Source organism: Aedes aegypti, chromosome 2 (assembly GCF_002204515.2).
Source record: "Aedes aegypti strain LVP_AGWG chromosome 2, AaegL5.0 Primary Assembly, whole genome shotgun sequence".
Taxonomy (NCBI): Eukaryota; Metazoa; Arthropoda; class Insecta; order Diptera; family Culicidae; genus Aedes; species Aedes aegypti.
The window spans coordinates 60,546,254-60,618,342 of record NC_035108.1 but is presented as its reverse complement, the minus strand read 5'-3'; the positions used below and the strand labels follow the sequence as shown (position 1 = coordinate 60,618,342).

Here is a 72,089-nt window from a genome sequence, read left to right as displayed (position 1 = left end):
TACCCAAATGGAGTGATTCAATCAAATAATTTGTGCGCCTTGTGCAACGTGGCTAAAGCCACACATTCGGCCCCAAAAGAGCCCGAACGCATTCCATTTATAGACCACCAAATCCCGACCGGAAATGCTCCTCCCCCGAAATGGAAACGGGCAAAATTGTTGGAAAAGCTTTCAATCAACCAACTTCCCCGGAGATGGTCGCTCGCAGCACTGTTTCTACTGCTGCTGTTGCTGCTGCCAGGAGCTGGTATTGAGTCGAGTCGAGTCGAGTAGATAGTGGAGATCTTCAATTTTCATGCAAAAACTCAAACCGCTGGCAGCTGAACTGCGCAGCGGATGCAGCACCGGAAACAAGAGGGAAGTGCTCTTCATTTCCCAGCTGCTGCCACGTTCCGCAGTCCACTCGGCAACAACCATAGCACTATGGGCCAGAAATATAAACTTCGCGACAGGAGTCTAAGGACTTTTCTATAAAATGAACTGCATGAAATTATTTTAAAAAGATACCGAAAGGTTAATGCTTGCTAAGCCTAGTGCTAAAGTTCGCGGCTACCAAGCAAAGCCATACTGAAGGTGTCTGGGTTCGATTCCCGGTCGGTCAAGGATCTTTTCATAATGGAAATTTCCTTGACTTCCCTGGGTATAGAGTATTGTTGTGCATTATGATAATATTTTAAGTGTTCGGATCACGAAACATTATATCGCCAAATTCCAAATTATTTCACCAAGAAGAGAGGTCCAGCACTGTCAGCAACAAAAAAATTTAATGTCACGTTATTTTACAGCACATCACAGGAGTCATGGGATAGGAACATGATGATTTGTGTTGCTGATGATTGTGAGAGAAAAGGTCGAATGGAAAAAAATGGCGCATTTGAGTTTGAACTGTGGCTTCGACACATTTTTACCTTCAACAAAGGCTGTTCTTCCAAATTTAACCGCTGAGAAGATTAAGTTGCTAACATTTTCACCACAAGCTTTTCCTGTTTCATCTGTGATTTTTCCTTCTTTCAAATAATACGATTTGAATCAATTTGTGTTTAGGATATTGTTTTCAATACAAAAAAAATCTTCAACAACTTCAAACACATCCCCATCAAACACTACCTCAGCACCTACACCACCAGAAAAAAATCCAGAGATTATGCAAGGTATATCTTCATAAAGTTGGCAATTCGTCCAAGGATTATTCAAGGAATTTTGACAGAAAAATATAGACCGAGATTTCTTCAACTAAATTTCTACAGTAATTCATCCATGAATTTATCCAAGAATTCTCCACTGATTTCTCCAAAGATGATTCTAGAAATGTCTCCAAGAATTCCTTCAGCAATTTATCGAGGTAATCCCTCTGAGATTTTTTCAGCACTTTCTCCGGGAATTTTTCTAGAGATTACTCCAGAAACCCTTTTCCTCCAGAAATTATTCTAAGGATTTTGTTTCAGGAATTCCTCCAGAGATTTTCCCGGGTATTCTCCCCAAAAACATTGGCAATAATTTTTCCACGTCTTTTTCCAGAGATTTGACCAAAGGTTCCTTCAACAATTCCTTCAGAATTTTCTCTAGGGATTCCCCCATAAAATACTACAAGGATTTCGTAATATTTTTTTCTCCTGGAATCCTTCCAAGTATTTCTCCCGGTATTTCTGCAGGAAAGGAGTTTCTGGAAAAATTCTTTATGAGTTCTTGTGATTATTTCAAATGAAATTCATGTTGGAATGTCTGGAAGAATTCTTGGAAAAATTCCGAAGGTATTTTTAGGCTCAGAACAATTCTTTAGATAAACTTCCGGGAAAAAAAACTCTGTAGAATCTGTAAAGATAATTATGCAGTTGCAAAAATCCTTAAAGTATTTCATGTAGCGATTTTGCTGCAGCTATCTCTAGGAAAATTGCTGGAGAAAACTCTTGATGAATCCCTTTAGGAATTCGTAAAGGTTTTCCTGGAGAAATATTTGGAATCATCTCGGCAAGAATCCCTCTAGATATTTTTCTAGAGGAATTTTTTGAGAAGTATCTGGAAGAATTTCTGGAGGAATCGCTGAAGAAACACTATGAGAAATCACTTAAAAATACCTGGAAAAATCTCTGGAGAAATTTCTGAAAATGTTCATGGAGGAACTTTTGAAGATATTTCAGGAGGAATCTTATTGAACATATTACACAAAGATTCAATGGAGAAATCACTGGAGGTATTCCTTTTGGAACTCATAAAGAAACTCGTAGCGAAATCTCTAGAGGAATCCCTGTAAAGATTTTTCTGGAGACATCCCTGGAAGAATCCCTGGAGGAACTCCAGGCAGAATTTCTGCAGGGATTGCTGAAGGTACTCCTGGATCCCTATCTGATCCGGTCTAAAAAAACTGGTTGCGATCAACACTTATTCGTGAAGGGATCTCTAGCAAAATCTTTGTATAAATCACTGTAATAATTATCTTAGAAAAAATTGTGGTAAAATCCCTGGAGAAATCTTCAAAACAATCCTGGAGAAATCTCTGTAAAAGTCTTTGGAGAAATTGTCTTCCAACACCAATGTTTTCGTTATCAATCTGGCCAAAACATATGATTAATTTGCTTTACTTTTATACTACACAACATTCTACGGTTGATATGCCACGTAAGTTTGGCGAAACAACATGTTTGAATGCACGAATATGTTCCTACAAAATGTTTGCTAGTAGTTCGTGCACATATTACACAGCAAGCGCAAACATTCCTGCAACTTGCTCAAATGTTCGTGCATTGTACGCACTGTGTAATAGAGTGATGCAAATTCTGAAATTTTTGCTCCCCTTGGCTTAAACGACTTATATTATGGTAAATAGCATCCTCCCAAAATTTGAAATGAATCGGAAGAAATTTGACTGTGCACAGGCCATTTGAAATTTATATGGAGATTACTATGGAAAATTCCATCCTTTTGTGTTCAGCCCTCTATCTCTTCGTCATGATGTTTTATGGAGAAGCGAACACAATCTTCTCATGTGACATCCTTTGAGTTACAACTTTGCCGAAGACCACATTTTGATTGGACGTCAGGATAAATTGCTATACATAATCATAAACTGGGTATGCATTTTGCTTGCTGAATCAACTGCCCGGCAGGCAACAGTGGTGCTAGAATAGATCAAAGTAATCCAGGCTACTATGTTCTACACCAAAAAAAAGTGTTGCTCTGAAAGTAATTGAATGATCATCTCAACATGGTTTAGACTTTGTTATCAATAATAACAAATTATCCTTACGTCCCATCAAAATGTGGTCTTCGGCAAAGTTGTAGCTAGGAAGATTTCACATGAGAAGAGTGTGTTCACTATTCCATATATTATTATTTCAAGCAGTTAGAGGACTGAACACATAAGCTTTGTCTTTTTAATAGTAAATTCCATATAAACTTCAAATGGCGTGTGCACAAACAAATTTCGTCCAGATCACTTCAAATTTTGGAAGAATGATTTTTATCATAATTGACACCGTTTAAGCATAGGGGATCTGTTCCCGCGGATACGATACGGTAGGGAATAATTTATACTCCGATCTTCCCTATTGAACTTGTATGGAACATTCTACCACGCGAAATGATTTCATTAATTTAATACCCATGCGGACTTCATTACCGAACACTTCAATATATGCAAACATGGAAAATTTGCATTAGTTCACATTATCATTTTCCCTAAAATTCATTACATTGACCAATGTTAGAGAACATTATTTCGAATGCAAATAAAACGAATATCACTTCAAACATAACTTTTTCATGCATATACAAGCTTGTACTACTTTTAGATTGATTTTCGTTCAAACCAAAGTGCTAGGAATTTTTTCGCGAATTTTTGATTTCTGTCCCATAGTGCACAGCCGCTATCGCACAGTTCTGATTCTGGCAAAATGGATATTGAATGCAGCAGCACGCTGCATATCCTAGTGTTGTGGTGAGGTTTTAGTGAATGGCCGTGCGTCTCCATCGCCAACAACCGGTTGTATTTTATGTATTTACTTTGTGCAACGCGTTGGTTGTCGGCGGGATAGGTACAAATGAAGACCTGGGCTATAAGAGAACAAGGAACGCAGTGGTTTTCGGTTGGAAATAAATTGAAATGCTTACTTTGGTTGGAAAGCTTGGTTTGCTCATTCTAGGCGAATCCATCAAAGTGTGATTCTGTTTTTCTCGACAGAATGGAAATTTTATAAAATCATTTACATGATTGAATTTTGCAATAATTGTTTTTGAGAATACATTCAAATTGTATTCTCAAAAACAATTATTATTGTTGATGTTCATATTTTTTATAATCAAGCATATCAAGCATATCAATTCAATTTGTAAAAATCCCCCATGCCAGCAATATCCCCTTTCAGAATGATTCAAATGTCACAAATTCATTCATTCAGTAGATGTTGACATTTATTGCGTCATTGTCGACTTTCAGTCTCTTAAGCACATCAGAAAATTCCCATCAAATGGCCAGGGATTTACCAAGTTTAAAGTATTTACCATCTTATCCTTTTTGCTGAAAGCATCCTTCCAGGACGAATACCATCGCGCAGAAGAATTTATCCTTTCTTCGAAGAGAAAGCACTTTGCCACAGTTCAGACAAGGCACCGGAATGCGCCCTCAAATCCATTAGTCACTGGAAGAAAACCTGACGAAAGCACCTGGATGGATGGTAAACATCGCTCTGCCTCTGGGAGGAAAGCGCTACACCTTCATCGCTCTCAACCACTATACGCTGAGAAGAGCGCATGTAGATATGTAGATTGTTGGGAAGAAAGGACGACATCCATCGTTTTACGTCGTTTCTGCTTCCGACGTCCGATCACACGAACTCGAGTACAAACCCGGCAAACGCAAATGTAAGAAAGCAAAATAGCCACCCATAAATCACCCCCCATTATGAAACATTGCCGCTGACTGTAACTACTACATACTTAGAAGGAAAACCGGAAAAAATTCCGGCAGCATATGCCTTAACATGTAGTCTCACTCATGAACAGACACACGCACGTGACTCGAGGTCAAATCCCTTTCACCTACTCGACATCGAGTTCAACCGAACCCATCCAACCTCTATTGGGTTGCCATCATGAATGCACAAGCAGACAACCATGGTAAGAGTAACAGGACCTTCTTCACCCGGAAAGGGAATTCTTCCGACGCCTGAACCACATCATCAGAGCGGCTTTTCACAGGTTAGATTTATTTACCACTGGGAACCCTCTTCTGGTTCCAATAGATGGCAGCGTCGATGATGTTGGTCCCCCGGATGAAATCCACCGCAACAATGTTGGCCGTGGGACCCAGTTCTTCGTGAAACCACTTGGTTACGATTGGCGGAGTCAGCCATCGCAGGCTCCGGTATCCAGAGGACGAGTCTACGCTCTAACCAAGTGACTGAAATTCTGCTTTGACCGGTTTGTTAACAGATTTGGTAACATATCCACTCCTGGAAATCTGTATTGCTCCAAACTATTCCAGTATTGCTTCGTGCTAAGTTGCCTTCCCAGAATTTATCTGAAGTTTCACACAGCACTTGGTAATTTGAATAGCTGGCTCTAGACCAATGAATCAGGAATTATGTTTCCTGCCATTTGGGAGATTTGTGCCATCGCCATATCCCATCATCTACCCGAAGTAAGAGGATACAACTCAATACTTCGAACAATGGGTTCGAACAGCGCACTAAAAACGGCACTATAAAACACAAGAGCATAAAGAGGGCCTATAACTCATTACCACAGCGAGTTAAGAATAACAGAATGTCCTGACGATTCAGGCTACTGAAATGAGTTTCACTTAATAAGTGTTTAGCAAGTAATCAGAATTGCAGTTGCGCGAAAACTGGGCAGATACATATCAGATGATACGATGTTCCATAATCAGAATCACATCTATCATACACAAATTAGTCATCACGCTGAATATTTGCCATGTGGTAGTTAAGTCGGCAGTGGTCAGTCAACGCTCTGGCCAAGAGGCTGCACTTCTGCTTTGACAGGTTTGTTAAACACCTCGCCACCCTTGGAGATGGCTCAGTAATGTACAATTTTGTATGACGACACGACTCCAAACTATTTAAGTGATGAGTTGCCACCCAAGAATTGATTTGAAACTTCACCCAGCACTTAGAAATTTAAGTAACTGGCTCAGCGCCAATAAAATCATGCAATGCTCCATTGCGGACCAGCTCTTCGGCCAATTCATCTCCAGCAATGGAAGAATGGCCAAATGCCCATACAAGTTTTACATAGTTGACTGAATTCAGTTCCTCAATTTGAGTTCGACTTGCTATAATAAGCTTCGAGTTGACCGAGCTTTTATAGCAGCCTGACTATCTGAACAGAAGTATATGACTTTCTCATTACGCGCTGTTGGAGTGCTGATTGCACTCCACACTTCCATGAAAGGAGCCATCAGTATATGTATCAGTATATAGTATATTGTTTTATATACTAATTTTCAAATAGCCAGATGTCCGTTCTTCTCATGATGGGGATTGTGTAGTAAATATCCTGTAAGAAAATTGACAAGCAATTTTAAGATCACTTATAGCAACGACAAATTTGTCCCAATTCATCAAAACAAGAAACCAAGAAGTGTCTAGATCAACAATTAACTGCATTATCTTCAGTAAATCCAGTAACGATAAACGAGTAAGCAAATGGGCTATCGGATAACAGCCCCTTATGAAATCGGGTTGAAATTCATAGATTTGCCTTATGAAATCGAAATTTGAAAACAAAAACGTTTTCGCGGCAACCTGGGATCATACCAAGAACCTTTCGATCGATTGGCCCGTGCGTAAACCACTAGTCTATCTACGCCTTGAAGTGTAGTGAAGCTAAAACGATACATAAAGCGTTCGTATTGCAATAATCGTGCAAAATATATGAATTTCGATAGTCAAATTAACTGTGTACGATCTCATGAAAGATTTTGTCTGGTTGTTCTCTCCAGTAATTTTGCTTTAATCAATGTTTTTGGCACCAACTGTCATTTTGTCTGAAATATTTCCTTCTTTTAAACATACGCTGTTCTTTCAGATAATATCCTTACATTTATTATTCGCATTGCTCATACTATAACACTGGAATGAATTTCTTAATTCAGCAAAGCTTTATCTGAAACCCTTCCCTTATTTCAAGATAATTGTAGAAAATGAGGCATTAAATAATCAATTGTGAAAGCAGATATCCACTATTATTTTAACTCATTCGTCCTAATGACCCTTTGATTAGGCTGATCCGTTCGGTCTACCTTAATAGCATATCTGCTACGAGATTCCATAAAAATGATGATAATACTCCTCCTTGGGGACATCCGCAAACACTCAATTTTAAAATCGCAGCTTAACGCTATGTCGATGACGGTTTTTGAGCCTTTAATAAATCCAATTGGCAATCATTGAAGAGTGCCTACCTTCAATATCCAGGAAAAACCCCATGTTGGATTGGCTGATCTGTGGCGATTTGAACTCAAAACTTGTAGCCTTCTGAGTTATTGGGTCACCAAGAGGCTAGGTAGCTTAGTTGGTAAAGCTCTCGTCTGGCATACAAGAGTCCTTCGTTCGAGTTCGAGTTCCAGCCGAGCACGTGGATTTTTCTCATAATATAAATCCATCTTTACCACGCGTAATGAGTTAATTAATTTTATTAGAGTTTTGAAGCAATTCTTGGAACAATTCCTGCAGAAAACGCTGGAGACATCTCTATAGGAAACCCTGAAAGATTTCCCTAGAGTAATTCCTGAAGGAGTCTCTAGAAACATCTGTAGAGAAGATTATCTAAGTAAATTATTGAAGGACTTCTGGAGGCATTTCTGGGAATCTATGACAAAAAGTCGAAAGGACAGAAGGTCGTAAAGACAAAAGGTCGAAGAGCAGAGAAGAAGAAACAAAAGGTCTAAAACCTTTTTTCAAAGAAGGAAAAATTGTCCACCAAGCAAATCATTATCGACCTTTTTCCCTTTCGACTTTTTGTCTTTCGACCTTTTGTCCTTTCGAAGTTTTGTTTTTCTACATGTTGTCTATGAACTATCTATGGAGAATGCTTGAAGGTGTTCCACGAAGGAATCCATGTAGGATTATCTGGAGAGATCCTTGGAGTAAGTCATGTAGCGATTTTCCTGATGAAATTGTTGAGGAACCCATTGATGAATTTGTGAGTCATAGAACACCTGGAAGAATTCCTGATGAAATTTCTGGAGGAATTCGTGGTACAATCTCTGAACCGATTCATGGACAAATTGCATAAAAAAATCTTCGGAATAATTCATGGACGAATCTAGAGAGGACTACAAATGGATATCTTTGTATATATCCGTGGAGTATTCCTTGAAGAGATTGACCTATTGTAACTGCTAGAACAATTCCTAGAAAATTGCCTGATGATATCTCTGCAAGAATCTTTGTAGAGATTTATCTAGAGGAATCATTGGAGTAATCTCTGAAGAAATACCAGATGAAATCGCTTGAACAATCCCTGGAGAAATCTCCGTAAAAATTCCGGAGTATTCCTGGAAGAATTCCTGAATTTCCTGAAATCTATAAGGAAATCACTGCAGACATTCCTGCAGGAACTCCTTGAGAAATCTCTAATGAAAGAAATCTCTGTAGAAATATCCCTGCCAAAAGTCCTGGAGGAATTGCTGAAGGTAATCATGGAGCCCTATCAGAACCGGTCTAAATTGTCTCATGGCGAACAAAAGTTCAAAGGGTTTCCCCACTGTAAGGATTACGGTAGAAATTATCTTGGAGGATTTTCTTGTAAAATCCCTGGACGAATCTCCTAATGAATTCCTGGAGAAATGTCTGGAAGAGTCTCTGGAGATATTTTGAGAGGAATTTTCAAAAGTTTTCTAAATTTCCATAGGAAACCTTTGTTCTAAGATATCATCAGAGTATTTTACTCCATGATTGTCTTATTAGATCCTTTTCCTGAGATTTTTTCAGCAGATTCTTGCGAAATGCATCCTAAAAGACATCTAAACGTTACTCCGTAGATGCCATGAGATCATTTTTGATATTCCATCTAGGGGTTACATCTTGGATTCTTTCAGAATTAACATCATAAAAATTAAAAAAAAATGTAGTACCAGTGAAACATCTCTCAGATCTTTTGAACTATTTTTTTAAGTCGTTCAAAATACTGACCGAAACATTCTGACAAGTACCTCTTGAGATTCTTTTAATCTAACTTCCTGAAAATCCATCAGCAAAGAAGTTTATTTCAGAATTTCTGAAGTGAAATTTTACGTTATCTATAAATTTCCTGCCTGAGTTAGTTCCGAATGCATCTCTAGAGCAAATTCGGGTTTAATTCCTTGTGATATATTGTCAAAAAATATATAAATTTATAGAAAAATCGAAGCATTAATTCTTCTGAAAGTTTCTGCAGCAAATTATCAAAAAAATTGGTTCAAATTCTGAAGGATTCAATGCAAACGCGCAGCTATTCAGCAAGACCAAGCTGAGGGTCATGGGTTCGAATCCCACCGGTCGAGGATCTTTTCGGGTTGGAAATTTTCTCGACTTCCCAGGGCATAGAGTATCTTCGTACGTGCCACACGATATACGCATGCAAAAAAATGATCATTGACACAGTAAGCTCTCGGTTAATAACTGTGGAAGTGCTCATTAGAACACTATGCTGAGAAGCAGGCTCTGTCCCAGTGGGGACGTAATGCCAGAAAGAAGAAGAACGAAAAGCTGTTTTTTTTTTCCTACGATGCATCGCAAGCCCCGAGTTTTTTTTATTATTATTATTTCTTTATTTGGAGCAGGGAAAAGCCCCTGGGAGTGGAATGTCCTTCGAAACTCCTTCTCCCAAAGGCATAAAACCTCCTCATCTTTTCAAAATACATTGTACATAACTACACTTCCAGTGAGAATGTTCAATTCTCTTTGAAGGAAGCGTTATACCTAACAACTACTATTTTACAATCAACTTACAAAACACAAGTATATAATACAAAATATGATTATTTTATCCCAGGCTGCGATGATTTCGTCGGTTGTGTCGAGAAACGGCTGGGTCTGATACTTCCTCTAGATCACCTCTCCTACAGTCCGATGGACAAACGGTTTATAGACGGCTGAATGTGGACGTTTTCGCTGGAACAATTAATTATTTATTAGGCGCGCAGCATCACTTGCTTCGGCCAGACATATACCAGTCTCTTACCTGGAAGAGCTGAATTTTCCTCTCAGCCGAAAGATGAGCGGTTCACGGATGAGGTCTTGTCATGAAGGGCTAGATTCTCCTCTCGGTTAGCGGGCCAGCGGTCGTTGCGCCACTGGAAGAGCTGGGTTCTGCTCTCAGCCGATAGATGAGCGTTCCACGGACGACTGTTCGCAGCACGTTATGATTGGCGGGGGAAGCGGTCGATATACATGAAGAGCTGGATTCTACTCTCAGACAAAGGATGAGCGGTCCACGGATGAATCAGAAGGCTAGATTCTCATCTCGGTTGGCAAGCAGGCGGTCGATGCGCCTCTGGAAGAGCTGGATTCTGCTCTTAGCCGAAATATAAGTGGTCCACGGACGACTGTTTGCAGCACGTTGTGGTTGGCGGGGAAGCGGTCGATATACTGGAAGAGCTGGATTCTGCTTTCAGACAAAGGATGTGCGGTCCACGGATGTATCAGAAGGCTGGATTCTCCTCTCGGTTGGCGGGAAGGCGGTCGCTGCGCCTCTGGAAGAGCTGGATTCTGCTCTCAGCCAAAATATAAGTGGTCCACGGACGACTGTTCGCAGCACGTTATGGTTGGCGGGGGAAGCGGTCGATATACTGGAAGAGCTGGATTCTGCTTTCAGACAAAGGATGTGCGGTCCACGGATGAATCAGAAGGCTAGATTCTCCTCTCGGTTGGCGGGAAGGTGGTCGATGGGCCTCTGGAACAGTTGGTCAAACTGATTAGGCGCGCAGCATCACTGACTTCGGCTAGACATATACCAGTCTCTTACCTGGAAGAGCTGGATTCTGCTCTCAGCCGAAAGATGAATGGTCCACGGACGACTGTTCGCAGCACGTTGTGGTTGGCGGGGGAAGCGGTTGATGTACTGGAAGAGCTGGATTCGTGCCTCTTAGCCGAAAGATGAGTGGTCCACGGACGACTGTTCGGAGCACGTTTTGGTTGGCGGGAGAAGCGGTTGATATTCTGGAAGAGCTGGATTCTGCTTTCAGACAAAGGATGTGCGGTCCACGGATGAATCAGACTCCTCTTGGTTGGCGGGAAGGCGGTCGATGTGCCTCTGGAACAGTTAGTCAAACTGATTAGGCGCGCAGCATCACTGACTTCGGCTGGACATATACCAGTCTCTTACCTGGAAGAGCTGGATTTTGCTCTCAGCCGAAAGATGTGTGGTCCACGGACGACTGTTCGGAGCACGTTGTGGTTGGCGGGGGAAGCGGTCGATCTACTGGAAGAGCTGGATTCTGCTTTCAGACAAAGGATGTGCGGTCCACGGATGAATCAGAAGGCTAGATTCTCCTCTCGGTTGGCGGGAAGGCGGTCGATGCGCCTCTAGAAGAGCTGGATTCTGCTTTCAGCCGAATAATGAGCGGTGCAGTTTGCCCAAATATGCTACAATCGGCAGTTTCCGGCACATGTTCTTTAACGGTTTTCCATAATGTTGTGTTTCTCATATTATGTATCTGTCCACTACAGTACGTATTTTGGACTTCACTGCAAGTTTGAATTTCCTCGCGTTTTGCTCAAGCTTCAGAGCAACTGGTAACAACAAACTTTCATTGAAATAATCCTGAAGTTTCATCAAATCCTCCTTCATGTGGCGCACTATGTCATTTGGGTTTGTATTTTTATACGATAGTGAGGTATCATCCACGAATAACCGTGGCTTCCCGTGCAAATTCAGGTTTGGTAAGTCGTTTACGTATAGAAGAAACAAAAGAGGACCGAGATTGCTGCCTTGTATAACGCCAACCGTTAATCCACGTTGTGAGCTAATTGTCCCATTTACATACACGAACTGAGTTCTTCCGGTGAGATAGCTGCGTATCAAGTTGTTAGGTGTTCCTCGAATTCCGTAGTATTCCAATTTTTTAAGCAATATGTCATGGTCGATAGTGTCGAAAGCCTTCTTTAAGTCAAGGTAGAGTACCCCAACCAGTTCCCGAGAATCCATAGCTTCGTAGACCTCGTCGATCAACTCACTAGTTGGATTGTGCGATATTTGCCAGAAAACCATTCGCCAGAAAACTATTCGCCAGAATGACATTCGCCAGAAAGTACCATATGCCAGAAAACCATTTGCCAGAAAGTACCATTCGCCAGAAAACCATTCGCCAGAATGTACCATTCCCCAGAATTTACTATCCCCTAGAATTTTTTTTATTTTATTTTCAGGTAAACCAAGTTTGCAATTGTAGAGCCTTGAAAAATGTGTGAGATTATGTTGGTTAGTATACTCAAACAAGTACAGGATCTCTTGGACACAATCTACGATTGACTTAGTGAGCCAGCTTCGAATATCCATATTCTAATTGTTGGGCTAGGTACATATTATGAAAATATCGATTTCTAGAGCGTTCAACGATCAACATCAATATTTATAATAATCAATATCAATTATGTTTAAAATTTATATGTTTATTTGAAGTTTTATAAATATGAATTGAAAAAGCAACACTTAATACTGGGGGACCGTGGAACTAGAAAGAAACAATAGAATTACAGTTGCATTCATTAGAAGCTGCTTCACTATGAATGAAAGATACTGCTTATTGATGTAAAGTTCAATACTTAGCATGACTGATAGCATAGTAAGTTTTTTTTTAATATACGTTGTCCTTGTAAAATGGCATTATGGTTTGAAAGGCTTCACAAGACGTTCACCCTTCTTTTCAGCATAAGCTGTTCTTCAAAGTTTTGCTGCTTCTTATGGACTAATTCATTTAATATTTACGAGATTTCAATATACAGTCATCTGTCCCTTACTCGATATTCTGTATCTCGATATTTCCCCTAACTCGATGGAATGCGCGGTCCCTTCAATCTAGCATGCTTTGATACCTCTGTAAGTCGATGCCCCTCTAACTCGATGTTCCCTAACTCAATACTATCTGTTTCAGTTTCCCAAGTAAGTTTACCTCTCTAACTCGATATTTTCATGAAAAGTTCCAAATATCCTCCAAACGTTAATAAATTTCATGAATTTGATTATTATGATTAAATTGATAGTAAAATTAAGATTTACTGCCAATTTCTGGGTGCTAAAATTTTTAATTTTTGCTGATCGCTAATAAAGTGTCACATAGATAAATGTGGTAAAATTGTATTGTTTTTCGCGTGAAAATAACTATTTTGAATGCATTTTGTCAAAATAATATAAAGTTTAAAATTTGAAAAAAATATGTGTTCTGTATCTCGATACCGCCCTTACTCGATGGTCCCTTCAACATCGAGTAAGGGAGAGTTAACTGTACGTTGCAACTATCGTTCTACAGATGTTATAGCATGAGATTATGCTATTTTAAAATTATTAAATTCCATCTTTCTGTTTTTTCAGTTTCAATTATTTTTTTTAAATATTATTAAGTTTTGCAGGGAATTATGGGTTGGAATATTTCACAAGTATTGCTCCCTTCTTTTCATCATAAGCTGTTCTTAAAAGTTTTGTTGCTTCTTAAGGGCTAGTTCATTGGATATTTACAAGATTTCGATATACGTTGCAACTATTTATGCTGTAAGTTCGATGAAGTAATGAATGCCTCCTCTCGCAAACCAAATTTACATTTACTATAACATTTTTCAGGAAGAGGACAAATAAGACAGTTGTAAAATTAATAAGAACATCCTATGTATGGAGAATGGAGAATTCTTATTTGCCAAAAACCATGTCAAGTAGCGGTAACCAAATACTCTTTTTTGAATACTTTTTCATGTACTGAAATTTAGGTGATCATTATTACTAAAAACCTTTTGGTCTATTTTTACCCGAATGTTGTTCCCTCGAATATCATTTCCCCGAACGCCAGACACCCGAATGACACTTTTTCCTGCAATCCATTATCCCGAATGACCCAAAATTTGTATGGATCGTGGTATTATGATAGAACCACCCACTTCGACTCCCTCTTGAACGAACACGTGATTCATGGACGGCCCCAAAATAGATGCAATTCAAAATGGATAAGAAACAATCTTCAGAGACAGAGTGGTGAACTAGAAAGAACGATAAAGAAAACAAGAAAAAATGCTGAGTTCGGAGAAACTTTAAAGAACCGCTGATCAAAAAAGAAGGGTGTATTTCATATGAACCGTTCATCACCCTGAAATAATCAATAAGTACTGATAATTATGAGTGCCAAAACATTTTCGAGGAAATAGGCCACTTGAGAAAACGGGGTATTCAGGGAAACGACATTCGGGGTATCGATATTCGGGAGAAAGTAGCACAACCCCAATAAATTGTCAATTGACAAGCAAAAAATATCTGGTAGTTGCACGAGAAATTCTGTATAATACAATATTCTGAAGAAGAACAGCTCGCGGTGACAGGAAATGAAATTTCTTAAAACTAGGTTAAACAGCTTAGAATATTGTATCAAAATCTCATAGCCAAAAATCTCGTGAGAGATGTAGAATAACAGTGTTATATTGTCTTCGCTTTGTGCACTAGCAGAAAGCTTAAAATGAGAAGAACGAGATAGTTACCGTACTTTTTGTTCAATTTAGTGCTTTCGAACATGTGAAAAGTGGCACAAGTCAAATATTGTGACGGCCATCCTTGGATTCCGAGATGTTTCATGATCAAAATCGACAAGAAAAATAATTCTGGGGAATGGTACTTTCTGGCGAATGGTACATTCTGGCAAATGGTTTTCTGGTAAATGGTACATTCTGGCGAATGGTTTTCTGGCAGATGTCATTCTGGCGAATAGTTTTCTGGCGAATGGTTTTCTGGCAAATATCGCACAATCCACTAGTTGCTGTGAGGGTACTGGAACCTGTCCTAAAACCGTACTGATGGCTGTACATGATATTGTGCGTACGCAAAAAACTTAGCAACCTCGTTGCAAGTAGTTTTTCAAATAACTTGCTCAAGACAGACAGCACAGATATTGGTCGGTAGTTATTGATATCAGTTTTGGATCCTGATTTGTGGATAGGCGTCACACGTGCTACCTTTAAGCAATCGGGAAAGACTCCTGTGCTAATAGCTTGATTGAAGACATCGCGAAGCAATAATGAGAAAGTCCGATGATGATCTTTGACGAATTTTATCGGTAAACCATCTGGTCCACTGCTTTTATTGACATCCAAATTTCTTATCTCGACCACGACCTCTTGCTCACTTGCCGGACGCAAGAAGATTGAAGAATTGAGAGGACTAAGCGAATTGTATTTGTTTATGTCCTGGCGACTGTTAATTGTTGAGGCAAGCTGGGGTCCAATAGTACTGAAGAACTTGTTGAACGCATCCGCCACTGGACGCCCATTTGTTATCTGATTATCCATCATCAGCTTAATCTCTTCCGAATCATCAGCTGATCTTCCCAGAACTTTGTTCAAATGACTCCAATTTTGTTTATGGTTACTGCTACGAAATAGGTTGCCATAGTACTCCTTTTTACATTTGTCCTTAGCTCTTTGTACCAACTTAGACACACGTGCTAGAAGTTCCCTTGATCCACTTTCAGAAGGGCGTCGCTTGCAGTTGGCCAGAACGTTTTCCTTGATGCGAAGTAACTTCCATAGATCGAAGTTCATCCATGGGCAATAGCCTTTAATTTTGGCTTGCACAGCCACTTTCTTCGAAAATCGCTCCTTTAGACTTTTGTACAAATCGATCACTTTGCATAGTCTTTCTTCAGCAGATTCATAGACCAGTTCTTCGACCGCAGTTTCAAAGGCTTCACCTAGCCCTCGGGTGTTCACGATGATCTTCTCCAATGTTCGCTTTTCAATTGCCCTATGTAGTTTAAAGGTCGATAGGATTGGGTAGTGGTCACTTATATCCGAAAGAATAGTCTCATTGACTACATTGCGCCTTACTACATCTGAGCAAACTACGTGATCTAAGATGTTGTTACTGGCCGGTCTCGTCGTGTATGTATTGGTGACTTCAAAATTATAACATCTTAAAAGATTATTGTACTGTCGGACTACCGAACTGCTCTGATGATTGACCGGAATGTTTACATCACCTACAATGACACAGGATGCGTCGACTCCATGTCCCATGCATATTCCGTCAATCATTGCCATGAAACGCGTCACATCGTAAGACGGTGGCCTATAAACTGCATGCACATGGAATGGCGAAGACTCTGCGTGGATGACCAGATGGATGTGGTGTTGGCCGTCATCATGCTCATTTTTCTGTAAACTCAGTTTGATCGTTTGTTTTACATAAACAGCAATCCCACCACTGGACGAGTCCGGGCGACAAGAAAAAAAACTACGAAATCCGTCGATATTGTACAGATTAGTGTGATTCTCTTTTAGCCACGTTTCTCCAACAACAACTATATCCACATTTCCGATGTATAATGAAAGAATATCTCTAATTTTATCAAATTTACCCATACAATTCATTCCTCTAGCATTTATTTGCAATATTTTTAATTGTTTGTTATCTACGTTTACATTCACATTTTTATTTAGCTCCGCAATTGTATAGTAAAAAAAGTTCTTGTTTACATAGTTACTAAACATTATAATATAAAAAAAACTCAGATATGACACACACAAATTTTTTTTAACGCTTCACATCTGCAGACGTTTCGAGGCCGGTTCTTGTACAGGAGATGAAGATGTTGATCTTTCTTTGGACGACGAGTTGAGCAACCGCTTCGCTGACATTTTCTTCAAATCTTCAATCTGTTTCTTCGAACCAATTTCCTCAATTTTTCCACCGTCCTGCCGCTTGATGAGTATCTTTCCGTTTCTTCCTGGCCACACATACTTGTAACCCATTGATGTCTGCAGTTCCTTTGCTTCCTGATATAACTCTCGTCCAAACGCTGTCAGTTCGTCTCTGATTACTACTCGAGTACTGAATCCACAAAAAGAATCACCTAGCTTCGACAGTTCTAGCGGCCCGTAAGCTCGTTTCAGCTCAAACAGCTTTTCCTTAATTGACGCAGAGCCAAACGTTACTAGAATCGGGGCACCTTGAGTATTACGGTTCTTCCCAAGGAGACGACGAGCACTACACACGCTGTTTTCATCGAGTACGGAACCAACGATGTTTCCAAGTTGTATAATCAACGCCTTGGGATTGTCGTTTTCGAGTATAGGACTACCCAAAATTACTGCATTACACGATATCATGCCACGGTTAACTTTGTCAAGCTCATTTTCCAGTTGGTCCAGCCTCGACGATACGGAATTTTGCTAATTTTTCCAGCTTCCAATTTCTGCTCGCATCCTTTCATTTTCCGTTTTCAGCCCGTTTAGCTCCTTTTTGAATCCATCGAAATTCTTCTGCAGCACGTCGAACTGTTTTGAAAGAAATTCTTGCGACTCCTCGATTGCCTTAGACGTCTTCACCAGGGCATCAATTTTGTATGCATACTCTTCGAACGCTAGCCGCAAGTGTGCAGATTCTTGCTTCGACTCTCTTACAGACTGTACGAGCAGTTTGATTTCGCCAATGATCTGATCGTAACCATTTGTGTCCCGGGTCGTACGAGCGAACATGTCGGCGCAGCCTACAGAGCAGTAGAATGGTCGTTTCTTGGCTTTCAAAACAGCGTTCCCACGTAAATTCTTGCAACGAAAATGCACTGATTTAGCACATTGGACACACTCGATGATCCTCTCCAGATTATCTTCCAGTTTACCACAGATGAAACAAACCACTTTATCGTCGTCAATCGTTTCCATAGTTGTAATCATCAGCAGCAGTAAACGTACGCTAATCCTATGCTGCTATAGAAGTTGTGTTCACTGCTCGACAATAACAGCGAATGCTAGCACCGGCTATCCACACAGTGCTGATGCGTATGATAAGCTATACGCAAAGGCGAAAACCAACTTGTTGACAGTAGCTTTGTGGATATTTCGCCTCAGTTTTTTATGAAAATGGTTGTTTATCGAAGATAATGATATCGCTGCCAATTTATGGATGGAATTTTCTTCGATTAGCAAGACGAAATTTACCTCAAATGTGCGTTGGGACCCCAGCTGCCGTTCAACACTAATCGTATCTCAGCCACGTTGGAATTACGGAGATGTATTTCACCACTTTTTTTTATTATAATTGTAGACTCAAATTTTGTATTCAATCTTCTCACAGCCGTGTTGCCAGCCACTTCACTGTTGACTTAAACTTAAATGAATAAGAACAAAAAAAATCTCTTCATTAATTTCTAGAGGAACTTCTTCAGAAGAACTTTGGGAAATATTTTTAGATGATCCTTTCAAGAAAACTATCAATGTAATATTTAAAAAGCAATTAGAGGAATTCCTGCGTTAAGATATATAGAGCTATTTATAAGTTTATTTTAAATAAATTCGAAAAAGCACTATAAAAATATTCAAGAAAAAAAATACTCTAGAGAAATCCCTGCAAGAATAATTTTAATAATTGGCAAAATAATTCAAGAAGAAACTTTCAAAAATCCTGATGCTAATTCTAGGGAAATTCTTACCTTAAGAAAAGATTCCTGTAAAAATACTCTACAATTTTCAGAAAAAATTGCTGATAAGATTTCAAAAAGTTACTCCGAACTTTCTTTAGAATTTGTGCAAAGTGCTTCAACAAATCGATGAGAAATCCTAAGACAAACTACTTTAAGATAATTATTGGCTTTATTTAATATGTTTTTTGTACTTAGTTAATGGAAGAACTATTTACAAGAAGTCTTGTGAAATTGTTTAGTGTAATCTGTCAGATAACGATTGAAAAACCCAGGAGCAAAATAAAAAGAGTTTTTGAAAAATCCTTTAAAAGACTTCTTTGGGGATTTCTCGAAATTTTCTCCGGACGGTTTTTTGATGAGTCGCTGGTTCCATTTCATTACAATCCTATAGAGAAAATTTTCAAATCAGAAGTCATTGAGGATATGTTACTGCATTGAGTTGTTCAAAGCAGAATCTCCAAATAAAAAACACAATAGCAATTTGCAAAAGATTTTCGAAAATAATAATTAGGAGTCATTAAAAATAACTTAATTCCGATTATAATTCCTGGAACGAGTTCAACATGGAAAACTAAAGAAAAAATGAAAACAAAATGTAAAAAAATTCCATTAGTTGAGTCATTGGATAAATAATGCTGATTTTGTTTTTTTTTTTTCGATCAGTCATGAGGGACACTGCCTTGCTGTCCTTCTCTTGCTACGCCCATGGTGTCTACATCTGGATAAAAAATCATAAATTTTGAGCTGTTGCATGATGGAACGTGATGGTCTGAAAATGTCCACATCACATCCTACCGGAACGGGTTCCGCAATACTCCGACCAAATCTAGTTGTTGGTCATCTTGGTGCTCTTGTGAATTACAATGAAAAATCATTTGAATTTGAACCATCGTACCGTGCATGTGTATAAACTACTGAATATAATATGTACAATTTCCTTCTGAAACAGGTTGTAGGTGTCCTTGTGCTATTGTGCGCTTAGTGACTATACTACAAATACTGTCCACAGTTCTATATTGGGGTTTCATATCTTTTTTATAGAGCTAAAACAACGAAAATCGGTTCAAAAATGGATTTTTGAGAACGTTTCAAAGTAATGGGTCATTTTGATTGTTAATGCATAAAGTGTAACTGTTTCTTAGTGCATTAGGAAGGTTAAGCGTGTACCCTAGATGATTACATGAGCATTTCTATCATTGTCTGTAACCAATGGAAGTCATTTGATACGCAGCGTACAACAACTCGTTTAAAATAAATTCATAATGTGGTCAGAAAATGAACAATAGACGTATTTTCTATCGAGGTCATCAACTAACTTAGAAATGAGTAAAGCAACGATCGCGTAATAAGTCACCGTTACACCTTGGTGCTTCACAAATTTCGTTTGCAATTAGTTTTTTTTTCACCCGTATCCCAAACCACTGCACGGAAAAAAGGTAATATTGATTATTAACTCTTGATGCATCCTAAAGCTCCATATAGAGTAACAGTCCTCTTCTCACCCGGGGATTTCTTTCAACGACTGTACCGTATCATTAAAGCAACATTGAGTGAAATTTTCACAGGTCAGATTTATTTACCACTGGGAACCCTCTTCTGGTTCCAATAGATGGCAGCGTCGATGATGTTGGTCCCCCGAATGAAATCCACCGCCACAATGTTGGCCGTAGGACCCAGCTCTTCGAAGTACCACTTAGTTACAAACCGATTGACGGAGTCGGCCATCTTCCGCAGGCCACCGTACCGATCGGTGATTATACCCCACGGATCCGGGGTAAGCTCCGCCATATCCGCTACTGGACGGTTCGTGAAGCCGTAGAGGTAACGTGTGTGAATCTTGAACAGGAAACTTTTTAGCTCTTCCAGCGATTGGACGTCACCCCACTTCTGTTCGGCCGATCGCCAAACCACATCCGGATAGGAGCGCATGGCGTACTCGTGGTCGTAGCACAGGATAACTGTTTTGTTACGCGCCCAGATTTCCGATAGGCGTCCGTACCAAGTGATGGACGGATCCGCCATAACGTCGTGGAGTGTTTCATTCAGGAATTGGATCAACTTGTCGTGGACTTCGTACTGTTTCCCGAATCCAACGGGGAACTCCTGAACATCCACGATGATGATTTCGTTCGTCTCCAAAGCGTAATCCCGAATCTGGTGGAGAATCTGCTTCAGGGGATGTAACCGTGAGATGCCATGATTGGCCCAGAACTGTGGATTGGACACCTGGTAGTATCCCACCCGAAGGTCGATATATCGCACCCCTTGCAACAGCTGCTTCCGGATGTCGTCTTCTTGCGTGAGGGAATACTTTGTAACTATGTTTTCCTGATAGTTGAGGCTCTTCTTGTACGAGGCAGAATCGTGCGTTCCCGGTATGAATAGTTCCCTCATGCGAAACTGACCCACGTGCGACCGCAAATCGTTCATCCAGGTGGGATACAGTTTCATGCAGTGCTCAGACAGAATGGTGCCGTTGGCGTTGATGAAATACGCATAGTACCCGTAGCAACTGGTCGTGATGTCTGCCTGATCCAACCACTCGCGGTTGTAGATAATATCTGAAAAAAAAACGTAAGAACGAGAGGAAGTTAGTAACACATGTCCGGATGAGTCACTTTGCTAATTGGACAAGATTGACGTGGCAGTGTAATTAGAAGCGAGCTCGTGTGCCGCCAGATGCGGGTGTGATTCACGGTGATTCGTTTCGCTGACGCGCTGCTCTGAGTCAGGTGGTTCCCACGATGCAGATTTAGAATTCAACCTGCTCGTGCCTAATTAGCGTGATGTGAATCGAATTCAATTAAATTTCACCCAATTCAAAAGCGAAACTAAAAGTAAATTAACGCAAAAAACAGTCCACTAGGCCAACCACAACAATCAGAAATCTGCAAACCACAGCCGGTTGGAGTCGATGCTAATTAAAAATTGATTCCCACCCACGTTGGGCAACCATGGGCGCAGCCTAAGAGGGCTAGGGGGCTATTAACATCCCTCGCTGAGTGATGAAAAAAAAAACAATATTAGCTGTTTAGTTACAAAAGTTAATCTAATGTTTGATGTAAGTTTTTCATTAAAACTGTCAACAGCATTATTTAAAAACGGGCAAATGATGCACTTATTTTATATTATGAAAAAGTTTAAAACTTCCTTGGAGTCAAAAATAAAAATTCTGGTGAAGACCGCACAGAAACATAGTTATAAAAAAGCATCATCGAATTCCAATGTATCTAGCATGGAATATGACTTAGAAGTATTTTACGGAACTTTAAAGCTTTCTGCTAAGAATCTTGCTAATAGAACTACTAATTCTTCGAAGCATTCAACTTCAGGAGTACCTTCAAGTATGTTCTAAGAAGAATTTCTTTTAGAAGAACATCGGATTTCTTTAGTGAATTCCTTAGAGAATTTTTTTTAATTCCTCTAAAAGTTGTTCCATAAATTCAACATTGATTCTACAGAGAATTTCATTTATTTTATTTTTATATTTTGAAACAATTATGCCCTTAAGAATCCTCTAAAAAATCATTTGAGAAATTATTTTTCAAAAAGGACATATTTCAAGGAATCTTTGTCTGCGTAACTCTCACACTGCACCTACAAAGATTCTTCCAATTTTTGCACATTTTTTTCAAACAATCAGGACTCAGGAATCACATCTTAAATATCTTTAGGGGTTGGTTAAGGACCTTTCAGGAATGATTTGAAGCAAATTTAATTCTTCTCCCCACAAAATTCATTTATTTTTAACATATATCTTCAGTATTATTTGAGATATTTCTTGCATTCTTGGTATTGATAATCCTTCAAGAATTTAAACTTGCATATATGAACAAAAATCTCTCCAAAAATATATTCTCTCGAAATTCTTGATGGAATGTTACTAGAGACTCATTGAAAAAAGCATCATCAGTAATCTCCTTCGTTCCTCAGAATTTTTTCAGAAATTTTACCAAAATACTTTAAAAAACGTCCCAGAAGTTTACATTGTTTAACCCGTATCCGCTCAGCAAGTGAAAAAGAGTTAAAATTGCGATCAATATGACTATTCCTGACGGATTGTCTTCCATTTAGTTAGAATGGAATTGCCTGGATGCCTAGTTTTTCAATCATTATTGGGTCACTGGGTCAAGTCGGATAACAATGACCGCAACTTCTGTTTCAATCAGCTTTTACCCAACTTATTATTATAAATCTGACTCTGAACTCAACTTGCTTTTGTAGTGTCAACTACTGTGCGGGAGTAAGCCCACCGTGCGCACCACCACTGCTACGATTGACCAAGAGGACCTTGCATACCGTTTACTTCACGACCGAGTAGCTGTCAACGATCGGTAAAAAACCGAACAAAAACAAATTGCAAACGGAACAGTTAAAACATGCGTTTCTAATTCTAAATTTGTTATTCTAAGACACGAATTACATTAAATTGTTAAAATTGTATTCTTTGGATTATTCTATGAATTTGTAAGTACATACTACAACACAACATGCAGAAAATGGAATGAATTAACATTTATACAACATATAGACAGATTAAAACCAACATAAACGTTACGGACAGTGACAGACAGATTAAAAGGAAAGACTAAAAACGTAAGTCACATTAAAACCTAAAAATTGAAATTGTAAAACTAATTTAAATAAAATTTACAGCTTAAAGCATTCTCCTATAAAAAGCGAGTGCTAAAAAGGCGTCCGAAACATTCCTGCTGTCGCAGCCACCGTAACAAACTTTAAGGTTTTTATCCTCACAAAGTGAGCACTTCCAGACGCCAGGTATGTCTGAATCGACAAAGGAGCCGGACAAACCGCGCGGTGTCATCCGACAGCTGACGGAGGAGGAAAGCTTAACAGCCGGCCGTTGTCCCCTTTGCGACCGCCCAGATGTGGCGGATAAATGGATGGTGCAATGCGATCTGTGCGAGAGATGGTTCCACTTCTCTTGTGCGGGGGTGAACGAGAGTATCGCCGATCGCAGTTTTGCGTGCGTTACTTGCGGCCTCAAAAACGCAAGAGAATCCACAAGATCGCAAACCTCCAGTACCAGCTCAACGAGGAGGCGACTTGAACTCCTACGATTAGATGAGGAGAAGAAACTGGAGGAGCAAATGCTGGCCGAACAAGCAGAAGAAGAAGCTGCTCTACGGAAGAAGGCCCTGGAAGAGGAAATGGAGCGACGGAAAAGGATCATGAAGGAAAAGCTGGAGATCGTGAAGAGCTACCTCAGCAAGAAGTACATGGTGCTGCAAGAGGAGGAACGGTCAAACGATGGTAAGAGCGGGAAAAGCCAATCTAGCACTCGGAGTAAGCGCAGCGACGTTGGAAAGTGGGTCGAGAAACACGGAATGGCCATGGCAACTGGATTCGGGACAAATCAAGTTCCCAACGGTTCCACGTCAGTTACCGGAACTGTCCCAAAAACAACAACAGCTGGAATCTCGAGTGGTGAGGGTGGTGCAATACTTCCGACGACGTCTGATGTCCAAAATAACCCTGCGGCAACCACTAGCTTGTATGATCACGAGAATATCGCATCGTGGGGAACTCTGGTGCCTCATTCCGGCCAGAACCCAGCAGTTCCAGCCTCGATTGGATCTTCATCGCTGCCGACAACTGCTAGCACCCCGGTGCATCAGGGACAGATTCCGCGTACCGTCAATTTCCTCGCGGCGGTTGACATCTCTCCTCCAACTTCAACGCAGTCAGCCAGACTGCCGGCACACAACATGGATATTTCTCCACCTAACGTCGGCGAAAGGACTAGAGCGGATCTGGAACGAGAGGTTCACGAGTTGCAGCTACAGTTAGCTCACATGAAGCGGGCTTCGTCTAGCCAGTATCAACCATGTTCAGCCCCCGGAGGCAGCGGAGTGTCAATAACAGCAACTTCTGGTCTAGGTAACCCCACAGACGCAGGTATGTCCAACTTTCATGCCCCGGACTAAGATGCCAATACAGTAGGTAGACAGGCGCAAATCCAGCGCAGTTATCCAGTAGGGACTCAGGCTAGAGTTAGTTTTGCTACACATTGTACCTCACAGAACACTGTATCGAATTCCATTTCCATTCCACACTGGAACTCGATGGTTTCGTCAAACAATTTACCGTCTTCCCGTTCTGGGTTTTCCAATCGGTCATGGCAGCAGTGCGAATCAACTGATCCAAACCCGTTCGTCGCGAGTACAAGTGTACCAAATCCGCTTTTGGCAAGTGGTATAAGTGTTCCGAATCCAATCAATCAGCAGCCTTTTCCGATTGGCGCTCTATCCTATCCGTTCGTCGCGAGTGTACCGAGTTCGCCGGCGATCCTGTAGATTGGCCGTTGTTCGTAAGCAGCTACACCAACTCAACGCGAATGTGTGGGTATTCCAACGACGAGAATCTGATGAGACTTCAACGCTGTCTGAAGGGAAACGCAAAGGATGCAGTTCGAGGACATCTCTACCATCCATCGTCGGTACCCCAGGTAATGGCCACCTTGGAAACACTCTACGGCCGCCCGGAACTGATTGTGAAGTGTCTGACGAACAAAGTCTTTGCCACTCCGGCACCGAGAGCGGATAAGCTGGAGAGTCTAATCAGTTTTGGACTCGTCGTGCAAAACCTCTGCAGTCAGCTTCAGGCTATGGGTATGGAAGTTCATCTGTCGAATCCGTCACTTCTCCAAGACCTTGTGGACAAGTTGCCAAACAATATCAAGCTGGATTGGGCGATGTATCAACGACAGATTCCAGTTGTAGATTTGCGTGCCTTCGGGAATTACATGGCGACGATCGTTTCTGCAGCCAGTAATGTTACGCTTTATGCAGAACCGCTGCGAAATCCGGAGAAGCCGAAGGGAAAGGAAAAGGGCTTCGTAAACGCTCATCTGACGGAGACCGGCCGAAAACCTGATCGCGAAGGCAAGAAGGATGAAGTCGGCGCGAGCGCTACCTACAAACCGAAGCCGTGTCTGATGTGCAAGAAGGATGGACATAAAGCGAGAGACTGCCATAGTTTTAAACAGTTATCGTTGGAGAATCGTTGGAAGACCGCTCAGCAGTTAAAACTGTGTCGTCGCTGCTTGATTCCCCATGGCAAATGGCCGTGCAAGGCCACAGTTTGCGGCGTCGGTAACTGCGAAGTGCGTCACCATAAGCTACTCCACCCAGGAGACCCAAGTCATGCAACTACAACAGCTACAGCGTCAGCGAATAGTCAGTCTACACCATCAGCGATCGTGAACGTGCACCGTCAGCTTCCGGGTCCAGTTCTTTTCAAGATTCTTCCCGTAACTCTTTACGGAAAGCACACATCAACCAACACGTTGGCATTCCTCGACGATGGATCATCGCATACGCTGATTGAAAAGGACTTAGCGGACGAACTAGGAGTTGAAGGCGAAGTGGAACCTCTCTGTCTGCAGTGGACCAGCAGCATCAAGCGAACTGAAAGCGAGTCCCAGAACGTTGAGCTGGAAATTTCGGCCGCTGGAACGGATCGTAAGCATCCACTGGCTTATGTACGAACGGTCGAAAGTCTGGATCTTCCCCCGCAATCATTGCAATACGAAGAGATGGCGCATAAGTTCGACTACCTGAAAGGACTACCCGTGGCAAGTTACGCTACTGCCGCACCGCGTATCTTGATCGGAGCCGACAATACTAAGCTGTTACTGACGTTGAAAAAGCGAGAGAGGAAGTACTGCGAACCAGTTGCGGCAAAAACTAGGCTGGGCTGGACCATATACGGTAAAGCAGGATGTATTGGTGCCTCATCCGAGCATCGCCTGCTTCATGTTTCTGCTCGCACATCCGATGAATAGCTGCACGACGCGGTGAAAGACTTCTTCTCCATCGAGAACGTTGGTGTGGCTCTAGTTCCGCAAGTGAAAGCTGAGGAAGATCGAAGGTCCCGTGAAATCCTTGAAACCACAACTGTTCGTACAACCTCTGGACGATTTCAGACAGGCTTATTGTGGAAGTTCGACCATGTTGAGTTCCCCGAAAACCGGTTTATGGCAGAGAAACGATTAACGTATTTGGAGCGAGGCTTGTCCAAGAAACCGGAGCTGTACGCGAACGTCAGACAGCAGATCCTCGACTATCAATCCAAAGGATACGCACATAAGCTCACCGACGAAGAAGCTAGCAGCAGTGATCCCAGAAGTGTCTGGTACTTGCCACTAGGTGTGGTGCAGAATCCGAACAAGCCCGGGAAAGTACGAGTTGTGTGGGATGCAGCGGCGAAGACTAGCGGAGTTTCTTTGAACTCCATGCTGATGAAGAGCCCGGACCTTCTCACATCGCTACCATCTGTGTTGTTCCGGTTTCGTCAGCGAGAGGTTGCCATCACTGGTGACATAGAAGAAATGTTCCACCAAATCATGATTCGGCCGGAAGTTCGCCAAGCACAACGCTTCTTCTGGCGGGATAATCCAGAGGATCAGATGCAGGAATTCGTGATGGACGTTGCAACCTTTGGGTCGACATATTCGCCATGCTCCGCACAATATGTGAAGAACAAGAACGCTGAAGAATGGAAACAAATATACCCGAAAGCCGCATAAGCCATATTGGACAACACCTACGTAGACGATTACGCGAATAGTTCGGATACAGTGGAAGAAGTAGTTCGCGTAGCGCTTGAAGTAAAGGAGATACACGCTAGTGCCGGATTCGTGATCCGAAATTGGCTCTCAAGCTCTGAACAAGTTCTTCGACGGGTCGGGGAGCAAAGTTCGGAATCTGCGAAACACTTCATCGTGGAAAAGTCGACCGATACGGAACGAGTGCTGGGAATGACGTGGCTGCCAGAAAGCGACGAATTTACGTTTGCACTCAAGCTGCGTGCCGATGTACTACAACTGTTGGATGAGGAGATCACTCCAACAAAACGCCAGGTCCTGAGAGTCGTCATGAGCATTTTCGACCCCCTCGGGCTCGTTGCGACGTTCGTCGTACACGGCAAGCGCTTGATTCAGGACATTTGGAGAGCTGGTGTGGGCTGGGATGACCCAATTCCAGAACAGCTAGCCAGTCAATGGAGACGTTGGGTGGAAGTACTCCGTCATCTCAACCAGGTGAAGATCCCTCGCTGCTACTTCCCAGGGTACGAGCCACGCAGCCTAGACAGCTTGGAACTTCATGTGTTCGTCGATGCGAGTGAGGCAGCGTATGCTTGTGCAGCTTATTTCCGGATAGTCGACCGCGGACAAGTGCGTTGTGCACTTGTGTCCGCCAAAACAAAAGTAGCTCCGCTGAAACCAATGTCGGTTCCTCGGCTAGAGTTGCAAGCTGCGGTTATCGGCGTGCGACTAATAAAATCGGTACAGGAAAACCATACCCTACCGATCAGCCGTCGTATGATTTGGGGCGACTCGAAAACAGTACAATCCTGGATTCGGTCAGACCAACGGAAGTACTGGCAGTTCGTGGCATACAGGGTCAGCGAAATCCTCAGCGAAACCACTTTGGATGAGTGGAAATGGGTTCCAACACGACTGAATGTAGCGGATGAAGCCACGAAGTGGGGCAAGGGACCTAGCTTCCAAGCCGACAGCCGTTGGTTTGTTGGGCCTGAATTCCTCTACGAGGAAGAATCCAAGTGGCCAAGCCAGGAGTTCTCACCAACGGACACTCCGGAAGAAATGCGTACGGTTCAAGCTCATCATCGAGTTCCAGAGTCTCTCATCGATTTTCAACGATTTTCTAAATTTCAACGGCTGCTGAGAACAATGGGTTACGTCCTACGGTTCGTCGATCGTTGTCGAGGAAGAGCAAAGAACGATATCCATGGTGACGATGTGCTCTCAAAGGAGGAACTTCTGAAAGCGGAAGCCATGCTGTGGAAATTAGTAGGGGAAGGGGTGGTAAAATGAACACCTTAAGGAAATCATCTTGTTTCTGATGGAAAAACGAGAAATTTCTATATCTATATCGCACAACATCAAAAATAGGGATGTTATATATAGCAGCGACATGGATTCAGAGCAAAATAGCTAAATTTTTACATATTTTCATCGCTATCAAAAAGCGATGCAATTGTTCATTTTACCTGCACTATGAGGGTAAAATGAACAGCGGTTGGTGGTAAAACGAACACCACGCAAATAACGTGAGCAAAACAAATATTTCTGAAAATTTTCATTGCCCCACTGAAAATACATCGATTAATGATTGTAACCCATTCAAAAAGAATTCTTAAGGTATCAGATTTGACATCATATAATAACGATATTCACCTCACTGAAAAACCTCTAGTCTTCCGAGCTAAAAGTTACGTCAGTTCTAATTTTCAAACGTGGTTTTCGAAAATCTTAGTTTTCGATGATATTTTCACTTCAATTGACCTACGTATCAACTCGAACACTCAGATTTATGCTCTAAATCGTCCGTGCGTGATAAAAATTCATCGAAATTTGTTTTTTCTCGGTAAAAGGCACGGTGTTCATTTTACCACCCCTGTTCATTTTACCACCACTTCCCCTACAAGCCGAAACGTATACCGTGGAAGTGTCGACGATACGTCGAAACCAGGATCTTCCACCAGAACAAGCCAAGCGGTTGGCAAAGGGTAGTCCTCTACGGAAACTTTCAGCGTTTCTTGATGATCGCGGTGTCCTGCGTGTCGAAGGACGGATTGGAGCAGCTAAATTCGTTCCCTATGCATCCATGTTTCCTGTCATACTCCCAAAAAAGCATCGCTTCACCGAATTGGTCGTCAAGCTCTTTCATCAGAAGTACGCGCACGGGTACAGGGAAACTGTAACCAACGAGATTCGACATATTTTCCACATACCTAACTTGAGGACCATGGTCCGAAAGATAGCTACGCGATGTTTATGGTGTTCCGTATATCGCACTATTCCTAAAGCACCACGAATGGCTCCCCTTCCAGCAGCTAGAGTGACCCCGTATGTCCGTCCGTTCACCTTCATCGGTATCGACTACTGTGGGCCTTTTCTGATCCGCATCGGAAGGAGTAACATGAAACGATGGGTCGTACTCATAACCTGTTTAATGATACGGGCCGTACACCTGGAGGTGGCCAGCACCTTGACCAGTGAATCGTGTAAGATGGCTCTGAGGCGGTTTATAGCCAGACGAGGCGCCACGCAGGAGATATATAGCGACCACGGCACGAACTTCGTGGGAGCGAGTCGAGAACTAAGAGAGGAAGTATCGGCGGTAAACCGCGACTTGGCTGAAACCTTTACCAATCGTGACACCCAATGGCGTTTCAACCCTCCCGCTGCTCCACACATGGATGGTGCCTGGGAACGCCTGGTGAGGACGGTGAAGTCTTCGTTAGAAACGCTATCGGTCACCAGAACACCGGATGAAGAAACCTTCCAGACGCTGCTAGTCGAAGTCGAAGGAATCGTCAACTCCAGGCCTTTGACATTTGTGCCTCTAGATACGGAAGATGATGAAGCGCTCACGCCCAACCACTTCCTCATGCTGAGCTCAAGCGGTGTGGTTCAGCCGATGCAGATGGCAGTAGATGATAACGGACGGAAGCTTAGAACCAACTGGGATCTAGTGCGGAATCTACTGGACGAGTTCTGGACAAAGTGGATCAAGGGGTATCTGCCGATGATCTGCCGTCGTACGAAGTGGTTCGACGACGTCAAGCCAGTTGAAGTTGGTAACCTGGTGGTCCTAGTTGAAGAAAGTGCTCGAAACAGCTGGACACGCGGAAAAGTAGTGAAGGCGATCCCTGGCAGCGACGGCAGAGTACGGAGGGTAGATGTATTGACGGCTAAAGGAGTTATTCAGCGACCAGTAACTAAAGTGGCGGTGCTCGATGTGACTGTTGGGAGTACGGCTGAGGATGACCAGCAGCAATACGGGTCGGGGAATGTGCGGGAGTAAGCCCACCGTGCGCACCACCACTGCTACGATTGACCAAGAGGACCTTGCATACCGTTTACTTCACGACCGAGTAGCTGTCAACGATCGGTAAAAAACCGAACAAAAACAAATTGCAAACGGAACAGTTAAAACATGCGTTTCTAATTCTAAATTTGTTATTCTAAGACACGAATTACATTAAATTGTTAAAATTGTATTCTTTGGATTATTCTATGAATTTGTAAGTACATACTACAACACAACATGCAGAAAATGGAATGAATTAACATTTATACAACATATAGACAGATTAAAACCAACATAAACGATACGGACAGTGACAGACAGATTAAAAGGAAAGACTAAAAACGTAAGTCACATTAAAACCTAAAAATTGAAATTGTAAAACTAATTTAAATAAAATTTACAGCTTAAAGCATTCTCCTATAAAAAGCAAGTGCTAAAAAGGCGTCCGAAACATTCCTGCTGTCGCAGCCACCGTAACAATTACAAATCCGGCCCGCGACCTCATTGTGTGCCACCCGCGTAGGGTTCGAAGATTCTTCTCATAGTTTCTCATCGTCGACTGTTCTGGCAACTTCAAGTGAGAACATATCAAGGCTAACTGTTTTAGCTAGTTTAGATTTAAATTTGAATATTTTGACTTGGTAATTATTTTAATTATTGTTACGAGTCTTCTTGAATACCTATTTAAACCATCCAGTTCTAATTTCAAGTTTAAATAGATGTTTTGCAGCTGGGGATTTTTTTTTATTTCCGTACAATGTGGGCCGAAGGGTCTCAGATTTTCATGAAACTTTTTCCACAGGCAGGGCTCATCAATATATGAATAAAAAAAATTGAGAAAAATTCAGGGTCTATTTTCCCGGAAAACTCAGTTGTAATTTTTTTGTTTTCCCCTGACACTACTTACTTTGAAAAATCATAACTCAAGAATGAAGCATCATAAAAACAAAGTTTTTTTTTAATGGAAATGAAAGCAAATTTTCTCAGGAATAAAAAAAAATATTAACTGGAAAAAGTTTTCCACAAAATTTTCCACCGTTGAGAAAATTCGTAAAGAAAAGCCGGAAAAACTATGTTCCAACTCGTGGAAAATTTTCAAAAAAATTTTTTTGAGAAGGTAATTTCATAAGCTTTAATCGCTAAAATTTTTGAAATGGTATTTTTTTTTCGTTTTTGAGGGTGCCATTTTGAGCCTTTTCTTTGAAAAATCATAGCTCAAGAAAGAAACACGAAGAAACAAAGTTTTTTTCATGAAAATGAAAGCAAATTTTCTAAAGAATAGAAAAAATGTTAACTGTAAAAAGAATGAAAAAATGGACAAAGAAAGCTCTCAGCTAATAACTGTGGAAGTGCTCATAAAAACAGCTGAGAAGCAGGCTCTGTCCCAGTGGGGACGTAACGCCAGAAAGAAGAAGAATATACAAAGTAACGAAAACAAGCTTTAAACCTGGGGGACACTATTGCTATTGGAAGTTTGGGGATTGTTCATCGTGCCAGTTAAGTAAAACAGGGGTAGCATCGGTAAACAAGAGAGAAAAATGGATTTTATCATCATTCTTCGCTTGCTTTGATCGTGCTTCAAAATCAAATGAGAGTAAATTTTGCTATGCCTGACCTCAAGATAGTTCAACGAAATACCGTTTTGACTCATATTCCGAACACTTAAGGCCAACAGTGACTTTAAATGCATCTGATTGGCATAAGTTAGCTAAATTAGGTAAAAAATTAGGTAAATTTTAATTTCTTCGCAAAGCCTTACTGTTAGCTGGTGGGTGTACCGATAATAATGTTGATTCAATTAGTTTTAGTTTTGTTTTTACGTAAAAGTATGGAACAACATTTTGATTCAAATGCCGAACACTATGTTGATTCTGTCTCATATTCCGAACACCTTGATTCAAATTCCGAACACCACGAGTAACCCGTATTCAAATGACTAATTTCGCAAATAAATTTATCTGAGCTAGTTCTACTGGTCTCAAACTAGTGAATCATCACTACTCCCGCAGCATAAATTATATTGGAGACGTTAAAATTGAATTGCAATTGACTGCCATATCCTTGTTATTTGGTGACATATTTCAGCGAAACATTTCAACCAAATCGCCATACAAAAACCGAGTGTTCGGAACATGAGTCTGTTCGGAATTTGAGACAAAACGGTAAATTCGAATGTAACTCTTTTTCTTCTTATATCCATCATATCCCCACTGAGACAGAGCCTACCTCTTAGGTTAAATGTCTTAAAAGCACTCCCACGGTTATTAGCTGACAGATTTCTTTGCCAAATCTGCCATTTCCGCATTCATATATAGTCAAGCAAATGTCCATGAGAAAGCGCCGCGGATCGTTAGTAGTGTTTGATCTATTGATCGAGTCGCTTGCTCTTGCGTGGGCGAGTGATGAACACTTGTTCGGGGTACAATGCGTTTATTGAATTGGATTAGGCGTGATTATATCATGGATCGCATCACCAACCATTGGTGACTCCCAGATCTTTACCTCATCCCACTAACCCAATATCCTTTCCATGACAACTTGGAGATGCAGAGGTATACTCGGTCTCTAGTAACAACGGTTGTCTAACTAACATTCCTTCCCTTCCGCGATGACCGTAAGGACGTGGCCGGCACCGTTATTGACTTTTAAAATTTTAGCTCTCGATTTGTGCACTTTGAAGAATGGTAAGCTAATCCCAAGCCCCATTCATAAATTCCCTGTGCAACTTCGACTGTTCTGGTCAATCACGGAGTAGCAACTTCGAATTGTACGGTCATCTATTCTTATGCTCATTTCTTTGTTGATTGTGTGACATTTCTTGAGGCTCCTTTTAAGAGTTTTGCACAAATCACGCTTTATCAAAGTGTTGTACAAAATATTTGAGCAAGGCTATAAAGTACTCACAATAAAACCTGAATAAAATATATATCATTGCCGAGCCAACAGCCTGTCTTGGTAGTGTTATTCGAAAAACACGTCGAGCCGGTCCCATAAGGGACGTTAGGCACGGTTCCGGGTCATTTGGCCGAATGCCGTTTGGCCAAATTCCGTTTGGCTGAACGCCATTTGGCCGAAAGGGTCATTTGACCGAATGCCGTTTGGCCAAAATTGAAAACAATAGTGAACTACAGTTAGCAATGCAGGAAGAAGAAAATCCTAAATGCATTTATTCTACTTCTCTGCAAGCGGTCATAGGTGCCAGTAGAGGTTTTCGCATTGCATTTGTAGTCAGCTTTCGACAGTTACTAAAACGGTTAACGATTTATTCATACTTTTGTAGCATCGGTTTGCTCTTATGCTTCGAATCGTACTAAGTAAATTAATTCATAGTTCTAGTAAGAAGGAGTTTAAGCTTCTTCTTTTCACAACGGCAAAACAGTAAGAGTTAATCTTGGATTTAATAAGACATTTCAAGAGCGTCCAATAGACTACGAAAAATATTCAAATATGAAAAAACAGCCTAATGTAAGTGAGTGTAGTGCAAATAATTATTGTATCAGTATAGCTACAAAGAATTGCCGATGATTTAAAGAAGGTAAAATTCCCAATTAAAAATAACCTTAATTATCGCCAATATTTATGGAACCTGTACAAATCGAAAGAATAGCCTATGTTCAAAAGAAGGAAAAATTTCTGATGAAAATCACTTTAAACCCTAGCAGCATAAGCATAGCAAAGATAAACAATTAGGACGAAATTAAAAGGTACAAGGTACTCCAATCTTCTTTTTTTTTGTTTCTCTGGCATACCGTTGGTAACCCAGAAACGAACCAACTAACCAAGTCTTAGCGCGAGTTCACAACTTCGTCCTGAATTAACGGATCGATTAATTATTCTCTCAGAGCACTAATAAAGCGACAAACATGACGTTCGGCCACATCATAAAAAAATAGCCGATCAGTTATTGGGCCACACCTATGAACACTCATCAGCGTTGAAGCAATTTGATTAATTTTTTGTTCGTAATTCGGCCAAACGGCCCGTTCGGCCAAACGGCATTCGGCTAAAAGGCGTTCGGCCAAATGGCCGGACACCGTTAGGCACGAGGAAGGACGTTTCTAGTATTCATTGCTTTCTTCTCCATGCTTCCTCTTACTTTGAGCAAAATAGACCGATATGCCGGTAAACAAATTAAGTATCCTTATATAATTCAGTAGCAATGTACCATAAAGATCCCGTGCCTCTAACAGACCAGTGAATGGGAATCTCAAAGCTTTTATCAATCACAAATGGTCCAAGCCGTAACATTAAAACGCTGCCGAGAAATATGACTACCTAGGTTGCGTTCCAGAGCCCACTTAGCCAATTGTGACTAAAGAAAGGAAAGAGTGTTTTCTGGCTACGTCCATCTGAACAAACCCAAACCCCCTGCCCCAATCCGATAAGTTGACAATTTCACCAACCGTAGTGAGTGAAAACAATCAAACAAATTGAAAACTGCAACCGAGTAAATAAATGTGTTCATCATAATTGCAGCTCTCGTGTCTGGTGCATTTTTTGATGTGTGTTATCAAACTCACCAACATGGATGGAATTGAAAACATTTTGATACTCTGTTTTTGTGCAGTTGATGCCGAGCATCGAAAGGAATTAACAATGCGAAAATGAATAAATCAGTTGAATGCATTTTTCGATTGATGAATGGTTTGATGAGATTTTTTTTCCGTATAGGTTGTCATAGTAAAACGGCCATTTATTAATATCAAAAGGGGTATTTATGGTGGTTTGCTTCTGATTAACTGGAAATAATGAGTTCAATGACGATACCGTGCAAAAAAATAACAACGCTTTCAAAAAGCAATTGGATTCTGTGTCCTATACCATTCACTTGCAACATTCAGTAGTTCAAAAACAAAACATATTATGTTGGCAGTTTACATAAAATGAGTTACTAAGTTTTTTTTTTTTTTTTTAAATCTTTATTTGAGTGTATTTTAACACACGAGGGCTAGTTCTACACTAGAGTTACTAAGTTTTGCCTGCGTGTTTAAGAGAAAACACTAAATGACCTGTGAGATTCGTTTCTAGCGAACTTTAATAGAAACTTTGGGGCAATCTCACACAGAGCTTGTGACAGCGCTCACAAGAACAGTCAGCTGAGAAGCAAGTTCTTTCCCAGTTAGGAAATAACGTCAGAATGAAAAAGAAGACTCTACGTTGTAAGTAGCTACTACCCTCATTTTTATACAACAACGGAATCCCTTTTCTAGTTTTCCCGAATAGATGATAAACTTGTACACATAAACAATGAATATATAGTAAGGTCAATTGCACATTCTTTCAAGTTAAGCTCGAGGACCAGTTTTAAAGCCAAAGAAATGGATCCAAACACCTAAACAAATTGTTTGAAAAAAGCTCAAACGATAGCTCACGATACTCTTGCGACTTATATCTATGCACAGCATCAAACAAAACATTCGCTTATCTGCCTTATCGGAACAATCACCCTCTTCACCTTCAAGAACCGGTTGATACCAGCTCAGATAAAACGTTGTAATATGACGATGAACAATTGATGGCCTTTGTTATGCTACATTGTAGATCAGGTATCCATCAATCAGATTGGACTCCATCCATCATTATTCATTATGTAATTTCTTGTCTCGAATAACTAACAAAATTATGTTGATGCCAGATCCTTGAAGCTCGCCCATGCATGTACCAATTACACACTTCCGTCTCACATTCGTCTACAACAGGCGTGCTCAATCGTTTTGAGCCACGGACCGAATCCCAAAAACAAACTAGTGTGACGAGCCAAACTTTTCAGAGCACAAACATATCCATTGATTTTGTTAAAATATGATGAATGCTGCTGGGGAGGCAAGATAGCTGTGGTGGTAAACGCGCAGCTGTTCGGCAAGACCAAGCTGAAGGTTGTAAGTTCGAATCACAACGGTTAAGGATCTTTTTGGGTTGAAAATTTTCTCGATTTCCCAAGGCAAAGAGTATCTTCGTATCGGCACAACCAAAATGGCCAATCGGCAAAGAAGTTAATAACTGTGAGAGTACTCCATCAGAATACTAAGCTGAGAAGCAGGCTCTGTCCCATTGGGAACTGAGGCTCGGATGCGACCCGTGGGGGCACACATTGGGCAGCCCTGGTCTACAATCTAATATTTATCTAGTTTCCCTGGAATTGACGCTAATAAATTGAATATCCCCTCAACCAACGTTCCCTCCCACCGATTCTCTCTTACCAGTAGCAGTCCATCCGTTAACGTACATCGGCTGAATGGAGAACAGCACCGGCTTCTTCCGTTCTCCGTGCTCATCCCAATGGTCGTACTCCCATCCCACCTCGACTATTGGCGTAGTGGACACTGCAGGTTGCTCCGTCATCATCATGGTCGTCGTCGTCGTCATCATTGATTCCATTCCATTTGCGAAATTTTCTCCACTACCTTCCTCCCCAAATCCATTGCTACGGGGCGAACTGCTTTCTTGGCTCGCCTGCTGTAAATCATCGTACGTAACGTAATACAGCTTCTGCTGAAACTCTCTAATAGGATAATGCTCCGTCAACACAATGAACCCGGTTGGGTCGTTGAAATTCCTCCAGGTCAGCTCCAGCGTTCGGTGGCGCGCATTTACCGTCATGTACAAGTCGGAGATCTTCGGCTCGTACACGCGATCACCTGCATCGGAACGAGTATAGTGTAAGCACGGTGCTCCCCAGACTGTTATTATCAGAAAAAAAAAATCTGTGCTGAATGGTGGACTTCTAAGGCTATACTGCATGTCCGGACAAAATTTAAAAAAAAAATATAAAAGATATATACGCGCATTTCGACCTCAACTGTAAGGCCGTCTTCAGTGTCGTGTACTAGACTCGAGTTTAAAATATACAGTACTGGACAGAATAAAGTACGCATTGGCCGTTTTTCCATACAAAATGATCAAGTTTGGAGTCTTATATCTCGGTTTCTAGTGGTCCGATTGACCTGAAATTTTTACCGCAGCTTAAAAGTAACCTCAAATTTGCTAGGCTAGCAATTCATAGTTTTTCTTTAACAAACTTTTAAGTTATCGCAAATCTCAAATTTTAATAAAAATGACAAAATTTTAAAGTAAAAATAATTTTTCAATGAAAATATTTAGAGCAATATGTCCTTCTGCAAAAATGTACAATTTGATAAGACACACAAGTTTGCAGAACATCATTTTTCGGTAAAAATGATTGTTTTCAAAATATTTTCAAAATTAAATTTAGCAATTTTTTGAAAATTGAGAGATTTTCAATCATTTAAAAAATTGTGTTTCAAATGCAGTGATATTTTAATAGAGTAAAATCTATGTTATATCTAGGCTGTGGTGAAAATTTCAGATCAATCAGACCACTAAAAGCTCAGATTCAGATCTCCAAACTTGACCATTTTGTATGGAAAAACGGCCAATGCGTACTTTATTCTGTCTAGTACTGTATATATTCTAAGGAAAACAGTTACCTACAAAGCACAAATTTCCAAAGTGGCAGAGCACGCGCCTCTTGAGTCGGCTTTTTTAATCCTGATAAGAGTTTTTTACCTCTGGAAGGATTTATGAAAAAAGATTTATGTTTGGTCCTTCAATTGTGACGCCTACCCCTCTAACGGGAGCGAGCGATGGAACCGGAAACACACTCGTTTCGTATGCAATGCTTAATCGAGTAATATCTGGAATCTGGTTATGCGTGATCACATCACCATTATCACCACCTCACCCCACTAATCCAATATTCTTTCCACGACAACTGTGGAGATGCAGTGGTATATTCGATCTCTAGGAACAATGGTTGTGTAATTAATATTCCTTCCCTTCCCCGATGAACACATTAGACGTGGTCAGCGCCGTTATTGACCTTTTATCTTTGAACTCTCGTCGACACTCGTTTTGTCAATCAGAGATGGGAACATTCCGGGATTGGAATATGGAGTAGTAATTCGGGGCAAACCTTACCTTACCTGCTTACCTTATATTCACAAATTTAAACATGATCAACTCTCTCAAATTTAAACATGATGAACTCTCTCGGGATCTTCTCTTTAATAACTCTATAAAGTTCCTCAACTTTCCCTACAAAAATCAATCTTCTTGTAATTTTCTTTGAAAATCCTTGATGAAGCTGCGATTTATCAAAAAGTGTGTTCAGGGAAACCTTTCTGGTATTATGACAGAATTCAAACCAAACCAGGAATTCCACTGAGAACATCTTCAAGCATTACTTTAGCAGAGATTTCCCAAAACAAATATTCCAAAGATTTTTCCAGTAGTTTCCTTTCAAAAAAGTTTGCAAAATTCTTCAGATAATTAGAATTTGAATAAAAATGTTTTCTGTCCTTCTCCGATAATTTTAGCAATTGCTCCCGTTATCACATAAACATATGTTATAATAATTCCTACAAGAATTTCTCCAGGAATTTCCCTAGGATTTCAACAGGGTTTTTCAAGGAATTTTAAATAGAAATTCTCCTTGGAGTTATTTTGAGGATATTCTTAAAAGTTCTTTAAAAATTCATACATAAATTTCCGAATTTTGAAATCACCATAAAAATCAAGAATTTAACTAGAAGTATTTAAAGTGATTTCCATTAGATATTATAATTAAGTTTATCTTTAACTTTTTGAATACATTTCCTCAAGAAATTATTCCTGTGAATTCCCAAGAATATTTTTTCCCAAAATTACTCATAATACTGAAATTAAAATTTCTTCCAGGGACATGTTAGCATGTTTTATGACTTTATTCAATGCTTTTTTCGTGTTTTACTATAATTTATGTATGAATATCAACAGAAAAATAAGAACACTATCAATAATGAATTACTTAGGCTATTAGAAAATTTCACAAGATATTATTTCTAGGATTCCATAAATTGCAAGGCATATATTTAAAAAAAAATCCTGGAATAATCCTTGGAATTCTTGCTGAAAGCGTTCCTGAAAAAAAAAACTCCTGGATGGCTTTTCTATGTATTTTTGGGAATATTATTCAAATTCTTAGTAGCTCCGGAGAAAAAATGTTTTTGGTAATCTAAAAGTAGATCTAGATTCTTGGAGTAGTTATTGGTGTAAATCCTGAAAGAGTCATATATAGGGTAGATGTACCAATAGTGGAGGTGCTAAGCACGATTGAACTTCATTTAACCGACTAAATTCAAGAAGCGCAATTAATACACATGTTGATGTTGTAACGGGAAGTAACGACCATTGACCTAATGAGAAAAATTATTTCATCGTAGTAATCCACGAGTAGAAGCATTAGCTGTAGAAGGCCAATGTCGCGACTGTTCGTGTGACCAACATCTAGTTTGCCACGCTCTGACAGTCTGAGTACCGGGTCTATAAGTGTCAAATCAATTTTTTCAACCATAATAAAACATTCTCTACAACATAGCCCTAAACAAACAATCAAAAACTTCAATAGTAAGTATTAATAAAATAATTCTATTTTGTGATAACAGCGCCACTAGCGTTCTACTACTTATATTTTTATTAATCCACGGCATGTCAGTGAAAAATAATACCTCCACTATTGGTACAGTGTTCCTTTAGTTGCGGTATTTTTTTAATTTGTGTTCCTATAGTTGCGGTATCCGTTGTTTTCTTATGGGACCCTCCACTATAGGAACACTTTACCGCAACTATTGGTACAAGCAAGAACAGTTTTAGCAATTTTAGTGATATTTCATCAGTTTTGAACGCTCTTTTCAACTATTCCGTGTAACAACAAACCAATACGTCGATTGGCAGTGTCGGTTCTGTGGCTAATGCAATAAAATCAGTGAAAACGGCACTACCGCAACTATAGGAACACCCACAACTAAGGGAACACTTACCCTATTCTATATATTTAAACATATTTTAGATTTTTTTTCTTAAGCTAATCATGTAAGAAGAATACCGTGGTTTCAGGTAAAAATCATAAATTATCACTGTTTTTCTAATCTGTTTTCTTTAATATTGGCTATGCCAAACAACTGAATGCAGGAAAATAAATACGAAGGCAAACCTCATTTGCTCATGTACCGAAATTGATTTTAATGCTTAAAATCATCTCCAAAATTAAAAACCAGGAAATCCCATTTCGGGGTGAAATTGATCACATGTAACATACAACTATATTTTGTTTTAAACAACTTCAATAATTTAATTTGGGCTCCCCGAAACCGAATATGCTTTCTCAATTCTTATTGCAGGAATACCGCAGAAAACGTCAGAATGTAGGCAATTTCCGAAGGAATGTCTTAATATTTAACCTTCCAGCCGTCGCGTGGTTTGCCACCGCCAGCTCCACCACGCTGCTGCTGTGTACGAAAAGCGAAGTTTTTTCACCTGTGTTGTACAAAAAACAACAGCGCGCCGACTGAAGTGTTAACAGAAATTCAACTATTTCAACAAAATAAGCAATTTGGTACAAATTTTGAAGATGAAACTTGTTTTGGGGATAAAAGTATCCTCACAAATTTTAAAGCTAACACCATGTTTAAATCCTTGTTTAGAACAAGAAGTTTCTGGATGTCTGTCAATACCACATTAAATAAGATTCAAGAATTTCTTATTTATTTTATAGATATGGACATTCTTAATCACGAAAAACTTCACAACACACAAGTCGACGATTACTAAGACAAACAATGTGCATTTACTATAGACTACATTGAAATATGTACTCTATTAGTAAGAAATAAAACGGATAATTTCAACATGAAGTAATGGTATTGAAGAACTCCTTACAGCCATTCCATGAAAAACCGATCTAGTGTGTCACCGAATTCCGTGAAAATTTGCTATTTTGTTCCTTATCCGAAATAAGGATACACGTATTTTTGGATTTTTTGATTAGGGTGATCATTTCCGAAATAGGGTGACCAGAAAAATCGCGATTTTGCAAAATTTTTATTTTATAAAAAAGTATAACGTTTGACCGATTTTCAATCTTTTTGGACGAAATGAAGGCTAGAGATTTTGACTTTTCAGGAAAAATATAAAATTTCACAAAAATTGTGTTTTTTACATAGAAAAACTCAATAGCTTCCGTTTTTTGTGTTTTGAAGGCCTCGGGACCAATGGGGCTATTGCTGAAAGTTCAGAAAATTTTACGTCTACTGTCAAATTTTCAGCGATGTATGTTTTTTAGTTTTTGAGATATATTTTTTTTTTGAAAATAAAAGATCAGTCATTTTTCATCGGCACACACTGTAGGTCTCAGCGCATTAGATATTTTATTTTAAAAAAATCATAACTTTTGAACAGCTTAACAGATTTCCAATCTTTTTTTATGGAATGAAAGCTTAAAATTTCAACTTTTCAGACAAAATTGAAAAATCTGATAAAAATATGTGTAAACGTGAAAAAATATAAAAAATTTAAAAAATATAAAAATTTTTTTTAGAAAATTTCATATATTTTAATGAAAAAAATAACTTTTCAAAGTTTTCTATTTTTTCTATTTTTTCTGAAAAGTTGAAATCTTAAGCTTTCATTCCATAAAAAAAGATTGGAAATCCGTTGAGCTGTTCAAAAGTTATGATTTTTTTTAAACATTAAAAATGTAATGCGCTGAGATCCACAGTGTGTGCCGATGAAAAATGACTGATTTTTTATCTTCAAAAAAATATATCTCAAAAACTAAAAATCATACATCGCTGAAAATTTGACAGTAGACGTAAAATTTTCTGAACTTTCAAAAAATGAGAACAGCAATAGCCCCTTTGGTCCCGAGGCCTTCAAAACACGAAAAAACGGAAACTATTGAGTTTTTCCATGTAAAAAAAACACATTTTTTGTGAAATTTTATATTTTTCCTGAAAAGTCAAAATCTCTAGCCTTCATTTTGTCCAAAAAGATTAAAAATCGGTCAAACGGTTCAAAAGTTATAATTTTTTTTAAAATAAAAATTTTGCAAAATCGCGATTTTTCTGGTCACCCTATTTCGGAAATGATCACCCAATTAAAAAAAATCCAAAAATACGTGTATCCTTATTTCGGATAAGGAACAAAATAGCAAATTTTCACGGAATTCGGTGACCCACTAGATCTGTTTTTCATGGAATGGCTGCTTAGATGTATTTTATCAGGAATCTTTGAAGCACCAGAAAAAATACTAGAAGTAATGTCTAAAGAAATATCTTGAGATATCCCAAGAAAGAGCAATAGATAATATTTAGAAGAAATTCTTGAAACAATTTTGGATTGATACGTACAATTTTTTGTTCAACTTTATGACGGATTTTTAGAGGACTGGGGGAAAACCACTCTTTTTGATCCACAAGAATACTGTGCAATTTTTGGATATTCATACAAAGTAGGTCACAATCGTATGAATGGGACGAAAATTGATGCTCTTGCCCATCTTGTACTCTGAAAATCTATTTCAGAAATGCCTGCAGAAATTCTTGAGTTATTCTTGGCAGAAATGTTGACAAAATGCATTTGCATGGATTCCTTGAAGGAACTGTATAATTTTGTTGTATCCCGTATCAATGACCATCGTCAGGGTAAACATTCTAAGCATCCCGATCTACGAATTGAATTTCCAAGCTCTTTTAAATTTATAATTTTCCAAACCGTCAATGGCCAATGTTACTAGGATGAGTAATCCTCTCCGGGAATTTCTAAATGTTTCTACGAGGGAATAGTTTGAAAAATTCTCACACAGTTATCATCCACAAACGAATCAAATGATTATCGAGTTCACATTCATTCAGCAAAATATGTGATATTAACATGTTTTTCCTGAGAACTTGAAGGTATTTCTTTGATCAATCACAAGTTACAGAAGTCTGTACATTACACATAATTACCATGCGCACATTGGTCCAGATTTTCAAATACCTGGCAAAAATCCGATTTCCAACCATGGGTTTTAGTTGAAAAACAAAGTCTTACATTCATCTACTATATCAGATAGTTGAGAATACGTACGAGAAGTAAAAAATAAACATGTTTTTCTACATGTTCAGACGTTAAATAGCTGCACATGTCCAGAAACCGAAATTCTTGCTTAAAAACTCAACTAATCAATTTTCACCAAAACCCGTGCAGATATGGGTTTCAACATATTTTTTGCTGATCGATAACGTATTCACATATAGATTCAACATCTTCGAATGCAAATTTATATTCAAGTGTCGTAAACTTTATTAAATTAATACTTATTGTTGTAGGTACTTCAAATATTTAAAGAAGAGCTTCTTTATACCGTAAAAATCGCTCTCCGCCACTCCCCGCGGAGATATTTTGCTCAAACGCGCGTTTAAGACTAAAGAGTCGATTGAAGAAGATTCTTCTTGCCTACATTTGCCTAAACGAAAAAAAAAGTTGATTGCCAAAAAACGTATGGAAAACAGCATTTTTGTTGAAATTTTAAATGACAACCAAAAAGTTGTTACTATGCCCAAAATAGAGTATTCAACCTAAATCATGTTCCAAAACACTTATAATGGCGAAAAAGAGTGAAATATTGAGATTGTGCAATTACTGCCATGATTGTTCAAAAATGGACCACTGTGATGCGGTTTATTTAAAAAAAAATACACTGCGGAACACGTTTTTGTCTCAAGCACCAAAATACCGCTGAATCCATTGCCGTTTTCAAAAATATCATAGCACGTCTAGTTTTTGAGATATTGGCTGTTGAAAATGAAAAAAATGACTATTTTGGCCAAGTTGCATGCAAGTTTGCCAGCTTGTAAGGCAATTTATTTGCCTAATTTGTCACAGAACTTAATCTTTATGTGTATTACAATACTTTTCATCAAAATTTACACTAATTTCGATGAGGAAAAGTTATATTTTGGTTATTTGAAAAAGTGTTGTACTTTCTCATATAAGAGAAACAACAAATTTTGTATGGAGACCGCTAGCATGTTGAAAATATCGGTTTAATCTGAATTTAAACGAGCGATTTCAACCAAATTATATCTAAAATGAAAGTTGAAGTCCTATTATGCATGCTTGGTAGATTAGATCACAAAAAAGTTTGATAAATTATACTTTAAACTTTGTGTGAACATCAATAAAACCAGTGTTTTATGCAACTTTGGTGACCTGTAGCTTCCCTGAAAGCTTAACAATAGTTTAACGAAAGAGAGCAAAATCACAATGAATTGAAGATTTGTACCCATCTACACGAATATTTAGTTAAGATTTGATATCAATGTTCAGTGATACAACTCACGATGATCGTGTTGAATCTAACTGTTTTAACGATAACTTTTTTTCAACTATGCTATCTATTAAACAATACGTTGATCTGATTTATTCTTTGCTGATCCAACGACCGAAAAGTTGACGAAGATTAAATGAATCAACGCCTTTTGCGCTCAGAACTAAAGTTATTTTGAGTATCGAAACATCTTATTTGTGAGTTTAGAATCAATTTATTGGGAAAGAATGAGTAAGAACAGTACGAAGCATGCACATAAATTTCTCAGGTTTTACTTATTCTTCATTCTACAAGATACATTTTGATCAAAATCTTCATACATCGTTCAACTTTTTTACAGAAACGAGAACATCTATGCTTTTCAATGGCGTCCCCACTGGGACAGAGCCTGCTTCATAGCTTAGTGTTCTTATGAGCACTTCCACAGTTATTAACTAAGAGCTTTCTTTGCCAATGTTGCTATTTTCGCATTCGTATATCGTGTGACAGGTACGATGATACTCTTTGCCTAAGTCAAGGAAATTCCCATTACGAATAGATCCTGGACCGACCGGGATTCGAACCAAGGCATCTTCAATTCTCTGATAAGAGGTTTTAATTGAAAGTTGGATGCAAAACTCATAACGATTTTTGTGGACACCATTCATGAGCACAACGCAGAAAAATTTATGAACGTAGAAATTGTTGCACGTATAAGGCATGGAAAAACGTAACGGTTTTCAACGTCCTCCCTTCCTATGTAACATTAACCCAGGCAACTAGAATATACTTACATTTGTACTTGCACTTATACAATGTGGTATAGTTGCAAATGTTTTCACATGTCTTGAAAATGCCTCATGCATTGGAGGCGATAAGCGCACATACTTTATATGATAACTTCTTATGCGAATTTATCGATTTATTGCGCAATACTCTACAACTTTACACGACATAGCTTATAGCAACAATATAGTTTTGAAAGATATTTTTGTTTTAACTCTGGCTTATTCTGTACGTGAAAACGGGAACAAATTAAACATACATGGTAACGCAGAATATTACGTTTAGTTCTAGGCAGTGTTCATAGACTCACACTCAAAATCTCAATCAATACGCTCTAATATCATTGTGTCTTTTGTATTAGTTATTTGAAAAGCTAGTCAGCTTCACGCTTACCGCTTTCCAGAGCTCAGTTTTGTCAATATTCCCCCAAATCTTACCAACTGATAGAAGTTCCGCACGTACGTATTTTATTCTAGATTGTCGTGTGCTCGCAACGTTTTATGAAGTCATTAATCACTACGAGTAGATACTCATAGATACAACTAGAGTTCCAACATCTTTTCTCAGACATTCACGTTGTATGACCAGCCCACTTCAGTATGCTGTTAGATCTAACAACAATCATTGTTCTTAACAGCTCATTTGAACAAAGAACAAGTTTATATCATAAATTTCGTCTCACTTGTTCAGCTTACTGTTCTCTTTATTATGAAGTGACATTATGTATGTATTGCTGTTTGCGTTTGACGTGCAAATCCAGTCTAACTGAGCTTCAAATGCGGGAACACAAAGTAACCAAAGGATACTTAGCAACCATGATGCATTTCACCGCCAACCTAGCAAAGAAAATCAAATTTTGACTTCGCATTCCTTGTTAAAAATCTTACCGCATTTGGTGTTCCCGCATTTGATATTTGCATTTCAAACGCACACAGCAATAATTTCATGAAGTAAATTGTGTATTTCAAGTAAATTCGTCTTCAAATGAATTTCAGAATTCTCAACATTTGGTTTCATAATGATCATGCAACATCGTCCAAATGATATTCTTGAAATAAAAAAATGGGTTCCGATTTTGGCAACTGAAAATTTTGACTTTGTTGCCAAAAACGGAGTTCCACTGTACACAGTATTGAAACTGTACTGTCATGTTAAAAGTTGTTCTGTCCCGGATAATCCGAGACGTCTGGTCACTTTACACTACAATTTTCTGAAATTGCTAAATATTGATGGATGCATACTGTTATAATTTCTGATGCCATCAAGTGGTTTTCGAAGAAATTGCCAAACAAGTTGTACGCAACTCGTTGCAGAACTCGAATCTTAAACCTCTCGTCGTAATTATCCAACTCGAAAAGCCTCGGTGGATGAATGTACGACTTGTGCTGTAAAAATTGTCATTCTGCAACTTGTTGCGTCCTACTGTTATAAAAGGACCTTGATATCTATACATTGAAAGCAATTTATCAGGAACATAAACTTCCAATTTAAAAACATTTCCTGACAAGAGTTGGTTCGCACTCTCATAAGCCTACATTTTTTATGAAGCTGTGAGACGCTTTTATACACTTTTCTATGCTCCGAAGATGCGCTCTCAAAATAAATACTTGTGATACTTTTAAATTGATAATGCCCATTTCACATCAACTCTCCACCAAAACCAAACAACGAACATGACACTTATTGTCATTAAACTTAATCTATCTATTTTTTGAATAAAAATGGAATGGTGTTCGTATGTCACGAAACAATTTGAGAACGGGCTACCGGATTCTGAAAATTGCATAATTATGTTCTTTAAGTGTTTAGACGTGTTTGTGTACATAAAAAAAACAAAGGATATTAAACGAAAAAGTCATAATATCGCGAGTGAACTGAACTGTAATTTTGTACTGGACGTTTCATGGCGTTTTTAACAGCCTACTTTACGGCAAGACAAAGTTTGCCGGGACCACTAGAAATGAATTAAAAAAAAAATCATATCTTTCCTCCCACATTTTAGAAATTTCTGTTGTACCATAACTAATTTATTAGGATTTTGTCTAGGCTCTCTCACTGAAAATACTTCTTAAATTGATATACAATGTTGCAAGTGTATTCAAATCGAATTCATTATTTTTAATATTAATTTCAGTTAGCTGCAGAAGAGTCTCAAAAACCTAATGAATCAGCTTGCCAATCATGGCACTCAAATGTTGTTTGAATAGATAACATATTTACATTTACATTATATTCATTACTTCCTCGCAAACTTATTGTTTTGATTATTGGGCTATGGACGTTATTACTGTCACCATCTCCCTTTTAATTACGTATAGACATGCAGTTTATCCATAGAAATCGACTGGTGAGCATAGGTTTGATAACGATTTTCATCATAATCAAGGTCTAGAGAGCACCGTAGCAACAGTCAATCCCTGGCGAGAGACGCGACAATTCCATTCAATCAATGCTCTAGCTCTCTTAATCCTCTGACCGCGGCGGGAAATGTCTCACCAATAATTCGCTGCGCTTGACCCAATTGGACAATCGACAACTGCAGCATCCACGCCAACAGCGACGACCACCAAACCGCAATCGTCCGCTTTTCGCACATTTCAACCGGCAATATTTCACACGCCAAACCGCCAAAAACCAACGTGCGATAAAAAAAAAACGAAATTCGGGTCGCGCTGAAACCAAACCACACTCGCGGACCGCAATCAGCTGCTTGCTGCTCCGGGCACTTGTTAAATTAGACTATGGACACCTCGAGTGAAAGCGGATGCGAACAAAAATAAACTCTCTTTCGGCTGTCGCGAACGATATCAAATTCACACTCTGGGCAGGGCCATCGCCGTCTCCAGAAAGATTCAAATCGCGTTTTAAACTTGCGGAAACGATCCGCTCTCGGGCAGCATTGTCACCCAACTGATTTAGTAGCTAATAGTGAAGTACAACTATTCAACAGTCAACGACGCGACGCACAGTGGTACTGCATGGAGGACAAAAATCGAAAATAAGTTACCTTGGTTTTACTTCTTTGTCTTGAACATGACTACAATGTGTGGCTAGAATTGCAGGAAATTGTTCCTGTATTGGTTAATGACATCGAAGGATAATCGTTACAAGTTTCCTAAAGCTAATATCAACAGAAATAAATCGCAAAAACCAAATTAACTACAAATGTTCTATTTCAAAATTATAAGTACCATTAATTAGTAATAGAAGAAGAAGAAAGAAGAAGAAGAAGAAAATAAGAAAAAAGTATCAGCACTCGATGATAATAAATCTTCAAGCTGTTCAGTGGAATGCCTATGAATAAACGAGAACCGAATTTTCGACTTCAACTGTAAGGCCGACTTCAGTATCATGTACTAGACTAGAAATTTTGAAACAGCAGTAATAACAACAACGGTAAGATAACACTGCAAAACACGTTTTCGTCTCAAGCACCAAAATACCGCTATTTACTTAATTGAGGGTTGCTGAATCTATTGCCGTTTTCAAAAATATTATAGCAAATCTAGTTTTAGAGATATTAACTGTTGAAAATGCAAACACAGACAAACAGACGTCACACACTCATCATTGTCCATCAACCACCTTTTTAACGGTCGATTCAAAAATCAATCCACCACCTGCAGCGCTTGCATCGTTTTTGTTCGCGTTTGACGTTTACACACTACCGCCATCTGTTGGCCCGTTGGCCAAACAAACCAATTTTAGCATTGGGCGTACGTGTACTCGTGACTATGATTTTGATCGAAATTTGTTCTAAGTGTTACGTCTGTTTGTCTGTGATGCAAAGTTTTAATATTTCAATCAACTTGCATGCAAGTTTGCCAGCGTGTATGGTAATTTATTTGCTTTATTTGCGACAGAATTCAAACTTCATGTGTATAACAATACTTATCAACAAAGTTCCTAATATTTTCGATGGTCAAAAGTTATTTTTTGATGGTTCAAAAAAGTATTGTATTTTGTCATATAAGAGAAATGAAGAGACTATAGAGTCTGCAAGCATGTTGAAAAAATTGATTTAATGTACATTTTATCTTTCAATTCCAACTAAATTATATCTAAATTAAAATATTGAGTCCTATTTTGCATTTTTGAAGGATTATATCACAAAAAAGTTTGATAAATCATACTTTAAATTTCATGTGAACATCAATAAAAACAGTGTTTTACACAACTTTGGCGACCTGTAGCTGAAAATTGTGACTTGCTCAAACATTTCTGAGAGCGGCATTAGTTTCAGCTACCCCAAATCTACTAGAGACACATAATTTGATCCTTGAGACAAGTTAAAATTTCATTTTTGTTACGCTGTGTAATTTATAACCGCTTCGTAGAACAAATCGAACCACTATGCGACGCAGTCAACCTTGCTCGGCCTCCACTGGCTGTGCTTAATGATAGTAATGGTTGCACTACTCGGCGGCACAGTATCTACTGAGCCCAGGCCGTAGTAACAAAGAGAAGGGGGTGTTCCCCAGCAGCTCAGCATCACATGGAGCACGCTTGGTTGAGTGTGTCATTTATGAGAGTTATGCGACCACTGCGCTATGCGGAATCTCCGTCGCGCACTTTAGACTGGCCACAGATTGACGACTGTTGGGCTGATGATATGATGGTGTGATTGGTATCGCGACTGACGGCTGATGGAAGGGTGATATTCAGCGGTACCACACTTCTAATACTTACGGTATGTTGGGTTTACTAGAGTTGCATAACACAGACTAGATGCTAACTGAGCAATGATTCTCTCGGCCTGTACTTATGTACACTACGTGCTGAAACTTAAGGTGAAGGAGGTGTTCATAAAAAAAAAAACTAGAAAGAATGATACTCATTAGAGGGGGGCATGATTATATGATTAAATGATCAGACGTTTTGAACATTTGCCCCGTGCTGAGAAGTATCCCGCGAAACGTCCCGCATTTCACTCAAATCATAAAAATGTACTTCATATCTACAGAAATAATAATGGATGATAATGGATATTTTGGAGCTATCTTTTGAAGAATTTGTTTTTTCGAATTCATCTTTAATTTGGAAAGTAATCATCCATTGGAATCATATAGCGATTGCATACCTGACAGCTGTTAAATGGATGTTCTAGCAACAGAGAGTAAATCAGAGATTACAAGTTTCAGTGATGAAGATAGGCGTACATGTCTGGTCTGTTTCAATTCGGACCCCCCATGTTCTAATTCGGACAATCCTAAATTTTATCGTTTTTGCTATCGTAGTAATAAAATATAACTTAGATTTGTTTGGTATCAAAGATTATTGAGAACTTTTCTGTTATCTGAAGCATAAAAAATATATTCAATGCGTGAAAAATTTAAATTTTATTAGCTGACGTTACAGCTACGGGTAACTGGACCCACATTATGGATTTCTAAACAGAAAATTGAAAGTTAATATATTTAAGGTGAAGATGAATCGAAGCCAAACTTAAAATTTTCAAGAGCACAATTCTGGAGAACCGAACACCTGTTTGAGCTGAAAACTTAATCGATTGGTCACAACCAGCTACTGACCAATCGATTAAGTTTTCAGCTTAAACGGATGTGTGGTTCTCCAGATTTGTGCTCTTGAAAATTTGAGGTTTGGCTTCGATTCATCTTCACCTTAAGGGTGCTAGTCGTTACCACAAGAAAGCATTACAGGGCTGGTAGCAAATGAGTACCTTAAAAATAGGATATTAACGACCTGTTGCCTGAAAAATGAGACCTGAAACGAATCAAAAAGAGGCCGAAAAGAGACCAAACAGGAAGCTAGAAAACAAAACGAAACCTAATAGGAGCCAGAATATGAGTGTTTTATTCTTTATACCATCTGAGTAGGTATTTCTCTAAGATCAAAGACATTTTATTTCAGAATTCCTCGTGACATTACGACAAGTATTAGGGGAAGTGGTGGTAAAATGAACAGGGGTGGTAAAACGAACACCGTGTCTTTTATCGAGAAAAAACAAATATCGATAATTTTTCATCACGCACGGACGATTTAGAGTATAAATCTGAGTGTTCGAGTTGATACGTAGGTCAATTGAAGTGAAAATATCAACAAAAACTAAGATTTTAGAAAACCATATTTGAAAATTAGAACGGACGTAACTTTTAGCTCGTAAGACTTGAGGTTTTTCAGTGAGGTGAATATCGTTATGATATGATATCAAATTTGATATCTTTAGAATTCTTTTTGAATGGGTTACAATCATTCATGGATGTATTTTCGGTGGGGCAATGAAAATTTTCAGAAATATTTGTTTTGCTCACGTTTTTTGCGTGGTGTTCATTTTGCCACCAACCGCTGTTCATTTTACCCACATAGTGCAGGTAAAATGAACATTTGCATCGCTTTTTGATAGCGATGAAAATATGTGAAAATGTAGCTATTTTAGTCTGAATCCATGTCGCTGCTATTGATTACATCCCTATTTTTGATGTTGTGCGATAGAACTATACAAATTCCTCGTTTTTCTATCAGAAACAAGATGATTTCCTTAAGGTGTTCATTTTACCACCCCTTCCCCTACTCCTAGTATTACTGTATGATTATGATCTTCTCTAGGAATTTCATCAGATATTATTTCAGGTTTGTTCAGATATAACTTCGTCTATAAATGTCTACAAATATACATTAAGCTAATATTTCTCTACGATTATTCTTAGGGAGTTTCTACAAAAAAATGGCTCAGAATACCTCAAACATTTAGCATTGATATTCATACGAAGTACCATAGAAATGGAATATCTCCAATCTCCAATTAAAATCACGAAAATTCCTTCGAAAACTCTTTCCAAGGAAATCCTTATTTCTCCAAGATTTTATCCAGTGATTCATCCATAGATTTCCTTTGGGACATTCTCCAAGATTCTTAATCAAAACATTTTCTAAAATTCAGTTAAAAACTTCTCCAGAAATTTCTAGGGATTTCCTATGAAATTGTATTTCAAGATTTATACAAGAATTCAACTAGAAATTTATCTGAAGATACCTTCAGCAGATTCTCCAGAGATTCCTTCTAAGATTTCTGCAGATATTTCTCCACTATGAGATTTTCTACAGTAAGTCTTGAAAGTTTTTCTCATGAATTCTATCAGGAATGTCCCAGGGAACCACTAAGATTTTTTTCTGAAAAATAAACCCATGGGGTATTTCTAAAGAAAATCCTAAAGTAACCTCTCATAAAACCTGTGTAAGTTTTAAAGTCATCCTTAATTAACAAAGAACTCCCGAACTTTCGAAGCAGTTTTAGAAGATATCATAGATAATTTGCTGAGATAATCGATCGTTTCTAAAGGAAGTTTTCGAAAACAATGGACAGTATCTCGAAAGAATTTGTACAAGAATAATTGGAGGAATCGTCGGAAAAATGGCTGTTGTATTGACTGGTGTAAAAATTTAAATAGACTTTTTAATATTGCATGAGAATGTATTGAAAAACATTTTTGGAAATATTTGGAAAAACTTCAGGTGTCGATATTTGGGTTGAATGGTTGATAATACTTTGTAAAATCCTAGACAATTTCTATGAAAAAAAAAATAGATTTCCTGAATCCCTGGGGAAACGTGGATGAATTATTGAAGGAATCCACATAAACATGCAGAGGAATTCTTTTTTTTTTTTTAATTTCTTTATTAAAGAGACTTTCGGCCCAAGGCAGAGGAATTCTTGCAGGGTTTCTTGAAAACCCCTTAAGCTATTTTTTTTTTTCAAAAACTCTGAAAGATCTCCTACATTAGCAACTGATGACATCAATGATTCACTGATACATTAGCAACTGGAGAATTTGGTTGAAGAATTAGTGAAAAAATATCTGGAGGAAAGGATCATTTTGAAAAAAAAAAAATCAAAATGATTCTTGAGGAAATTATGTGGGGCAGTAGCTTTGGAGTTCTCATTGATTTCCTGGAACAAATTCTGGAGAAAATCCTCTAAGCATGTTTTGAAAAATCGGTGCAAACATTTTTTCGACAATTGGCAGAGAAATCTCTGGAAGAATTTCATAAAAGATCCCTCTAGGACCCTGAAAGTATTCTTAATAAAATCACTGGTAATTTTTGAAGATTTTCCTTGGGTAATTGGAGATGAGCTTTTGGAAGAACCTGTTAAACTCGATATAGTCTCTGAAGGTTTCTCTGGAGCCTAAACAGCATCAGGATTCAATGCAAGCAGAATTAAAAAAAGCAATACAATACAGACCATTTTATTTGATACTTCAGAGACCTTCCATTAAAATAAAGATTTTTAGAGACGTGCCTTAAAATAAAGACCAGATATATCAGTGGGAATTTTATGAAATCCTTTTTCAAGAATTAACTAAGAACTACTTTCTATGGCAATTCTGAATCAGCCAAAAACTTCTTTACAAAAATCGCCAAGAGGTTGTTGTAATGTTTTGATAGATTATGTCAAGAGCAAACGCACGTTCAGCAATCGCTAGCACTACCACTCTCGTGCATTATATAAAACGATGCGACTGGTCTCAATCCATAGCGACTTCTAGAGATTCTTCAAGATGATAATTCTCTATGGATGTTCTAAAAACTTCTCATGTGTTACTTTCAGAAATGCTCAAGGAAGTTTGTCCCAGAACATGAACGGTTCCGGGTCATTTGGCCGAACGCCGTTTGGCCGATTGCCGTTTGGCCGAACGCCATTTGGCCGAAAGGGTCATTTGGCCGAATGCCGTTTGGCCGAATTTGAAAAAATTAGTGAACTACAATTACCATTCAAAGAACAGTTTAGTGAAACATCCTAGATATAAGCAATTTTTCACTTTTTTGCTAGCGGAAATAGCTGCCAGCATAGGTTTTCGCATTGCATTTGTGACTACAAAGTCAGCTTTTGACGGTTACTAAAACGATATACGACTTATTCGTCCTTCTGTAGCATCAGTTTGCTTCAATCATTCTGATCGTACTTAGTAAATTAATTAATTTTTAGCAACCACAAGTTTGGTTTCTTCTCCACAACTGTGAAACATTGAGCTTATTTGATGTTAGTATTTTCCAACTCGTCCGGTTTACTGATATACGCAATCAACGGTGCAGAGTTCAGTTAACACTTTGTAATATTAATCTTGGTCGAGAATGACATCACATCATCCCTTGTGTTAAAAATTATATGTTTTTAATAAAACTCTTTACTCAGACTGAATTCCAATAACTATGAAAAATATTCAAATATGAAAGAACAGCATATGATCAAAAGAAGGAAAAATCTCTTATAAATTTTAAGCAAGTGTAACGCAAATAATTGTTATATCAGTATAACTACAAAGAACTGCCGATGATTTAAAGAAGGTAAAATTTCCTTTGAAAATATAAGCTAAATTATTTCTAATGATGAAACCAGTACAAATCGAAAGAAAAGCCTATGTTTGAAAGAAGGAAAAAATTCTGATGAAAATATAAAAAAAAACTTCAAACCCTAGCACACCGTTGGTAATCTACAGCTTAGAGTCTTGACGCGAGCTCACAACTTCGTCCGGAATGAACGGATCGTATTGATTATGCTCTTGGAGCCAGGCATTGTAGAATTCGCTCTCATTTAAGTATGAAGCACGATCAAAGCAAGCAAAGAAAAACATCCCATCTGTTGCGGTCCACGATCGTCATTGTATCGCAAGGTGTAACAAGTCTGATAAATGGAAGCGGCGAGCGAGAGCCCCAAAAAAATAATAAAATGATAAATCCTTTTTTCTCGCTTGTTTACCGTTGGGGATAGGTGTTTTTCTTTACTAGCACGATAAACAATCCACGAACTTCCAATAGCAATAGTGTCCCGCAGGCTTGGAGCATGTTTAGAGGGGTTTTATCATGCACTACTATCCCCCCAATCTGATCAAAGTTGTAGCAGTATACGGTAAACAGTCTCTCACAATGTGCAGCATGTTATGATAGTTACAGAGAGCGATACGTGAGAGATTCTCTCCATTTTCTCAGGATTCAATCCCTGCTTGGAGCACTTATATATCGACAAACATGATATCCCGCCTCATCGTTAAGATCAACAAATTAATTAGTTGCTCAATTATTGGGCCACACTTATGATAATGCTACACGGAACAAAATTCTGTGGTAAAAATAACTGACTACGCCCATTCTTGAAATTACCATGGAAATTCAGACTAATTTACTATGTTTACGATACACCTCACCGCATTACTGGTACATTTGACAGAAATAATTTACAACAATCTGATTCCGACTACAGACATGGTAAAATCAAGCGCATATCTGGTCTGCTGAAAATTGCCGGTGCGAGCGCTTAAGTTAACCCCCTAAAATGGTAGTTTTTACCGCACAATTTTTTTTGCGTGTACACATCAGTGTTGAAAAAAAGAGATATTTTTGTTCGTTATTCGGCCAAACGGCATTCGGCCAAATGACCCGTTCTGCCAAATGGCATTCGGCCAAATGGCGTTCGGCCAAACGGCATTCGGCCAAACGGCGTTCGGCCAAATGGCCGGACACCACATAAACAGAGTTGGTCGTTGAAATAATCCATTGATTAATTCATATCATAGCAGATTGATCTATTAGTTTTCCAAACGACTAAAGAAGATTCTATTCTTACAGTTAGTTTCCCAAGCTTTTCACTATAGGTATTCTGAATCGTGTTTCAAATGTACCAGTTTTTTTTGGAGTTCTTGAACAAACCATGTCACGCTTCACTAGGCATGAGAAACTAAGAAAACTCTTATAGTGTCTTCCATTTTCCATAAGAATAAGTACGTTGATCGAGTTTGTATGTATACTGAACAGATGATAAATAGTTTAATTTATTGTTCAAACTTTCTGCTGATCTTGTTTTTGTTGAATCGTGGGTAGGACAATCCTTTGGCTGTCCTACCCAGGTTTTTTTGTGTGTAGTACATGTCCTACCTGTCCTACCCACTTCCCGCGCCACTGATTATCATTAAATCATCACTAAATGATATGCTGTTGATTTGACCCAACCATGGTTTTAACATCAGTGTTTTATCCGTGCTGACGGAACCCAAAGCAATAAAACAGTACTTCTCAGTGATACTGTTTATACCTTTTGATTCCTTTTCGATCCTTGTCATAACTAACACTTTTCGTTTGATCCGTTGGCGAAAGTATAATTTCGCTAGCGGTGGTAATCCTACTTAGACACCGCCTTGGAAGAACCTTCTTAAAAATTAATTTCTAAATACTCACTGAATATGCATGCTACCACGAAGTGACGAATTTCTGATTTCACACTTTTCTTCCTAGTGGGTTTTATGACTTCAGTTAAACGTGGCAAATATGAAAGAAAGCGAGTATCTTTGAAATACCCGATTCCTTCTAAGAGTAATCCCTTCCTCACTTTGGCTCCTTCGATTCAGTATCTAAATGAGCTATCAATTCGACGCCTTAGAAAAATTTTCCGAGTTAGAAATCAAAGAAGCCTTTAGCCTGGGCTTTTCAATTCAATTGATTTTGAAAGGATGCCGCTTAATCGTTGTTAGTACCGTAAAACGGAGTAGCTTTGATTGTTTTTTGGGAGAAAATCTTAATATTTATGCATTCTGTTTCAAAGATTTATAATTTATATTTTTAAAACAAGTACTGACATCCTAGTTATCGATTGAAGATGATAGAGTGCATGAAGATTTATTTTAAATTGATCTACAATTTTTCATATAATCGAAAGTCGGTTTTCTGTTTTGGGTTGCTTTGATAATGGGTATGTTAACACATGGAAATCCACAACCAAGCTACTTTTTGATATCATTGCAGTTGGCACTGAATTGGAGAATGTTAAGGCCGCACGGGACGTCATCATAATCACCCTATCCATTTCAAGAAGCAAATCCCAAGAACCATTCCATATATCGATGCAAAAATGTATCACTATGATTCTATATATGTAGTGCACAACCCGATAAATTTTCAGCTTCATCGGTTCACTAAAACTCGAGATTTGCTTCCACAAAGTGTTGATGATTATTGTTAGAGTGAGACGAAGGATAGGGAAAATAACACGGTCTCCCGTGTCCCCTTAATAGAGAACGTAGAATACATTCTATGCATTTGAGTACAGAATTTATTGAAAAAAATCCATCAGAAGTGTTTTAAGTTAAAACAAACATAAAAAACATAATCAATCGATTTTTGAATTGATTTTGAATTACGTAACATTTATAAGGCGTTGCATACCTAAAGGCGTTTAACGTTATATGGATATTTCTGATATAGATTACAAAAATGGCTCCTGTTTGAAAAAATGCTTTTAACTAAGAGATTTGAGACCAGAATTAAGTTTCATTATAACTAGGCTGACAGAGATAAGTGACCAACTACTTAAAACTACATCAAATTGTGATTCGTAGAACAAATTGTTTGTAAATGCTTAAATTTCTTCAATTTTTAATATTCGTATACAAAGCCTCAAATGATCTTCGGTGGTAGGTCATTTGGCATAAAGTCGTTTGGCATAATGATCATTTGGCATAATGATCCTTTGGCATAATAGTCGTTTGGCATAATGAGACAGAAATCAAGAATTTCTTAAGATGACATTCGTTTTTACGTTTCTATTGAATCTGTCACGTTTGTTTTTGGAGTCACGATACAGAATGATATTCAACAATCATACGCTCTTGATTAAACTAAAGCATTTTAGGAAAGTTATTGTCAGTAATATTTTATTATATACCCAGAAATTACCCATCTTTCAAATATTACTTCTTCTTTTAAGTTTCACTATTGGAATAAATTTTTACACAAATTCACCCTTCTTTCAAACGTTCTAGGTTTTTTTTTTCTAAATATGATGAAACTATAATTATAAGTATAAAAACCGTTGATTTAAAATTTAAATAAATTTCACCTTCTTTTAAACATAGGCTGTTCTTTGGAGCTATTTTTTTGATATTTTATTGTTTCCAAGTGACAAAAGGGTGGCATTCGATAACTTTGTTGTGCTCAAGTTATCAGCGAATGAAGACATCGTTTACTACAGTTACTTCGATGGGTTGTGCTAAATACTTTTCCCCGAATTTCGTTTCCCTGAACGCCAGTTCCCCGAATATCCCGTTTCCCGAAAAGTTTATAGCACTCATAACTTTATACATTTCAGAGTGGTGAACGAACTGGCCATATAATATGCACCCTTCTTTATTTAATTGACGGTTCTTTCGAGTTTTACCGTCCTCTGCATTTTTACCAACATGTGTATAACCGAGAATGACAGAATACCTCCTTCTTTTGATTGCTTATCGTTCTTTCTCGTTTGCTATCCAGCCACTGAAGACTATTATAGCACCTGTTTAAACTGCATCACTTTTTAGGGAAACCGCTCATTCGGGAAAATTGCATTAAGGGAAAAGGGTCATTTGATGAACAGGCATTCCGGGAACTGATATTTGGATAAACCACATTCGGGGAAAAGTAGCACAAATACATCGATAATATTGAACGCAATTGTTGATGTCATTTCGTTTTATTATGCCGCAATAATTTTTGTCGTCCAATCTTCTATTGATTTAATCATGAATTTTGCCTTCTATTATAAATAGGTTGTTCTTTATATTTGAACTTTTTTAAATTTCATTTTTTATTAAATGTTAACCATTTTTATATTTTGCTGATTTATCAATTTTTGTAAGACGTGCTGTTGTAATGATAATTACTTTAGAACAGGATTTCTCGACAGGTGGTCCACGGACCCCTAGGGGGGCGTGAAGACTTTTCAGGGGGTCCGCGAAGCCGTTTTAAATAAATGTCATTTTTGACATATTTCGTCAGCTTCTTGGTAAGATCGTCGAAAAGTTTCTGGGCACATCCTTAGTGAATTATTCAAGGAATTGGAAAAAATTGAAAGTATATACTGTTTTCACTCAAACCATTCGTCGATTCAAAATCTTTACCAGTAGGATTTTTAATGAGATTTTCTAAAGATGTTCATAGCAGTGTTCTTAAAAAAAATACTAAGATTCTTTAGAATATTCAAAGAAGCTTGCAGAAGTCAAATCATAACACATGTTTTGAAAAAAATATTTACGAGAACTTCGCGGATTCTGTTGCAACTTTTGATATAAACGAAACAATCTTTCAAATCTAATAAAAAATACGACGTTCTTCGGATAAATCTTTATTCTAGAAACCCCTGGGCAAATGTTTAAAAAATTTCGGAATTTTTTTTTGTTGAAACTTTTTAACTAACTGATTTGTTGTAGGATTTTGTATGATCCTTAAGAAGTTTATTGGAAAGGTGTTTGATAGACTCCTTCCAAGACTTTTAGTGGATTCCGAATGATCTTTGAACAATTCTTTCACATCTATGGGGTCGTCGGTGAGTCTCTGGCTTCGCTTCAAGTGCCATATCAACATTATCCTTTCATTTCCTCGTAACGGAGAAGATGGGCGTGACCGGCAATGGAAATTGCCGTGTCATCTCTAGTTTCTAATTGAATAGCTGTTTCATCCAAAATAGTTTTATAAGTAATTAGAATACGACTGGTAAAGTAAATAACATGACATTTTCATGTATGTAATCTACGAAATACTCTGTTACCACGCAATGCAACGCAACTGATTCTTATGTCGAGTTCGTTTTTGAACCTAGGTGGGAACTGGCGTAATCCATGCTGAATCATAGCTTCAAACCCAACCTAAATCAGGCTCGACCGAACTACAATTTGCTAGACGTTTATTTGTTTATGTATTGGTCAACGACCCAGTTGCTAAAAACAAAAACGACACTAGAAAGATGTTTGATAGACTCCTGCCAAAATTTGTATTGGACTCTGAATGATCTTGGAATAATTCTTCCGTTATCTGTGGTGGATTACAGAGAAAATTATCGGGTGTGTCTGTCAAAGATATGTGTTGATTCTTGAAAAATATTCGAAAAGTGTTCATGAACTTTTGTTTGGAGATCATCAGCTCTAGGGGTCCGCAGAAAGTTTGTAAAACTTTGAAGGGGGTCGCAGCTTCAAAAAGGTAGAGAACCACTGCTTTAGAACCTGCCAATATTCAACTTTTTTTTTGCAAACGCATGATCTCCTTTCGGAATATGTTTGAAAAATATTATCTCAATCAAAAATTTCCCCTTCTTTCGATAATAGACGGTGTTTTTGATGTACGCTTCAAAAATTAATAAATCTAAATTAAACGGTTGAAAAATTTTGCCACAAATGTTATCTTTTGAAAAAGGGTTGTTCATTGTAGTTATGCTGTGAGAAGATAATCTGCTCTCATATATAGGCTATTTTTTCATTATGCTGCAGTAATAGATCTTTGGAGCTTTTTATATTTTGCAAATAAATTTTCCCTCCTTTTATCAAGTAATTTTCATCAAGTGCTACGTCCAAACTGAGACAGAGCTTGATATGCAGCAAAATATTCTATGAGCGTTCCCTTTATGAATTACTGCGAACTCTCTTTGCCAATTAACTATATTCAAATATGTATATCGCAATAAGCTCAAAGATACTCTTTGTTCTGAGATGTAGATAAAAAAAATATTCCGAAAAGATCTTCCACCAGATCCGTCATGAGTTTTATTTAGTAATGCTATCCAATGTCTCAACAATTTTTGACATTCATAGCTTGGAAAATCTCTAAACAAACACCACGCTTGTTGAAAACCTACCAAAAATGTTTGCTCTGGGCTCGGTGGTGTTGATCTCGGTTAAAGCTTCAATAATGCCGATATTCATTCTAAGTCAATGATTATGCCAAATGACCATTATGCCATAAGGACATTATGTCAAACGACCATTATGCCAAACGGATTTATGCCAAACGACTTTATGCCAAACGACTTTATGCCAAACGGCTTTATGCCAAACGACCTTATGCCAAACGACTTTATGCCAAACGGGGTACAATCTGATCTTCATTAAAATGAAAATAGCTCTTACATGATGTGTCACACTATTATACTTTATTGTTTTATATTTGTTTTAGTATATAGTCACAGTATATAGGTCCTGCACTAGCAAAGTTACCCAAATTATCAAAAATACCCCGTTTTACAGTTCTTTCAAATTTAGTAGCATTATACAGATGATCATTAACCCCATTTGGCAAACCAAGATTTCCTGAAACCCTGAAATGTCGCCAATTCTTTAACATCTTACATAAAAAAAATGTATGAATGTTTCACTTACGGTAAAAAAAACTGTAACACAAGTTCAAACGTAATGATTATTTGACATGTGATTTGTTTGAGGAAGAAAGGTAGCCTTCGGCTTTTTGATCTTATAGGGCACGACTGCTCTACGTACTGCCTGCAAGCCACATTCGGCCTGTGGCTTGATTTTTTGCGACCCATGAAGAGATTGAAGATGATTCTCATATCTAAACCGTTGATTGATCTGAATTATCTTATTTATCTATTTTTGGAGAATGCTGGGCAAATTTTCATAGAATCATTGACAGGATCCCATACAGTGCTAATCATAAATATAATCGGAACAGAGACATAAATATCATGAAAACCTGAGCGAGGTTTTCACAAAATCCAAAGCAAATATCTGGTTAAATTTTGCGTTAGAACCATTGAAATTTGGATAGCGTAATTCAGTTTTCAGAACAAAATGGAAAGTTTAACGTTTTGTTTTTTTTTTTCAAAAACTAGAGCATGATTTCCTAATTATTATCTCGAGGCAGGATTTTCATATAATATAAGGTGGAATTCTGGCAGAACCTGCTGTCAATATCTGAAAGATTTCTGAGATTTTTTCATAAAACCCTTGAATTAATTTGTCAATAGCATGATCTTCAAAAGACTTCTGAGCAAGAATATGATATTATTCTGGAAAAATTCACACGGAATCGTAGTTAGGATCATCACAGAACCCTGAAAGTGATTTGCACAATCAATAATCTGTTTTAGATAATTCACAAGGAAACTGATTTTTGTTCGATTTCACGAAAAAGTTGGAAATTCTAGAGAACAAAAAAAATTGTCTCAGCACAGCGGACAGCGGAAATCAACCAGCTCCCACGATGGGGGAAGTTAAGGATGCCATTCAACAGCTCAAGAACAACAAAGCCGCTGGCAAGGATGGTATCGGAGCCGAACTCATCAAGATGGGCCCGGACAGGTTGGCCGCTTGTCTGCATCGGCTGATAGTCAGAATCTGGGAAACGGAACAGCTACCGGAGGAGTGGAAGCAAGGCGTTATATGCCCTATCTACAAAAAGGACAACAAACTGGAGTGTGAAAATTATCGTGCAATCACCATCCTAAACGCCGCCTATAAAGTGCTATCCCAGATTCTCTTCCGTCGTCTATCACCTATAGCAAACGAGTTCGTGGGAAGTTATCAAGCAGGTTTCATCGACGGCCGCTCGACAACGGACCAGATCTTTTCCGTGCGGCAAATCCTCCAGAAATGCCGTGAGTACCAGGTCCCTACGCACCATTTGTTCATCGATTTCAAGGCGGCATACGATAGTATCGACCGCATAGAGCTATGGGAAATCATGGACGAGAACAGCTTTCCCGGGAAGCTCACAAGATTGATCAGAGCAACGATGGACGGTGTGCAAAACTGCGTGAAGATCTCGGGCGAACACTCCAGTTCGTTCGAGTCTCGGCGGGGACTACGACAGGGCGACGGACTTTCGTGCCTGTTGTTCAACATTGCGCTTGAAGGTGTTATGTGGAGAGCCGGACTTAACAGTCGAGGCACAATTTTCACGAGATCCGGACAATTTGTTTGCTTCGCGGATGACATGGATATTATTGGGAGAAAATTTGAAACGGTGGCAGATTTGTTCACCCGCCTAAAACGCGAAGCAACAAGAGTCGGGCTATTGGTGAATGCGTCGAAAACAAAGTACATGCTGGTTGACGGAACTGAGCGCGACAGGACCCACCTAGGAAGCAGTGTTACGATAGACGGAGATACCTTCGAGGTGGTGGACGAGTTCGTCTACCTCGGATCCTTGTTGAAGGCTGACAACAATGTTAGTCGGGAAATACGAAGGCGCATCATCAGCGGAAGTCGTACCTACTATGGGCTCCAGAAGAAACTGCGGTCAAGAAAGATTCACCCCCGCACCAAATGTACGATGTACAAAACGCTCATAGGACCGGTAGTCCTCTATGGGCATGAGGCGTGGACTATGCTCAAGGAGGACTTGCAAGCTCTTGGGGTTTTCGAACGCCGAGTGCTGAGGACGATCTTCGGCGGCGTGCAGGAGAACGGCGTGTGGCGGCGAAGGATGAACCACGAGCTCGCTCAACTCTACGGCGAACCCAGTATCGTGAAGGTACAAAGTAATTGTCATTCTTCTTCATGGCAGATTTTATTTTCCTTTTTCGTAGTTAAACTTCATTGGTAGGTAATTGAAATATTTTTTAAATCACACTGTTGAGGACCGAGCCTTCTTTTAGGATTGCAGAATCCACACTCTTACGAGTTTGACTAATGTCAAACTTCGATCATATTAGTATCTGTTAGAACTGAGACACCAATACATTTTAACCCGAGTCATCTGAAAGGCTACCAAGATTAGCGCTAGTTCTGATAATAAATTCAGTTAGTTGCCAGTACCTCAAACAAAGTTCTCTATTCCAGCTCAGCTGATTAACTGCGTTGAGCAATTGTATGACAAAGCTACATCCAAGTAATGCACTGTGGGTTCTTGTCACCGAATCTGGACATAAGATCATTTGTACGCCAAGAATGTCCGCTCAGTATGGTTCGTTTTATTCTATAATTGGAACCACTCATAAGAACGATTTACAGAAGCACAGGTGGCATTCTCGTTTACGGGATTTTTTTTAAAAGTTATGGCATACGCTGATGACATTAGTCAGCAGCCAGGAAAAATTTGATTTGATAATTCAAATCTTCGCTTCTTTCTCCATACATGCAAGAATCAAAGTTAATTTCAGAAAGCCAACCTTTCTCAGAATTAACAATGCTTTTTTCTGGCCCACAAACAGTTAAAGAGGTTAATGAACTTGTTGTGTTAGGAGTGACATTTGCGTGAACCTAATTGGTCGAAAACAATTGACATCAACTATACGAAACTTATTAGCAGCATTCAGCATAGGTTAAAAGTAAATGAGTCCAGAAATTTGCAGATTTTGCAAAGAGTATGGGTCCTCAATACATTTTTGTTGTCAAAACTTTGGTACGTGGCTCAATTGTTTCCACCTAGAAATGAACATCTGGCGAAAATTAAGAATCTGGTAGGGAATTTCATGCGGCGTGGTAATGTTTTCAGAGTTTCACGAGAGCAGTTGTATCTTGACTTCGAAAATGGTGGACTTAAGTTGATAGATCCCGATTCGAAATGTAAGGTATTGTTCGTTGTTGATGATCATGATGAAGAGTACTTGTTAGGATACGTAAATAATGGTCAATTTACCAGAAATGATAAAGAATGGTTGCAAGTCGCAAATGAAGTTAAGGGAACATCACATTGTGCGTCAACAACGAGTTTGTATAGGTTCTTTTTGAATTATTTGAACATTTCTGTGAAGGCCATAGACAAAATCATCCAGAAGAATGTGGAAGAATTTTAGTAGTAATTTTTTATGCGCCAAAGATAAATCAAATATGTTCTTGTTATTGAAAGATGTCATAGTTACCAAAGAACAACCAGCTTATGGGATTGGTAGATTGCAGGACACCTTGTGTGAGCATTGTGGAAAAAGTGATAATAATTTGCACCGTATTGAAGAATGCAGAAGAACTGAGGCTAATCGAAAATGGACACGAGAAATAAAAAAAAACAGACCACATCAATTTCAAGCGATTTGAGGATATCTTGGCATGGGAAAACATTGGAAACGATTCCAGGAAAAAAGCTGCTCTTTGGCTTGTTGTCCACAGTATGGCTTGGTCAATAAAGTCGTCTCAATCTGGAAGTTTGTATTGCTTCCATAAAAATATAAGAGAAATAAGATGGACAAACGAAGTAGTATTCGAAAAACACTTTCAAAGTTTTCTCAATGTGTGCTAGATTTATAAATAAATAAACTAAACGTAGGATAGAGATATGTACTTATTTTATAAAGAATGTAAATGACCCTGACTATGCAACAATTAAAAAAAAACACTCGGCTTAGGAAGACCCCAAGTTGTGCTAACATGCCTGCTTAAATGTCCTCAACTATTAATTGTATTATTTTTGTTTCTTTTTTTTAAACCTTTAACCATTTATTTCACTCCCTTGACCCTTCAAAAAAAATTTTTTTCATTAGTGGAAAACAAAAATTTATTTGAAAATCAAAAATTGACTTAATAACCATTTAAATATGTGGGTATAAAGTATGTACCCAAATGCGTATCCCGCCCCGAACAACAAACAAAATGACGGTAGCTGAAGTGTGGCAAACTATAAATTACATTAAAAAGTACTTATCATGCTCCCAGCCAGGTTTGTTGGTCTATTATATGTTGTCGTGTGTGGCGTGGTGGTGTTATTTTCATAGTCGCTGTTGTTTGGTATTTTGTTGTTTGGCTTTCGAGGTGGGATGGCTACCACTCGGGCTTTGTTTTCAACAAACACTACCCTGTTCTGAAATGACACCACGAACCGTAGTAAAGTGTGACGTATAGTAATAGTACATGACACCCTGCTGATATTCTGCCATGGTACTTGCAACAATAACCATCAGCATAGCTACTTGACCGTATGAGCTTCGGTTAGCCTTTTAGGGGTGAGTGTGGAACGTGTGTCCAGAGCACGTCATAAACCAAACGACAGGTGCTACTTAGCTTCATGACTGTGTGGGCCCGGGTAAAGTACTGATGTTGTTGATGGGTTCATGATTTACGGGTTGTTGTTTTGCGACCACCAGTAAGCGAGTTCTGTTTAGTGCAGCACCTAATAACGGTTTCAATTCTGAGGTAGCTGGATGGTATCGTTTTGATGTTCAACAAGGCGTTAAATGTTTGTCGTGTGTGGTTTTTCCTGACAGAAATTGGCTCGCAAAAAGAACAGAAAAAAAAACATGACGTGAACATTCATATTCTTTGTGATGTACGATTAAATTTATGCATGAATTATTTAGAGTCACTCCCATTCCGGTGTAATATAGAGAGAACTTAATTTAAACCACAGCAATCGCCACACATAGTCGCAAATGTAAAAAAAAACTCAATCCACGTTTGTAAAAACGAATATTACATGAATAATGGAAACTCTGCTTATTGCATGGGCGTAGTCAGAGGGATGCAGGGGGACATTTGTCAACCCCTCCTGGCTGTTGGACTAAACATACTATATTTTGTTTTAATTTTTCAAAGATTATCTCCAGCGTTCATATTTATTAAAAACTGTGTGATCAATATCATCATAAGCAATACCATAATCACAATTAGAATCAGTCTTCTAAAGCATCTTGTTTATTAGTATTGAATAATTTCCAGAGAAGTTTAGCGTTCCAAGGTACCTTTCTAAGATGTCTAAGCTAATTCTTTAAGCGACTCAAGTTTTAAGCCACGAAGAGCTTGAAGGGCACGTTTTGCCCCACCCTCCGCTCGCTACTCACATCCTCCAACAAAGAGACAGATCATCCGCCTCACGTACCCAATGGTACCAAAACGTGTGGCTTCAGGCCAGAGCTTCAATTTTCCTAATACATAATTCAAATCTACCACAACGACGAATCTCTTTTTGTTGCTGCCAAAGAAAGTTAAGCCGCTCAACAAATCCAGTGTGGAAATATGATTTTCTCGTGTGTACGATTCACGAAGAAAATCTACTGCGAAGAAGTGCGAGTACATCGTCGTCGTCGTCGTTATCCTGAAGCGGTGTGTATGATTTCGTTTTCAGATTGGATGTCTCCGTCGTCTGGTTGGGAAAGCCGCTTGAGGCCCCTTTTTTCCGAAGAAAAGTACTCTCTCCAGACCTACTCCACACACCGGAGCTGTTCATTACACATCCTCGACGTAGCACAAGAGTGTGACGACGACTGGATCACGACTTCTCCACTAGAAACCTGTTCGCGAATGGGGAGCCGGAGGACAAGGGGGGGGGGGCAGATAGCCGTAGCAGTAAATGGGCAGCTACTTAACCGGACCAAGCTGAGGGTCGTGGGTTCGAATCTTATCGGTCGAGGTGGTTTTTTAGATGGACTTTCCAGGATATAGAGTACCTGCGTACCTGTCATACAATACTGTCAAAGAAAGATCTCAGTTAATAACTGTGGAAGTGCTCTAGAGCAGCTAAGAGCACTAAGCTGAGAAGCAGGGCTCTTTCCCGCTGGGGACGTAAAACCCGAAAGAAAGAAAAAGAACAAGGAAAAGTCGAAAAAAAGTGGCATTCACGTGATGTTTATCCACTCACTGAAGCCACACACACTGTCATCGTAGTGCTCTTTTGAAGCGCGTTGGGTCCTTACACGAAGAAGGACATATGCCAGACTTCATCAAGCAGAATGATGCCCTGTAATACTTTGCCACGAGACTAAAACGAGTCTTGCTTCTCCAGTAGGATTAAATTTTCGTTGCGATGTTCGGTATGCGAAAATTAGAATCGTTTGCGAAGGACGAGATGTGAGAATTATAAATCTCAGAAGTACATTTTTTTACTTGAGAGCAATAGCAATAGCAATCCGTCTTCTTTGGAAACTTCCCAGTAAGCGAAATTATCGTTACTCAATTATCTCGACTGTGAGTGACAGACAATCAGTCACCGAAAGTGGCAGATAGCTTCATTTGCTGTCCCCTTGAAACATTGCTTCTTTCTTTTATCCGTTTCGAATTCGATAAGGACCTGATCCCACTAGATGTATGACTCTTGGAAAGCGAACCGACGGATGCCATAAGAACGAGTAAAGTCTATTGGCAGAACAGAACACATTGATGTTTGCGGTTTACGATCATCTGGTTTCTAGTCGTAGCTTTTTTATGCTTGGTAGAGTTAATGACACTAGTGGATAAAGTTCCCTGACTGTGGTATGTTCTATTTTTAGAACTTATGTAGAAAAAAATGATGCAGTTTTCTTCACTCATCGATTTCTTCTTCGATCTTAACTCAACAATTTCTTATGTATTCAGTTTCCAGTTTGTCGAATTAGAATGTACGATTTGCTATTTTTTATTTATTCCTATTCAAATTTTTGTTCATATTTCGATACTTATTCCTTTGTCAATTCCTAGTTTTATTCGTGTGACAATTTCAATTTCAATTTCAATTTCAATATCAATATCAATTTCAATTTCAATTTCAATTTCAATTTCAATTTCAATTTCAATTTCAATTTCAATTTCAATTTCAATTTCAATTTTAATTTCAATTTCAATTTCAATTTCAATTTCAATTTCAATTTCAATTTCAATTTCAATTTCAATTTCAATTTCAATTTCAATTTCAATTTCAATTTCAATTTCAATTTCAATTTCAATTTCAATTTCAATTTCAATTTCAATTTCAATTTCAATTTCAATTTCAATTTCAATTTCAATTTCAATTTCAATTTCAATTTCAATTTCAATTTCAATTTCAATTTCAATTTCAATTTCAATTTCAATTTCAATTTCAATTTCAATTTCAATTTCAATTTCAATTTCAATTTCAATTTCAATTTCAATTTCAATTTCAATTTCAATTTCAATTTCAATTTCAATTTCAATTTCAATTTCAATTTCAATTTCAATTTCAATTTCAATTTCAATTTCAATTTCAATTTCAATTTCAATTTCAATTTCAATTTCAATTTCAATTTCAATTTCAATTTCAATTTCAATTTCAATTTCAATTTCAATTTCAATTTCAATTTCAATTTCAATTTCAATTTCAATTTCAATTTCAATTTCAATTTCAATTTCAATTTCAATTTCAATTTCAATTTCAATTTCAATTTCAATTTCAATTTCAATTTCAATTTCAATTTCAATTTCAATTTCAATTTCAATTTCAATTTCAATTTCAATCGAATTCATCGGATTCATTAGATTCAAAAGATTCATCAAGATTCAGAGGATTATTAGAATTTAAAGGATTCATGGGATTCATCTTAATTCAGAGGATTCAAAGGATTCACAGTATTCAAAGATTCATAAAATTTAGAAGTTTCAGCGAATTCAGAGCATTTAAAGGATTCAGAAGATTCAGAAGATTTATAGGATTCAGTGGATTCAGAAGATTTAGAGGACTCAAAGGATTTAGAAGATTCAGAGGCTTTAGAGGATTTAGAGCATTCAGAGAATTTGGAAGATTCAGATAATTCGAAAGATTTAAAGAATTCAGAGGATTCAGAAGATTTAGAGAATTCAGAAGATTTAGAGAATTCAGAAGATTTAGAGAATTCAGAAGATTTAGAGAATTCAGAAGATTTAGAGAATTCAAAAGATTTAGAGGATTCATAAGACTCAGGAGAATCAGAGGCTCCAAAGGATTTAGAGAGCAACAGAACACTCAGAAAATTCAGAAGATTTAGAGAATTCAGAACATTCAGAGGATTCAAAAGATTCAGATCATTCAGATAATCCATAAGATTAAGAAAATTCAGCGAATTCAGAAGATTTAGTTAAATATTTCAAAACATTCAGAGGATTCAGAGGAATCATAAGATTCAGGGAATTCAGAAGATTTAGAGAATTCAGAGCATCCTCTGAATGCTTTCAGAGGAGTTCAGAAAATTCAGAAGATTCAGAGGGTTCAGATTATTCAGAGGATTCATAGGACTCAGAGGATTCAAAGGCTTCAGAGAATTTAGAAGTTTCAGAGGATTCAAATAATTCAGAATATTCAAAGGATTCAGATGATTTAGTGGATTCAGAGGATTCAGTGGATTCAGAAGATTCAGAGAATTCAGAGGATTTAAGGAATTCAGAGCATTCAGAGGATTCAAAAGATTCAGATCATTCAGATGATTCAGAAGATTCAGAAGGTTCAGAAGATTCAAAGGATTTGGATTTAGTTAGAGAATTCGGAACATTCAGATGATTCATAAGATTCAGAGGAGAATTCAGAGGATTCATAGGACTAAGAGGATTCAGAGAATCCATAGGATGATTCAGAAGATTCATAGGACTCAGAGGACTCAGAGGCTTCAGAGAATTTAGAGGTTTCAGAATATTCAGAGGATTTATATGTTTCAAGTGGATTCAGTGGATTCAGAAGATTCAGAAGATTCAGAGAATTCAGAGGATTCAGAAGATTCAATGGATTTAGTTTGAGAATTCGAAACATTCAGATGATTCAGAAGATTCAGAGGATTCAGAGGAATCAGAAGACTAAAAAACTTCAGAATATTTAAGGAATTCAAAGCATTCAGAGAATTCAAAAGATTCAGAGGATTCAGAAGATTCAGATAATTCAGAAGATTTAGTAAAAAATTCAAAACAATCAGAAGGTTTAGAGAATTCAGAGCATTCTCTGAATGCTTTCAGAGGAGTTCAGAGGATTTATAGGATTCAAAGAATTCAGAAAATTCAGAGGATTTAGATGATTCAGTAAATTCAGTGGATTCAGAAGATTTAGAGAATTCAGAGCATGCAGAGGATTAAAAAGATTCAGATCATTCAGATTATTCAGAAGATTCAGAGAACTCAGAAGATTTAGTTAGAGAATTCGAAACATTCAGAAGAATCAGAAGATTTAGAGAATTTAGAAGAATTTAAGAATTCAGAGCATCTTTTGAATGCTATCAGAGGATTCAGAGGAATCATAGAACTTAGAGGATTCAGAGAATTCGGAGGAGGATTCAGAGGATTCATAGGACCCAGAGGAATCAGATACTTCAGAGGTGAAGAATTTGGCCCTTAGAGGTTTCAGAGGAATCAGAGGAGGATTCAGAGGATTCGTAAGACTCAGAGGATTCAGAAAATTCATAGGACTCAGAGGATTCAGAGGCTTCAGAGGTTTCAGAGGATTCAAAGAAATCAGAATATTCAGAGGATTTAGATGATTCAGTGGATTCCAAGGATTCAGTGGATTCAGAAGATTCAGAGAATTCAGAGGATTTTGAGCATTCAGAGCATTCAGAGGATTCAAAAGATTCAAATCATTGAGATAATTCAGAAGATTCAGAAAATTCAGAAAATTTAGCAGATTTAGTTAAAGAATTCAAAACATTCAGAGGGTTCAGAGGAATCAGAGGATTCATAGGATCAGAGGATTCAGAAGTCCATTTACTCGAAATGATTTTCATACAGTGATCCCTCCATGAGTCGATGTTCCATTACTCGATATCGACTAATGGAACCATACTAAAAACATAAAATCATGGTTACTATGATGGTCCCGTCAAACAGCTTTCCAAAGCATAGCTGTTCCATGACTCGATATTTCCATGAGTCGATGGTCCCTTCAATATCGACTCATGGAGGTTTGACTGTAGTTTGCTTTCAGCTGAAGCCACAAAACTATCATTCACAGGGAAAAGTGTAAAGAACTCAGAATACATAATTTCGTTGTTTCCTATGTTTAACACGGTATCAACCCTATACTCTTGTTTACAACGTGGCCTGGCAAATGCCCAAATTCGGGATGTTAAACTAGAACCATTATCATTGCAAACCGTATCCAAATTGTGCCAAATTGCCAGAGCACGTAGCGTAGGTTGTAGCTATACCGTGATCCAGTGCCATCGCACTCCGTTTGGCACGCGAACTCCGGCTCAATTCGTGCGAAAATGGGCCCCAAAAAAAGAGCGAGCTGTAGGCTTTTGCTGAAACGTTTCCTCTGTTTTACAACAAAGCACAACACGGGAGGGAAAAGCAACGAAACCCAAACAAGATGGATCTTGTCGGGACAT

General features: G+C 38.5%; 1 protein-coding gene across 1 annotated transcript; it reads right to left on the bottom strand.

Annotated features, from left to right (window-relative positions):
- Positions 1–20,164: 20,164 nt before the first annotated feature.
- On the bottom strand, positions 20,165–48,293 carry LOC5569450 (PI-PLC X domain-containing protein 1). Its single transcript, XM_021840967.1, has 3 exons — positions 47,888–48,293; positions 36,678–37,115; positions 20,165–21,174 (listed from the first exon to the last, which is right to left on the bottom strand). The coding sequence occupies exons 1-3, from the start codon at positions 47,985–47,987 to the stop codon at positions 20,186–20,188; spliced, it is 1,527 nt and encodes a 508-aa protein (XP_021696659.1). The 5' UTR covers positions 47,988–48,293; the 3' UTR covers positions 20,165–20,185.
- Between the last annotated feature and the right edge of the window lie 23,796 nt (positions 48,294–72,089).

Bases quoted from the DNA above. Each gene is read 5' to 3' on its own strand.
- LOC5569450 (XM_021840967.1), bottom strand. From the start codon at position 47,987: ATGTGCGAAAAGCGGACGATTGCGGTTTGGTGGTCGTCGCTGTTGGCG. The intron at 37,116-47,887 runs GTGAGACATTTC...GTTCCGATGCAG, and splicing joins TCAAGCGCAGCGAATTATTG to GTGATCGCGTGTACGAGCCG. The intron at 21,175-36,677 runs GTAAGAGAGAAT...TTTTTTTTTCAG, and splicing joins TAACGGATGGACTGCTACTG to ATATTATCTACAACCGCGAG.